The 52,752-nt window shown below is 32.4% G+C and overlaps 3 non-coding genes across 3 annotated transcripts; all 3 read left to right on the top strand.

Annotated features, from left to right (window-relative positions):
* Window positions 1-32,267: 32,267 nt before the first annotated feature.
* Window positions 32,268-32,339, top strand: Trnaq-cug. Its single transcript has one exon. It is a non-coding gene; the product is annotated as a tRNA-Gln (tRNA).
* Window positions 32,340-37,630: 5,291 nt separating this feature from the next.
* Trnaq-uug lies at window positions 37,631-37,702 on the top strand. The gene has a single exon. It is a non-coding gene; the product is annotated as a tRNA-Gln (tRNA).
* Window positions 37,703-44,659: 6,957 nt separating this feature from the next.
* Window positions 44,660-44,731, top strand: Trnaq-cug. Its single transcript has one exon. It is a non-coding gene; the product is annotated as a tRNA-Gln (tRNA).
* The last annotated feature ends 8,021 nt before the right edge of the window (window positions 44,732-52,752 follow it).

The raw sequence follows: 52,752 nt of genomic DNA, 5'->3' as shown, positions 1-52,752 counted from the left end.
TTGTTGTATTTGTTACCAATTTTTTTCAAAACCGATTTATCTCGCAAACCGTTCATTTTTTCGAAATAAATAAAGAGTACCATTTGTAAAGAAAAACCTTCAGAGTATTTAATAATAATATTTTCAGTTTGATAAAATTACTTCTGTCAAAATTTTGAGAAAAATTGTGATAGGGCCAGTCCGTTTCTGGACACCTGATAATAGCAAAAAGTTGATTTTAGCATCAAATCGTAGAGCTCCATGTGTAATACAACGTACGAAAATTTTATTAAAATATACAGGGTGGTTTCAAAGTTATAACCCTAAACGTTAATTTCTAGGTACCCCTTTGACCCCCCATAACTACGTTAGGGGGCACATTAGGAAAAACAATTATAGGAAGGACTAGTTTTATTTTGACCTCCCCTATACACTCCCGAGAGATTAGGAGGTACTTACCGGACACCCTGTATAGTTAAATAAAAAATGATGAAAAAATGACACCAAAATGAAACCAATGTTATTTTGGTAGGTTCACATTTACCAAATTTTCAAAAAGTTTTCAAAATGCCTTCCGTTATGGTCAAGGTACACTTCTTTTTCAAATGACCCCATAAATGAAAGTTGCGCGAAATCAAATCTAGCAATCCGACTGGCCACGCGACTGGAAAGTTCTGACGAAGCCACCTTCCAGGAAATTACTGACTTAAATCAATTTAGAATAATTCTGGCATTATAACAAGAAGCACTATCATGGAACTACCACATGTTTTGACGAATTTCCTTTACATCACCTACTAAATTATTTAGAATGTTAGTTAAAAACTATAAATACTTCCATTTCCTGTAAAAAATTTGAAAATCTTCGTAATAATCAGTTACAAATAGAGGCTTTAAAAATATGGAGGTATAGCTGCTGTAATTTTAAAATCCTCCAAAATAAATAAATAAACAAAATAAATTTCTTGATTCCTACATTGTACTGTAAAGTCAGTCTACGAATGTGGTTCGAGGATTGTTTGCAGTATTATATAAAAGTGCATTTCAATGTCTGTAGGCCGTTCTCAACCGTGAATATGAAGTCCACTATTAAAAAAACCGTGATCTTGAAGTTCCTGAACTACATGGACGAATGTGCGCCTATTCGGGAAATGATCCATATAAATACCATAAGAATTGAAAGAGTTCCCCTAGGCTTCTCCGTAGTAAATGATGCACAATAACAACTGTTTATTACACTTGAAACGAAGTCAAGTCTTATACATATATTTATTTTATGCGTTTTATTGGTGTTACTTTAATGAGTAAAAATGTTGGTCATGCAAAATTTCGAAAAAAATTATTAGACAAAGTTTTCATTTGATGAGTTGGGACAGCCTGTATGTGTTAGGTTAAATAGAAAAAAACTACTGATTCAATAGAGAAGTCTTCTTTTTTTTGATGATTTTTATAATTTACCACTTTTTCCGCGATTAATGCACAATTTTTATTTTTATTAGATACCAATTAAGGCTACTTGATTAGCTTGCTTGATTATAGTTACTGGTATATTCAACGAAAATATCTCAATTACTGTAAGAATGCTATTTAGTCCTTTGTTATTGAGAATTCCACATCACATTTCCATTTTAACAGTCTGACCTACATAAAATTTATATTTTGAGTCTAGAACAAGTAATATGCTGCAAAGAGATAAATAAACTAGTATCTTTGTGTTATTCAACACATTTCTCGAGGGCTTAAAGTATGAAAGCGACTCAAATCAGGAACTCTATTTTCTTCATAAAAATACAATCAAACTTGTTGAATATAAATTTCTATTGATATAAGTACTAAAATATATTTTACTTACAGAAAACAAAAATTTTAAGCAGGAAGGTATGTTTTCCCTATAGGATATAAGAAAATCACTTTCCGTGACTGATCTTTGCATGAACCTGTACTATATACTTTTGTATATGTACACTGTAAAACAATGTCACTCAAATTTCACTCAATTTTACTTAATAATGTATCAATTTCTGTCCACACCCGATTGAGTGAAATTTTCACTCTATTAGTATGAGCACAACTGAGTGAAACTATTGCATCAGTTCAAAAATAAATCACTCATAAATGATTTATTAGGATATACCTTGTGCAAAACCATACTTATCGTATCAACTTCAACGTCACCTGTTACGTGGGTGTTGTACAACAATAATGAAAACGTAATATTGACAGTTGGTAGAAGGAAGCACAAAAACAAACGCTTAGGTGGGGAATTCTGGAAGGAAGCCTAGATAGTTGAAGTGAGTACAGTGTGGAGATGGGTAGTAAGACGATCGGCGGGCAGTGTGGCAAAGTAGTGAAAAATTAAAAGTGTTTAACCGGTTAGCAGGTAACATTCTTTAAGTACTTTGTTGTTAATTGTTCTATGTAATCTTATGCTTGTGATGATTATNTAGAATACGCGTGCATAAAATGGAGCAGGAATATGCCGCGTTTTTCTCAATTTCGCGTTGAGAGAAGAAAAACGCGTGCATAAAAGAGGTCTTAGTAATAGGGAACACGCCACGCAGGCTGGCGGAGTACACAGCAATTGGATGTTGTAGCGAAACAGCTGATTTCCTAGTCGTCAACTCGTCCCGATTTGCAATTACTTTCAAAATCGAAGTGCAACAGATCTCAACTTTATTAAGACTTTATTGACGAATAAGTGAGTATTTTTTAGCCCTATTTGTAAATAAGTAAGTTATAAGTTGCACAATAAGGTATACGCACTACAAACTAAATAATTACCTCCTTGAACATATGTGATATTAAAAACTTATATTCAATTATAAAACAGTGAAAACGTTAAGGATAGTGACAGTTAAAGTTAGGTTAGTGACAGAACAGTACGGTAGGTCAAGATTCACTCTCGATGTAGGTCAGCGGTCAAGAGTGGTCCAAAAAGGGGTTTAAATAATGATTTGAAAATATTTTTTTTTCAACGTAAATATGTATTTTAAATTTTTTTAATCGCGCGTTCGTATTTTACTCATTTTTCCCTATATTCTATTAAAATTAATTACATTATGATTGAAACAACCTGTATACTCGATAACATGTCACTGGGTGATAATGTGATTAATATGTTTGGTTGTCTCAAACCAGGTCTATGTAAATTTACACCTTAATTGGTATATTTACATCAAACAATTAGGAGTAATAAATTTTAAAATGTACAATGTAAAATGTAAGAAAAGTATATATATACGCTCAAACCTGTAATTCTACACAATGTGTCATGTATGTTCACTTCATTTACATTTATCGTGTATAAAAATCATTACATAGGTATAATTATACTTAATTTATACACAATTTTGGTCACTGTAGCGCAAAAATGCAATAAGTAATAATAATTGGTGATTTAATCCATGTAAATGGCAAATAAAACTCTACTCAAATTGATACGTTAGGTTAAAATTAATGATCTGATACACATCTCTATCTTAGTAGACAAACAGAACCACGTTGCCAACCAACGGGGCCACGTTGAGTAGATGACCCAAGTTTTGCCTTTTTATTTAAATATTAATTAATCAATTTATTTATTTATTAAAAATACACATCCAACAGACGATGCCCAATAGCAGGATATGTTAAGTCTAGTAATAAAATATAAAAAAAGTTAAAAGACAGAAAAATTAACTATGAAAAAATAGACAAAAAAAATAGTACAAACTTACAAATAACACATATATAAAGAACAAAATAAAAAGGCAACAAACTATAAAAGACAGATATGACTTACATAAGTAAAGCATTTTTTATATCAATAGGCAAACAACAAAAAATATAGACATTATTTTCTATCTTACTGTACTTCGAAACAATTTGATACAATGGTGATACTACTAGGATGTTACTACGTGCTGCGGGTAGACTAAAAACATTATTACTTTTAGCTGTAATATTTAGAAAATGGTTAAATTTAGTGCCTACGTCACATAATAACTTTTTGTCTGTCTAGATCCAACCTATCATTTGTTAAAATAATGACAATCAATCCCCTTACACCCTGTATAAAACGTGAATAAAATTTGGAGAAACTCAATACGACGACTAATATAATTAACTAATTTGTGACATGAATATCAGCAAAATATATTTAATTTTGTGGCTATATAAATATTATCAGTTTCAAATACATTTTGCCATTGTCTACCTAAGAGATTTAATTAACCTCGGTAACTTCCAGTCTAGTTTTCGAAGTTAACTTCATTTCAGAATTAGTTTTCAGCCTTTGCAACACTTTCAGCTGTTATATACACTCTTGGGAATATCACCACAGTCAGCAGCACGACAGTTTTCCATTAAAATGTTTCACTACAATTCTATAACCGATAATTATATATGCAAATCACGCTGGGTCCATACGGCGGCATTGATAATTTTCCAACATGTCGCCGCAGTTTTGCTAACAGCATTAATCGGGAATCAATGTGGAACTAATGGCACGAATCTGTGGTGCCAATGGAAAAGTAATGAAGGTGATCCGGGAGAAAAACAGGAAAATGAATTGTACAGGTCTTCCACGTTGACACGTTGCTTTGTTAAAGTAGCAGTTTCTGCAACGAGCCATATTTTTCTTCAAAGTTTCTTAGAGATAATCGTTAATTAATGTATTTTCCGTGTACATTTTACAAATGGTGGTCCAGAAATAAGTGTCAAGATTATAACCACATGTTTAACACATCAAAAGTAATAACTTTTGTTTAATATTTTTTTTCGAAATTCTCTTAGTTTTTAAGACAGTGTACTTTATTAAATTTAAAAAATTTTTGTTACCCGCCACTGGAGCATGAGTTGAAACGCTTAATTGATAAACAAAAAGATGCGGAATTAATTCGCTTTTATTTTTATGTTAAATAGTTGTTGTTAGTTAAATGTTTTTGTTGTTCTTTCTATTTGTCACATGTTTAATTTGAAGACTGTTGTACGTAAATAATAAAGTTAGGTGTATTTACTCTGCTTTTGTTTTATAAAATTAAGCCATACTTCCCCTCTTTAAAGTTAGTAGTCAGCGCCTTCGGGTCAATTAAAAAAATAGATGTATACAACGTAGGGATCCCTTATGACGATCACATATTTCTGGCTACAACTACGTTTATATGTTTATTTTTTCTGATCGAACCCTGGGTTGTTATACTACAACCTACAGTGTTGAAATTAATTAGACGCTATACAGCGTGTTCTGCAATAGATGAACTCAAATTAGGAGATATATTGTAAAAATAATGTCTCAAATCTAAATTTTTTTTTGATAGTATATATTAACCCGTGAAGTTAAGAGATGAAAATCCGTATTTTGTAAAAACTTTTTGTAATTTATTAAATTTATATTATTTTTGGATAAAAGCCATGTTACTTATAAAATTAGGTCTACTAATGTGTACAATTTTCTTAATAAATGCTTCCATATTATTAACGTTTGGAGTGGTTTTGCACCACTTTATTTTTTTTGAAATTTTAATTTAAATAATAACATTGTCATAAACTACCAAACAGTCATGGTGGTTTCAACACAGATTTGTTTTAAAGACAATAATGTAGAAATTGATTGGTTCACTGACCGGATAAATAAATTGCCTTAATGTATATTGTACGTTACATACAATTGTGCGGTATAGATGGAAGCGATCCTCCTTCACCAATCTAGCGGATGCAGTATAGTGGATCTTCCGATGCAGCATAAACAGCGAAACAGCGAAAAGCGGGAGCGGGTTCTTTTGAACAACAGAAACAGCGAGGAAAAAACACTTGTCGTTGACTTTCTCTTAACGTAGGTAATTTTGTTCAATTTCAACAACTCATTTTTTTGTTCATGACAACCGCGGATATATATAAAAAAACATATTTTCATACGCTCTAAACAGTAATTATAGATAACAAATTAATTATCCGTTTATTTAACCAAATATTAATCGAGATTTAATCTTATTGTCTTTAATTAATGTAATTAAATCACTGCATTTATATAAAATTTCCACTAGAAGAACCAGATAAACCGATACTTGTCCGACTCCAAAGCACACCATACGCCATACTGACATCCACCACGCCACGGTCACGAGATAACCTAACGGGACGATGGGAACAGACAAAGACAATGCATCTGGATATGAAAAAGGGTGGGATCACTCGGTACTGAGGACATTTACTTTGATTTAGGTACAAATGCGCAAAATACGAGTTTGCGTGAGGAATTTATTTAAGGGGTACCTATAGTTGAGTGAAAGTGCTCAGTTTTAGTTTGAATATAATCACAAATGAGTAAAATGATCATTCACACCGATTTTTTGACAGTGCAATATCCTAGCTCTTTGCTTTTGAAGAACGCTTTTTATATGAATTTTAGTTTTATCAGGTATTGAAAATGCTGTGCAAATTTCTAAAATTATGAGAATTATATTTTCTAATTTTCTCTTTAAAATAACATCATATAGAGCAAAGTTAAACGTATCCCACATATTTATAGTCCATTTCAGTTTCATTTATGTTAAACCGTCTTTTTATATCCTCAGGGTAAAACTCAGAGAGGTATGTAAATGAGTTTTTAATGTCTAGAGAGGCAATTAGATATTATTTTTATAGCCTGTAAAGTTCACTTAAAAGGCGTACTTTAAAACTCGTTTTGCAGCAGAAGGATGGACATAAAATTGTGTCAATAAACAGGTTAATTTCAAATTTCACGTGTTCAGAAATTAGCTAGGAAAACTTATCTTACACCAAGGGAAATATCTTTTAGCCGTAAATAGAAATTAATCAACACAACATACATAAAATACCAGCTTTAATTAAGCTCTAGAAACTTTACGCAGGTGCTACAATAGAAAATATGAAAATAAAGGAGCCTGTCGGCTATTTAAGAACGTAGAAGGTGTTGCCTACTCTATAGGGCTGGTGGCAGGGACTGCATGCTAGCCGGCCATGTTGGCTAACAAAATAAACTAGGTAGTTACCCCTAAGAACTGGTGATAGCTAGACGTGTTGAAAGCTTATTGTTAGTAAATAAATATATTGTACCGAGAGTGACAAATAAAGTAATGCAGTCCACAATAGCGTGAGGTGTTAATTATACCAGTTAGGGTCTCACACAAAACAAAATGAGAAGAGAGAAAAATTCAAGCCCAGTAAATTGGCTGGGCTATACAGAGCCTATTAGTGGTTAAAACGTTTTTTGATAGCTTTTTAGTTTTTATTGCAATCCCGTCTTATTACAGCAACAATTTTAACACTAGCAAAAGTTTTTATTGCGGTTGTTAGGTCTAGGTGACAAATTTTATGGCAATACTAACAATTATATTTATTTTACTTCAAATAAGTGACTTTTCAGGCACTAATAAGTGATTTTTTTGCCATAGTTGTGTGCTATGTGTTCATTGTTAGCTAAATTTACTTTGTCTTTAAACTTTTCTTTCAAATTTAAAAAGTAAAAAACGAAACACGTATCTATAATTGGACAGTCGCGCCATCCTTCGCTTTTTACTCTTAGCTTTTTAAATATAAAACAATAATTATAATGCAAAGTAGATAAATAATTAACAACTACTGGCACTACACACAGGCATTTTTTCAGATGCTTGCATTAAACTGCTAATCATTTACATAGCATTTTTATCCTTCACATGATGTATGAATATTCGTATGAAAGACGGCATTCTTCCTGTGGCAATGTTGGACGCAAAATGGCTATGTCGATCGCGCGCTTGCTTGTCAACTATGAATTATTACGCGCTAAAAAATATCTAGCTATTTTCATTTCGATCCTTGAAGCCATAGGTAAATTATTTTTAACCATTAGTAGATAGGTCTCAATTACCTAGTGCAGTAAGTTATCTGTTTACCTTTAATGGAAGAAATGTTAGAAAAATCGTACTGATTCACCGTAAGAAAGTTAGCAAATTATTTTTTATTAACCTCTGTATTTGATATTAATAAGAATTAATAAGAAAACTTGCTGTTATAAAACAGATTATCGCAGTAAAGCTTTGTTACTGGTCGAATTTGCTCATATAGATTATTTAATTTTGTAAACTTTGCTAAATATTGGTAATGCCTTTTTTCTGTTTGGGTTGGAATTTGCATGAAATAAATAGCGCTACATATTAATCACAAAAAAAAGAGAATAAAAAAGTTTTATTTCTAATTTGCTACATTTTAATGTTGATATATAAACCTATGATTGATTGCTTAATGATTCTTTTATTTATAATTCATTACAGTCACCCTTTTTTAAAACAAAATTGATTTATCTACAGCCCACGAGAATTTTATCCTTCGCCAGTTGATGACACTGAATTTTTTGTCCACGCTTCTCCGGTAAACTGCCGATTGGTATTTCTGCCTAATAAAGCATCCCAGACTGCTGTTCGGGGCGAACATAAAATTGTGGATCCCATAATGTCGTCACAAACCTCAAATATATAGAGGGCCGATGCCTATGGCGTGTCAAGAAGATATGAAAAATCGTTGAATGTAAATATTTTAATTAAAATATGGAAAACGATAGATTATTCAACCGAAATAAATCGAGTGACTATTAATTGTGCACAGTGTCTAAAATTGGAGTTTTCCTAATGACATGACATATAACCGAAAAAAGTAAAAACATTTTTCTATTAACATTTAGAAAAAATAATCAAATTTAAAAAATGCCGTTTAATTCAGATAAGACCAGATCTATTAATGAGGTGATCGAAGTTATTCTCCACCGCTTCTATTCACACAAGTATCGTAGTTTCTCCGGAGTGAATGAAAACAAAATGTAGACTAATGATAAATTAAAACTGAACTAATTAGCAATTTTTCTACTCACAGAAGATGGGATAAAAAAGCGGACGACGTGTTATCTATGGTCACAACTATTTACCACTTTTCATGAAGGAGACAATTCCATAAGTTTGTTTTACTTTACTTTAAATACAGGGTAGCCCATCTAAAACGTACCGCAAGGCATTACAGGGTAGTAATGAACTTTTCGGCAAAATCCAAAAACAGGTAAAGTTTGCTTCTGAGGGGGACAACTTTTGGCGCAAAAAGCATAGCAAAATCTTCAACCCCCTAAGTGGGGGTGCCATCCCCCAAATTTTTTTAAATGGGAATGGGGGTCAAGTGGGGGGTCATTAGAAAGGGCTTTTAATTCTCTATACATCGATTCTTACTTTTTGAAAATCGATCCATTATTTTAGAAAATATGCAGCTTTGAAAATACGAACAATATTTTTGACGAGAAATGCGAAAATCGATTTAATTTTACTTCAAAACTTACGGTATTAGCTTGGTAAATTCCTTCAAAAGAATTCGCTGTTTTTTTTTTTCTGATTTGCGAATTCTTTAGCCTGATTTTGGTGAGCAAAAAATTGTCCGCTTTTTGTTTCGTATTTAGATAGGCCACAAGAAGTTGCTAGATAACTGTCTTGTGACTTGTAGTTGAAGAGTACCAATACTGCCGAGTCTTTTAAATTGATTAATTATGGTGTACTCAATTCCAGAAAGAGTAGAAATTATTGAGCTTTTTTTCAAAAACAATGAATGCGGAAATCGGGTCGCCGAACTGTTCAACCAACGGCATCCTGAGAAACATGCGTCTGGAAAAATTGTTCGCGAATTGGTGGCCAAATTTCGCGAAACTGGCTCCGTTCATAACAAAAAGAGGCAGGTTGAAAATCCGGTACTAAATGAACCTACGGAAATAGCGGTATTGGGGCAAGTGGCAATGGATAGTACGCTGAGTACAATGCAATTGGCTACTGCGACAGGAGTGAGTCGTACAAGTGTCCAACGAATATTAAAAAAATACAAATTCCATCCTTATAAGATTCGGCTAGTGCAAGAGCTAAATGAAGACGATTTTGATCGTCGTTTGCAATTTTGCGAAATAATGACTGAACGAGCGATAAACGATAATTTCCTCTTTAATGTGTGTTTTTCGGACGAGTGTACGTTCTTCTTGAATGGTTTAGTGAATCGCCATAATTGTCGTTACTGGGCTGATACCAATCCAAGGATTTTCCATGAGACACACTCCCAACACCCCCAGAAGTTGAATGTATGGGCAGGTATTTTTGGAAATTCCATTGTAGGTCCTTTTTTCCTTCCTGGAAATTTGACAGGCGATATGTACTTGGATTTACTACAAAATGTCATCGACCCAGCTCTAACAAATATCATAGAGGACGACCCTGCTTACAATGAACACGAACTGATTTTCCAGCAAGACGGAGCTCCTCCACATTACTCGCTCAATGTGCGCAATTACCTAAATGAGACGTTTCCAGGACGCTGGATAGGACGAAGAGGTGCAATTGAGTGGCCCCCTCGGTCACCCGACTTAAATCCTTTAGATTTCTTTCTCTGGGGGCACATTAAAAGCAAAGTTTACAGCACTCCACCTGATACCTTGGAAGATCTGCGAGGACGAATCATTAATGTATGTCGCGAAGTAACACCGCAAGTGCTCCAGAATGTTCGACAACGGTTTGAAGACAACCTGTATCATTGTATGCAAGTTGGCGGACAACATTTTCAGCATTTACTTGACTAATACCGTAAGTTTTGAAGTAAAATTAAATCGATTTTCGCATTTCTCGTCAAAAATATTGTTCGTATTTTCAAAGCTGCATATTTTCTAAAATAATGAATCGATTTTCAAAAAGTAAGAATCGATGTATAGAGAATTAAAAGCCCTTTCTAATGACCCCCCACTTGACCCCCATTCCCATTTGAAAAAATTTAGGGGATAGCACCCCCACTTAGGGGGTTGAAGATTTTGGTATGCTTTTTGAGCCAAAAGTTGTCCCCCTCAGAAACAAATTTGACCTGTTTTTGGATTTTGCCGAAAAGTTCTTTACTACCCTGTAATGCCTTGCGGTACGTTTTCGATGGGCTACCCTGTATATTAAGCTGATGCTTATTATTAACGCATATTTCTCCAATTTCGTAAACGTAAAAAATTAATATGCCCAACTACATTCCATATAATCAGTCCAGTTCTATTTTATAGTTCAATTTCAGTATATTCATTTCGTTGATTAAATTATGGTCATCCTTTTAATTTTTTGTAAATGAGAAAGATTTATAACAGTATTTAGAACAAAAAATGCAACTTTACTAGTAAATTTATCATTTTGTCAGATTATATCGGGAAATTCCAATATGGATATTCAGTTTTCATTCATATCGTGATTTATTTGAAACAACTAACTATTTTACTTGCATGTACCCGCCAATTTTTATTTTAGATGTCTCAGGATGATGTATGACTCGCATCCATTTCCATTTAATATTTTGCACTCAATTTCATATTAGTTAGATGGTAACAGTGCGACGGAATCGATATTCATTTTTATATCTTAATACATTTCTCTAACTACGTTATCAAAGGGATGTACCTATCCATATACTACACTGTCAAAAAATCGGTGTGAGTGAAAGCAATAAAGTATTCGAAGTGAATCTATTGAGTGAAATTATTGATTACATTTTCACTCAATATTGAGTATTTTGATCCTTTTACTCATTTGTGATTATATTTAAACTAAAACTGAGTACTTTCACTCAAATATAGTTACTCCTTAAACAAATTCTTCATTTAAACTCGTATTTGGTGCACTTGTACCTAAATCAGAGTAAATGTCCTCATTACTGAGTGAGGTTAAATGTTTATTAATTTCGAGTAATTTATATGGCACAGTGAAGATGGCACCACTTACATATTGCTTCTGTAATCTCGACCACAGTCTATAGTGGCCCGTTAGATGCAACAGAAAAGATCGCCAGGAGAACAGCCCTTAGCCGGAGGCGGCGGGTCTCAGCTGGCGAGCCTTAACCAGGACAGGAGGAGGCCCCACGAAGTGAATTGCCCCACGAAGTGAATCAATTTCAACACTATATACTAATTAATCATTTATGAGTGATTTATTTTTGCACTCTATATTTAGTTAATTAAAAACCAAGTCTGAGTAAAAAAATGACTCAATAATAGTTAAATTTAAATCATATTAGAGAAAAAGTCAACTCTAAATTGATTTTATATACTCAGAATATAATCAAAAGTCGCTCAATTGATAGTTAGCAGTAACTCGGATTTGAGTAAAACTCACTCATTTCTAATGCAATAGTTTCACTCAGTTGCACTCATACTAACGGAGTGAAAAGTTCACTCAATCGGATGTGGACAGAAATTGACATATTATTGAGTAAAATTGAGTGAAATTTGAGTGAATTTTTTTACAGTATAAGACGTAACAATCTCATTTATTGATTCCGTTACGTACTACTTTACTTGAAACATAAACTTGATGTTTGTATTCTGTAAAATTATCAAACTTTAGGTACTTCCAAATGAGTGTATTGACTGGAAAACATTTCGTAGTCAGCAGTTCTACATTGACGTTTATAAAAAGAAGTTGTGTGCATTCGCGTATTGTTCACAACCGTCTAACAGTCTGTTCGTAAAATGTTTACGTTAAGATCGCGAGAAGTTCGTGTAACATTGACGTTGTTTTACTTTGTTCACATCGAACTCGCCAAAATTCTCGATTGTCGGTAACTTCAAAAGATATGTTTGCCAAAACCCAATTTGGTGCAAACAGTTAAAATGTTTGCATCAGTTTTATCCAGTTTATAGAGAGAATATCGAAAAAAAAATCGTGATCTTAACGTTAACATTTAGCAAAGAGGCTACTGGGTGATCGCGAGCTGTTCGCGAGCATTGGTGGATCTTAAGGATTCTAGTAAAGAATTAGCATTAACAATAGTAATAAGCAACACAACCCCGATCTGATTTATTACTCCATATTTAAAGTAAGATAGTTTTTCGGGTTGTTATGCCAGGAATCCTTGACTTGCCCTTGTTGACCCGCTGTTAGAACCCCTAGGCTCGCCCTAATGTTCATTTCGGTTATTGTTGGATATAAAACCGCTATGGATGGAACTGCTCCTCATGCAATGGTGTTTCTCTGAGACAGGGAACCCGCTATAAGAACCACTCCTGAAACAGTGGTAGTTCTCTGAGACTCTGAGTTCTCATATTTTTATGATGTACTTATAGAAGAAGCCATATAAGTCCCTCTCTGCACCATTTGTATGTAAAAAAGACAGAGTATGTTGAAGCCTAAAAAATATATTGTTTAGGAGAAAAGTGACACTAAAAGAACATAAAATACCAGGATTTACAATGACGCAAAAAAGTATGGATCATTTGTGAAATCCTTTTGTCATTGGATTTTTATAATTATCTGTAGGTATAGCCAATAGGCTCCGCATTGTCAGAAATTTTAAGAAATGTCAAAAAGCGCCTATTTAAATAGAAGACTTTAATGTTATGTCAACAATTATTCTACGTAGTTCGAAATGAAGTAACTAAAACTTGCGTGATGTAGAAATTTATAACGGTACATTAAAATCAATAACGGACTGTACCATACAAAAGTATGAAGGTTCGCCTGACCAATTAAGCATTTAATAGTATTAACATAAATAAGTCCGCAACGTTATAATACGAGAAAAAGACTGCCAACAAGCAAATTTCTTACGAGTATGCATCTATGTCCTAAAGGTCTTGGTTTTCGAAATACAAATTTTAAACTTTTTGAAAAGTGTAATATTTAAGCAAATGTATCTGAAGACGTGTAATATAGACTAATGAAACTTAAAAGCAGTAGCGGCTCTTGACTTTCATAACAGGGAGGGTGGAAAAATTTAGGTACAAAGTATTGAAAAAAAACTGCGTAGTAAATATACGCTACTCCCATTTCGTCTTTCACTGCAGCGCGAAGGTAACCATGGCCACCGGTGTAAACACTTTACAAATGTAGGAGTAGCTCACTCCGTAGCTACGCGGAGCCCACGTATACAGAGTTTTTCAAACGAATTTTGTAGATTGAGTTAAATTGACTGCACATCATAAATTTAAGATTTCTTTTTTAATGTATTTCACGAGGCTAATACATTTAATTGTCCAGATAATATTGTGAACTAAATTTTAAATTAAACTTTTTGACTATGGAAATTACCACGGCGGCGAGGCCGCCCCAGAACCCCCCGCACCAGCCGCCACTGCTTAAAAGGTGGACATTCATTAACTTGTATGATCTCAAGTCAATCAGTAGCGGAGAAACTGGGATCTATTGCCACTGAAATCCTTAGGGCTTCAATATCACTGACTATTTTAGAAATTAGTATTAAGATTAGAATTTAATGTTTAATTGTATTTCAAATAAAGAGATTAATTTATCTTAAAAACAAGCCATATCCGATTTGTTATCTTTTTAAACTAAAATCAGCTCTCCACACAGTTAAATAAGCCGAACTCTACTGGCTACAAGTACGATTCAAATCGTATCATCATCATCATCATCATCATAACTCATCATCATAAAGTAATTGCATAGAAATTTTTAATATCTAAGTGGTGTTGCTCACAGTAAAAAATTTCTTCGTCAGTGATTTTTTTAAATTCTTTCACTGTTCTTAAAATTATATATCTAACAAGAAATGCATAGATTTAAATGAGACGAGTAGATTTACAGTTACTTCCGATTTATTCAACTATGTGATAATATTATTTTAGATCAATAAAATATCTTCAAAATAGCTTCTTTTTTGTTTAAAACAGAAGATATTATGTTTCTTGAAAAAACCATTAGATTCCCAAAATACTGACTGGCGTTATGGAGTTTTCTGTGACAGTGTCTGTCAATATCTCCCTCATGGGTTGACATAATTGTAGTAGAAATTTTGCTAATTTTTACCTTTGCTAAGTGTAACCGCTAACCCATGTTTTACCACTCTACATCAAACATCTATAATATCACATTTTTCTAACTTTAAAACTCTGTCTCTCGAAAAATTTCTGCTGAAGTGACTTCCACTACAAGTAAGGAATTGCAACAATTCAATATGTATTTTTACAACTACATAGTCGATTAAATAATGGACTTAAAGTCACATTGTCGTTGTAGTGGACTGTAATTTTTCTTACGGCTGTTTCTAAAATGTCTAAATAGGATACCAATATAACAATATTGATTAACAAATCTACTTTCAGTGTGATTAATTGACCTTTAGATCCTTCTTTAATCGACCATAGACGACAGTAATACAATTACAAGATACCAACTTAATTATCTTACACTTTTTTCATGATAGTCGTAGTACTAAATATTGCCAGTTTTTTTATTTAACGTTATAAACATGTAAGAGTTTATAATATTAGGTATAAAATATGTTACCATCAAATATTAAAGTTCGATTGCTATTACTTCATATGTAGAATACAACTAATAGTTGGGGGGCCCTAATAATATCCGTAATTTGATGTTTTTTTTTTAAATAATCAATTTCTTCAGAAAGATTTACATGACATCCTGAAGCATAATCGTATTTTTTTTAAACTGAACTTCTGAAATTCTGATATTTAACATTTTCTGGAGTAAGACTAATCTAAAGTACAAATCGGCCTTCTGGAATTAAATTTGTTATATTAAATTGAGGTTAATTTTCCCTCTTTTTATAATAATGGATTTAAAAAAATCATTATTGACTAGACCAAAACAACGTCTATTATAAAATAAAAGCGTATTGTAAACAACTGAATGAAACTTCAATGTTAAAAGATTTGAAAAGCCTTTTGTGCTGATAGCCACGAAGCACTCTTACCTCCACAAAGCACTATTTGCTAGTAAAAGCCAAATCCTGTTATATCTAGGGAGACTCACTTGCATCCCCCAAGTATGTTTTGCTAATTGTGTTTAAGTTGGTAAACGTAGCCACAAAAGCAAATACGCCGTGCTTAGACAACTTGGTTACAGTTATTCTACTTAATTAGTACAAAATATTTAAATACTGTGTTCCGTTGTATTTGTTTCGTTGAAATATCCTTATCTAAATAAAATAGATATGGAAAGAACTTTTGATTAAAGAAAAACATATTCACCAGAATAATAAAAAAATGTACTTATGCCATTGTTAGATGCTAGAAGGAAAATAGAAAATTTCTGAAATTTTTCTATTCATTCTGTAAATTTTGATCTGTGTTGGATACAAATTCTCAAAGATACAGCGAATAATAACCAGATTGTCCCTTACAACTTAATGTTTTGTAATTTTTTATTTGTCTGTATGTTGACTGCAGCGTTTGTGATAAATTTAATGTAATGGTTTATATTTTTAAAAATAATTATTATTAAATATTAGATACTTGTAAAGTGGGTATACCATATTAGTATTGACTTTACATTGTTATGGTGAAAACTAGAATGATAAATGGTGGTTTCACTTTGATATTTCCTTGATTGCTTTATATGACTCTTGTGGTACGCATTGCCTTTCTATATTTTAACAAGTTTTAAACCTAATAGCAGCTATATTTTATCAGTTGAAATTTGGAATCTGGAAACTATCTACTGCTCAAAACAAATGAATTTAAATATTAAAAATAAGTCAGTGTACAAGGCATTCCGAAAATGAATGTGTATCGTCTTTGGTTTTTGAAATATGTGTAAGTGTGAAATGGAAACACAGACAAATATCTCCTATCTATATCTCTAACATTCGAAAACGTTCTATACGCGATATGTATACTTACCAATTGTCTACATATCAATCGCTTACTAAAATAGTTGATAGTTATAATCGTACATTCGGATAGATTTCCGTTTTCCTTAACTTGTTTTTGTTTGTCTATTCCCGAGAGAACATCCCATACCGAATAGCATTCACTTGTTGAATAGTCCAAATGATGTGCCATTTGTGTAACCGTGTTTCTAATACATTAATATGCACCAACCACACGATATGGCATTTGCTTACTGTTGACAAATATAGATAAACCAGCTAATCTAAACATATATTCGCGTTCTCGACAATTCTGTCGTCCATATCATACTGTATTTGGTTGTGTTTGAAATATTTTGCAAGTGACCATATCATGTAGAACCGGCTTTAATGAAGCTATTTGTCTCCATACTAAATTGACATTTACTTTTATTTTTGTTTTTTATTCAGATTTCCGTGTAAATGTACTCAAAAAATGCCCTTTTATTTTTCTTGCATAGCTCTATTTCGGAACAATTCTACTTTTGTATTTTGGTAACTAATAAAGAGATGTTATATTCTGGTATTGTTGTGATCAGTGGCGGCCCGTGGGTTTGAATACAGGGAGGGCGCATTTTGAAAAGAGGAAGTACATGAGTTATGGGGGGCGGGAGCCCCCCGCTTAGCGCCGCAGGCGAAAGTTTTTAAGGAATTTGAAGGTCATTGTGTTTTGAAAGTACCCCAAAATGAATACTGTCAGTGTGCACAGTAGGTACTTAGATACAATGCAAGAAGTAAAATTCCAACGTGTGGGGGCTGAAGTGGATAATCGATCAACCAACCCAGTTAAAATATAATTATGTAGATTACTGTAATAGTTCATTTTGTATAGTTTTTGAAGTTCCTTTAAAAACATGGGCATCACTAAGATGTTTATCTAAAACGGGATCAATTTTTGCACTATAGTCTATTAGTTCTAAAAATACCCCTTTGTTTACCGAGTCACTTTTTTCATTATGTCCACGGAGAGGAGGTTACATGTACCACATAGTTTTAAGATATCTATAATTTTCGAAAGAAGCAATCGATTTTTCTTAACTGTTTCGTTATGACTATTTACTATTTATTTGTTCTGCATAAGCACTATTTAAACAAGAAGCAATATTTACTCTTCCTAAAAGTAAAAAACTCACCGAATTATTTTTGAGTTTAGGAGAATTTCATGTTTCTTAATTTTGTCTGGTAAATGCTTCAAGTCAGAAACTCCAGATTTCGTCCAGTTTTCTTCGCCTCCTCCAAACAATAAACATACAAAACAAAAAAATCTATTTGTTTCGTCACAACCACAGGATCTTATCATAAATGTTTTTATCAAATTTGTGTATAAAAGCCGGCCTACTTTTGCACTCTTTCTGCACCTGAACTAAATTCAATACTGGCGTTGGACGTCCATTATTTTTCAATTCGACTTTTTCCTCTAAACTTAAATTACTAATAAGAAGTTTTTTTATTTCACAAACCCTCATTTTAAACTTAAACTTATAAAATATAATGTCTTAAAAAGCGCCTAAGCAAAAACAAAATACGTATAACCACACTTCAGTGATACGGGTTACTGCCTCATGGAGCCCAAAATAAAGTGCGCGAGACTATCGTCGCCTATCCCCTCCACATGCCAATTTGTCCAATCATATGTAAAAATATGCTTGAACGATGGACTCAAGATTTCACAGTCCGCGATGGAGTGGGGATTGCGCGCGCGGTCAAACATAACTCTTTGGTACGGTCATAGATGGCAGATGGCATTAATCTGAGCTACGTTCACGGAGTACATGCACTTTATGCAACCAACCTAACATCCAAGAGATATTGAATGCATGCTATTTAGATTTCTTATTGATTTAAATAAATACATTATTTTAAGTTTATAGTTTGAAAATATCTGGGGGGAGGCGGAGTCCCAGAGTCCTCCTTCACGAGCCGCCACTGGTTGTGATGCACCAAAATTTTCATGGTAAAATATCTATTTTGGTATCATATAATTCCTACATTTTACAGTATTATGTATCAAAATTTCTATTAAAAATGTATATTTTGTTATTAGCTCTGACATGTTTTACTCCATTTTAAAAATATTAAGCTACTTCAAACAAATTCGCAAATTTTGTTTAAAAATCTAATCAAATGAAGTCAATGTTCTTCGATAGCAGTTAGGAGTCTCGTCTTTATTTTATCTACATTCCTGGTATAGAAAAATACTGTTTAATTTCATTTATAGTTTTTAGAAAAAAAAATTTTGAATTTCTTTGAATTTGCTTTAAAATAGAGTAACAAATATTATCCGTCATTCGTATATGAAAGTAGATAAATAAATTTTAAACTTAAAAAGAAAATAAATGATTTCTAAATCAAAAGTGGAAAAGTTTTCAATACTCATAGTATGGTATTTTATGTTGATGCTTTCATCTATCCCTTACTTTAAAATTTCAAAGAAAGCAAAATTTAATTTATTAAAAACAAATCCTGTCTGTTCCTTGTGACGTAATAATTCTTCCTTTTAACTTTTTTACACTAGTACCTAAAACTACTAAAAAAGATGTATAAGATATACCACAAATAGTAAAGTATTAATGAAAAATGTTCATACATAATTTCCATAACAATTATCCCTTGATGAAACAAAGGCAACAATTTTTTTAAGGTTTTGATTCTAAATACGGTTACTTGTTCCTTATATTTTCCTGCTAAAACTGTTAAATAAAATCACAGATAAAAATGTTACAAAGGTATTGCGCCATATCTAACATTTCCTTAAGAAGGAAGTTAAATAAATTCCAATTATACCTATTTTTACTCTTTATTTGAATTTCAAATTTAGAAGCCAAGATATAGATATTCTCGTAACATACCTCATGCAAAATTGCTTATGAATAATAATTAAAAAAAAATCACTCATAATCTTTTTAAATTAGTTAGTTAAATATTTGCGTGTACAGTAATTATATATCCCAATGGGTTTGTATATAAAAAAATCACCACTGGAAATAAATACCAAAAAGTTGTGAAATAATGTCATATCCGTACCTGAGATATAATGATATAAACTATTAAAACTTTGGGCGCTGCTATCGCAGATATGCCCACATTTAATTAAATTCTGGCCGTTCGTGTACGTATCGCAGTAAATAATGGACTAACTTTGTTCCAGAAACAACGACGAGAGTTGGGTTTGAAGCGCTTCTGGTCAGCTGTGAAGTCTTCCAACAGCAGTTCGAGCTCACAATGTGATCATGGACCGGGAGAGGAGTCACCTGTTGATGAATCCAAGCCTGGACCGCACTGCTCACTTCCGCTGTTGCAGGTATTCCACCTCACTTGTCTCGCATTCGTCGTCGCGGTGTGGAAAATGCGTAGAATTAAACTTTTGTGAACAGGGTCGGCTTAAAGGGTGAAACAATGAAGCAGTTGCTTCAGGCAATATTTTTGTAAAAATGTAAAAGTATTTAGTAGCTTTACAGGGTGTTCCATTTCGCGTGGGCTCTACATAACTTTGTTATTTTAAATGGAATTTATTTTAATTCTTTGGTTAATATTAGGTAGAATTTATTAAATGTACATGGTGTTTAAAACTTACCGTTTTCGAGATAATCAGTTGTTTTTGAAAATAATCACGATTTCAGCTCTCTAAATGAGGCTAGATAGCGTCTAAATCGTAAGAGTTAGAAACCTGCAGTTTTCACAGTTCGTTTTGGCATGTGTACGTGTACGTTATTCAGACTCGGAAATACTGAGATCTACATTTAATGATGTTATGAGTTGAAAAACCTTTTTTCAAATGGAATGACCCATATTAATTATCATGGGTGAATGCAAAATTAAATGCCCTTTTGACTGATATAAGTTTGTCCATACTTATCTCTAGCAGTTTTCCAGAAAAATCATGTTTTTTTTTCTAAAATCCGAAAAAGTAGCTATGTAACAGCGTCAAGAAGGCCTTGCAATTGTATTAGTACGACGTCCATACATAGGATTTTACAAAAACACAGCACAGTGCATCCTTATTGCATTCAATTACACCAAAAGTTATTAAAAGTAGACTTTCAGTGGAGAGTTTTGTCAGTGGGCATTTAAGATTTTAAATCAAGATGATGATTTTTTTAAACGGGTCATGTTCTCCGATGAGGCTACTTTTCATAAAAATAGTTTCGTTAATAGTCATAATTGCCATTATTTTTTTATGACTCACCAATTCCAGACTCATAGTCAACGATGGTCTTTGAACGTGTGGGGAGCAATTTTGGGAACCCATGTCACTGGACGATTCTTTTTTGACCAACATCTAACTGGAGCAGTTTATTTAAACTTTTTAACAAACACTAGAAGATTTGTTAGGCCACATTTCTTTAGCTATACCTCGAAGAATGTGGATGCAACATGATGGTGCTCCAACTCACAATACCGCTGCGGTTCGTCAGTTTTTACACGAAACTTTTGTCAACAGATGGATTGGGTCCGGTGGACCAGTGAGTTGTCCCTCAGGGTGTCCAGATATGACAAGTTACGACCTTCTTTTTATGGGGATTTATAAAAAGCACCACCAAATATCACGGCAGATATGTGGCAGCGCATTACAGTACCAATTCAAGAAATTACGCCAGAGATGCTGACCAATGTTGAACAGTCTTTTAAAAAACGAATTCGTTTGTGTATTAATCAAAATGGAGGACACTTGGAGCAATTGATGTAAATCAGCGGTCTAAATATTCCTCTCCTTATTGTGTTCCGAGTTTCAGTTTGTTTCGTTTTGCGTTTTGTTTTAGTTGTTGTTAGTGGTTTACATTAGTTTGTAAAACCACTTTTTAAACAAGTCAATAAATATTGACACTGTCAGTCCCAGGCCTGATAAAATGTGAGAGAAAAGTGGTTTTGCAAGGCCTTCTTGATGCTGTCACATAGGCTACTTTTTCGGACTGCTGTTACTGTTAAAGATAAGTATGAATAATCTTATACCAGTCGAAAGTGCGTTCAATTTTGCATTTACCCATGACAATTAATATGGGTCATTTCATTTGAAAAAAAAAAGTTTTTCAACTCGTAAGATTATTATGTAGGTCTCAGTATTTTCAAGTCTGAATAACGTAGGTACACGTTTTGCTCACAGATGACAAGATAGAGTAAGTCATGCCAAAACGAACTGTGAAAACTGCAGGTTTCTAACTCTTACGGTTTAGATACTATCTAGCTTCATTTAGAGAGCTGACAGTGATTTTTTTCAAAAACAACTGAATATCTCCAAAACGGAAAGTTTTAAACACCATATATAACAAGCGTTCAAATAAAAACGTGGTCGAAGTTGGCTCTGACACATTGGACGTAGGGAGTAGCTTATAGCGACCAACTTAACCTCATTTCTCAACGAGCTGTATAGCAGCTGTCAGTTTCAATAACGTTAATGACTATATAACTTTATTTTAAAGAATAATCGTGATAACAATAACAAACAATTAAAGGAGCTGCGGAAAGTGTCCCCCTCCTTGTTATAACAATAAATTAAAGCAGCTGCTGAAAGTGTCCCCCTCCTTGTTCCAAGCACTTTTCACACCTGTTCCTCAAAAAATTAAAGACATTTTCTAAGTTGCGTCCATTTCTAAAGTAGGACTCTATGATAAACACTTTTTGTTCTTGAGAAAACACCATTTTAAACGCTTTTTAAAACGAAAATATTCAAATTGATAGCGGCGATATAGCGCTTTGACAGATGACGTTTAAGTTCATTTGCCCTACGCCCTACGCTCAAATTTTCAGAACCAACTTGACCACGTTTTTATTTGAAGGCTCGTTATTTAATAAACTCTACCTAATATTAACCAAGGAATTCAAGAAAGCAATAATATACAGGGTGTAAAACTAAAAATATTTTCCTCACATGGCTCTCATGATTCCAGACAACTTTTATTAAAACCATTTGTTTAATAAATTTTACACTTGCAGAGTTACAGAAGAATCACTCTTAGGTGGAACACTCTGTATAAAATAGTATTTAGTAGCTTTACAGGGTGTTCCATTTCGCGTGGNTCAATCTTGCGTCCATTTCTAAAGTAGGACTCTATGATAAACACTTTTTGTTCTTGAGAAAACACCATTTTAAACGCTTTTTAAAACGAATATATTCAAATTGATAGCGGCGATATAGCGCTTTGACAGATGACGTTTAAGTTCATTTGCTATACTCTACGCCCTACGCTCAAATTTTCAGAACCAACTTGACCACGTTTTTATTTGAACGATCGTTATTTAATAAACTCTACCTAATATTAACCAAGGAATTCAAGAACGCAATAATATACAGGGTGTAAAACTAAAAATATTTTCCTCACATGGATATCTAATAAAAGTATGTATACTCCTTATATAAATTTAATGAAATTTTCGAATAGTGAATATCGCATTTTAATTTTAAAACATTATTTTACATAGTATGTTTCAATGAATATCTGATCCTTTGTAGCTTTGTGCAAAGGTTTTCGAAGACTTCCCTATTTAAGATTTTCTATGTGCCGAAGTTATTATTTAATCTCAAAATGTGACTTGAGACTTCTTTTTCAATCTTACTGACTAAAAATTTCTAGTAATTTTATATTTCGTTTGCTCGTTGTTCGAGAGTCATATTATTTAATTTATTAAACTGCAATAGTCTCAATTCGTTTCATTTACAGTGTTACATTTGTTTACTAACTTTTCTTACAATACTGAAACTATCGCATTTGGGATATACTGATAAACGTGACTCCCGTCCATTAGAGTAGAAAATATGCAAGGATTGGTTTCGTACGATTTGTGTGAAAGCACTATCTGTAAGCGTGCCAAATATTCTCGGTTTATCTGAAAGTAGGTTAGGATTTCCGTTGCCAACAGACGAAATTTCTGCTCTAACAATAAGTTAGATAGTGATATTCTAAAAAGATGGAAGTGGAATACTTTGTTTCACAGTGCGTTGGATTTTAAATGAATTTTGCGTTTATCACATAAGAAAATGTAGTTATATGTGTTAAATATTACTTGAATGAAAAAACTATTTATCCATGAGGTTATTGCAAGCGATATTTTATTTGGCCTGTCTTGCACCTTGTAACATTTTTACCGACCAAGTACTGTGTTTATACTAAATATTTCTTAACTCCCATTTCTGTTTAGTATATTATTTTAGAAACACCCTACGTATGCCATTATATATGTCATGATATATCGAGATATTTGTATTTGTATACGTATTCAATTTCTCATCTGGAATTACTGACAAGAGGAAAATATTTCAAAACATAGTTCTTATAAAGTGCTTTTTAAAATACAGCTCCCACAGCTGTAATTTATCATACTGGAAATCATTTAGAACTCCAACATTTTAAAATCGCAATAAAAAATTTGTCCTTGACCCGTTTTTTTTTTATTGGCACTCGAACGAGAAGGGAAAGAAGTACAATGAAGTACAAACGACTAAAATATAAAGCAGAGCAATAACCAACCCTAATAATATACCCTGAGAAGCTATCCTAACTTTTCCTAAACCAAGATTCCCTTCCCTTATTGACTTCCGTGAAAATTTCTTCTATTCCATAACGCTTTTGTTGAGATTTGTTGGTAGCCCTGAAGTTATTTAAATATTTACAATTTTTAGCGTGCAAGGGTAGCATAAAAAATAAAAACGCATGCATAGAAACTGCGAAATTAGTTATGCATGTGTATTATGCGTGATAAGTTTTTTTAATGCATCAGACAAAGAATTACCTTTTTCAAACTGCGTAGGTAAAAAGTATGCTTTACTACGAGTACAATAAGTATAAAACGCACGCAAATTAATGCTATGTCATTTTGATATACCTACAATGTGCATTTCTAGGTAAACAGGACCTTAAAAATAATAACGACAAAAAGTTTTTTTGACAAAACCGATTTATTTTATTCAAAATAGTTTCCAATAGCGGCATTTGTGATGATTTACTGTCCCGTTCAAGAAAAAACTGCTTTCATCGGAAAAACAGATGTTAAAAAGGAACTGTGGATCGTTCCCTGCTCGCTCACTCATTGTTTCGCAAAATTGCAAACGGCGGTCATAATCATCCTCATGAAGTTCCTAGACTAAATGTATTTTGTATGGATGGAATTTATTCTTCTTCAAAATAGTTTGTATGCTAGTTCGATTGATCCCAGACACAGATGCCAGCTGCCTCGTACTTAATGTAGGATCAAGATGAACTTCCCAAAACTGCAACTTCACTAGCTTCATTAACTATAGGTTTTTCAATTTCTCGTTTTTTATCTGTCTCTTAAAATTTTTTTACTAACTCTAGAACATACTTCCTCCTGACATGTCGATCTTGATGTTGTTCATTAAATAGCTGAGGCGTTCTATTCGCACTGTTATTGTTCATAAAGTAAAGCGAATTGATATCTACGAAATGAAATACTGTTCAACTCATTTTATGTAATTTGTAAGTCGGATAAAATTCCAGAGGTTTTCAAAAAGTTTTAACAGTTTTGATTATTTTAGGCATGGTTTTAAGTTTCGACGATTTTTATTACTAAAAATTATTTATGATATGAAAATATTTTCTGCAAGTATGTAAATGTCCCGTTTTGCATTATGTCGATATTTCCTTATATGATAAATAAGTACATTATTTTGACCATTGCATCATTTCTGTTTCCGAAAGACCCAAACAAAGGCTGCCTCTGAGGCTTGTGTATGGAAAGCTTTCACGGGTAGAAGTTGAATAATAGTCCGGAGGAAACCTCTTCCATTTCGTGAAATCCAACCAAGATTAATTTGAAAGCATTACTCGTCTTTTGCATGTATTACCCTGGCCTTTGAATATCTTAAAGGATCACATGCAAATATTCTGTATTCCTTAACTGTATGTTAACTGCTAACTGAAACTAGCAACCCTACTGAATATGGATCCTTCATTGTTAGCATCTAATGTCTTAATTGAATAAAGGTAGAGTGGGATATATAAATTAATTCTAAATATACAGGTTGTTTTCCATATCATAATTTTAGAAAGTTGCTTTTGGGCTCATTTTAAGAGCCTTAATAGTACAAATCTCTAAAATTGACAATATTTTGAGTTACAGTTTATTGAAATTTAAAGAAATGCCTCGTTTACTCAAAAATCTCTTCAGATATTTGACTTACCTGAAAAAAATTAGATTCACAATTGATCTAATACAGATTTCCTAAAGTAGTATAGAAATGATTAAACAGTAATGTCTATTTTGGGATTAGAGTCCTTGGAATTTTGACGCCACTTATTATTTTGGAAATTCGATGAGTACAAAGACGTATATCTGTTCACTAATTATTTCCTCAATTAAACGAATTTGAAACAGGGATACAAAATACGTACAGACTTACAGAATACAGATTCGAGAAATGTTCATAAAAGCTGTAATACAAAGGGAAATGGTGGGGAATTAATTTTGTCTTCAACGTACGGTTCGGCGTTAGCAATAATAAATGACAGCTACTTCTTTCAGCCTTCCAGTATTACACCTCAACGTATTTATGGATGAAAACCTTAAAAAAATAATGGACTTAAATTTAAATGATATATTCCTTCTGAGAAATTCTCATATGCAAAGTCTTGAGAAAATTACTCTGTTCCCAGATATTCATAAAAATGAGATAAACACGAAGTTAATCTCGTTGAAAGAAATCAGGCCGAATATGCCTTTAAAGGGAGAAGGGAATAATGTATTGTTTACTTAGGAAATAACTGTTCGTGGAAATTTATACATCAATATAAATAATTATTAATGAAATTAGGTGGGGTGTAGTGTACAACAATATTTCACTATGGAATTAATGTCAAAAAGCGAAGTGATGTCCCACATGTTCAGATAACGGCTGACCCGTTTTTTCTATGTTGTCATTTTGCCAATATCTGAAATTGATATTTATAAATACTATTACGTTACACTATAATAATAGGTACAGTCAACAAAGGTTTTAAAGATCAATTTAGTAGTTTGTTTCCAGATCGTCTTTCCAGTAAGTTAGTGTTTCACTTTTGAATATTATATGGGAAACTGTTTCATCTGCCTCATTGTATAGTCTACATAATTATAGTATGTGGCTCCAATTCCTTTGGTGTTGTAGTTCTATTCAATCAATTAGAATTCCATCCAATGATATTTTTGGTAGGTATTCCAAAGACAGGTTCAGAACCTGTAGAAGTTGCTATAGATACTTACTTTTCTTGACAGGTGTCTGCTTCTTTGTTGTTAAATATTTCTTCATACCCATTTGGATGTTCTTTCTTTATTGTGAGTAGCCAGAATAAGAACTTGGGGCAATTCCAGACCAAGTCAATCGATGTGATTTGGAGGCAGTTCCAGGCCAAGCGATTCAAGGTGATTTTATGTTTTGTCAACCTTTATTTGGCTAACCTTTGTTATAGAAGTAGATAAGGTCCTTCTTGTCTTTATATTTCCTCCGAATGTTTTGTCACAGAAGAGCTCAATAACATGATCACAATACAGTTGTTGCTGTTTACAAGAAACACAAATATTTTTGTTTTAGGCCTTACACTTAATCCTAATCTAGTATGAGTCTCATTGCCTGTTTTTGATCTATCACACTATGTACCAGGAATATTTCTACCTCACCTTCCCAACTTAGAAATATTTCCATGATTTCCCTTTATTTTAGTTTTTTTTTTATAATATATTATAATACTATAAATAATTATATTTTTGTAATTTATTTAATAAATAATGTTAGGCGCCAATTTACAGTATTATAAAGATAGATTTAGCATGTGAAATATATTTAAATTATTTAAATTTTGAATTTTCCTATAGTATTCTTAAAAAATATCACAATAAATTATGTTCTATACTTACCAAGCTAGCTCTTTTTATATGTCACTTAATTTGATTTTGAATCTTTAAATGTAAATTTATTCATTATATATATTTTTATAAATTATTCTCAAATTATAATTTAATTATATTTAAAAAAATTTAATAATTTTAATGACAACTAGACTACTAGTGTACTTTCTGCAAATTATATAATAAAATTTTTATAGAGCATGTTGATATCTCAGTAGTCGGTTCTAAAGCTTTTTGAAATTAATTATGAAGAAAATGTTAATATGTAATTAATTTTGTTTCTTTGCTTTTGTTAAAAAAATAAAATAGTATTGTTTTAATTGAGTTTGAAATTCGTATATTATAATAACAGGTTATAAATTTATAAAATCCTTCCTAATTCCCTATCTAACCTGAGCTAAATTATTGCTAATTACTTATTCTATAAACTTATAGTTTCTTGTTACCTATACTACACTTTTGTTGTCCTTTTGTCTATGTTTTCCTCACTAGTAATGTCCTTCCTGTAATCTCTCTCCCGTCTCTTCTCCTTCCTTTCTTTCACTCGAACTCTCTTCTATTTTGTCTTGTTCTCCTTCTGTGTCCTACTCCACTCAGTTGACTGCCACTGTCCGAATCACCTCCCTGGCTCGTACTGCTCCTTTCCTTTTCTAAATGGCTTCGACAATTCAAAATGATGTTTTACTAACCTGACAGTATTATGATTATATTGAGTTATCTGTCAGTTTAGACTTCACCCTAATTTCCTTTCTACCAAATAACTTCTTCCTTCCTATTTCCTGACTCTCACTGTTCTCTTTTTTCTTTATTGTTTTTTAAATGTCCCACAATAACTTTGTGCTTGATTACTTTTCTTTAATACTCTTCTTCTCCTCAACACTTATTTTTTTCTTGGTAGTTCATATGATTTTCTTTTAATCTTCTGTATTTTATTGCACTTCTTATTTTAAACTTCTTCTAATTGCTATGATTTGTATATATTCTAATTCCTCTTTTTACTTCTTGATTCTCTTCACTATTTATCTATGTCTCCTTGATCACCACTTTTTTTTCTATCATTTTCTTTCTCACCGCAATCTTATATCTAATTACAATGTTTATTAATATATCGTTTTCAATCTCAACCAATCAGATTATTTTATAATTTATACATTTTTAATTTACAATTTTTAATACTATTTTATTCTTTTTTTAACTACATTACATTATTTTGTGGACACTTTTTACTCCTTTATACTGAGATTTCATTATAATTTTCATATTATTATACACTGTCATTTTTCATCCCGCTGTCACCCAAATTATCCTTACCATTTTGTCACCATATATCCAATATGTCATTACTTGTTGTATTTTAACTTAACTTCTATTAGATTTTATAATTAAAAACTCTTAATTCAATTTCTACCTGTTACAATATTCTATATTAGTTTAACATCTAGATTTGTATCTAGAATCTTCTGGTTTATACGCAATCGTCACCAAAGACTGTTTATTCTGCCTTTCTATTATTATGGCAACATTTTGTATTGATCTTTATCCAAAGTTACTCTTTCAGGTGCACATTACTTGATTATTTCAATAGTTCGTTTATGTAGCTGCTATTTTACAATATGATAGATAAATCATGTTTTTATTGTAGATAATTAATGATTAACTTATTTACCGAATTGTTAGCAAACCTAAATATATTGTCAATAGGTATTTCAGTTACATGCAAACTTTATTTTGTTCAGTGTTTAGAAAACTGACAGATATAAATTTGAATTAGTTCAATATCTGTCGCATTGGTTATTTTTTGAGAATAGGAATCTGGAATTGTTCTGAAACAAAATACCATTTAGAAAAAATTATCTAGGCTTCTATTGGTCGGATTGAGACGCTTTCTTCTTAATTCATGTTTTTAAGCACTATTTGATGCAATTGTCTTGAAATCTGTATACTATAAAATCGCCGAAATAAGGTCCCAGTTACCGTTTTTTTTTCGGTTTTTTGTTAATAACTTTTTTATTTTACAACTTAAAAATCTGAAATTTACATAGACGCAAGATAATGTAATTACCTTCCGATCCTTTTTAACCGAATTTATATATCTTAACTTGAGAAGAAGATATACGCGCTCGCGTTTTCGACTTCATAATTCTGTAGTAGGCCGCCATTTTGAAATTGGGGGTCCGGATTGTGGGTATTTTTTGAGCACCCCAACAGTTATATTTTCCGGTAGTTTAATCTAATTTCCGTCAAATTTGATCTTTTTATTTAATTCTGAAAATTTTGCACATTATTTTTTCTCCGCTAATTTTGCAATGTAAAAAAATTGCGAGCTTTCGCAAAAGCCTTTCCTTATAGTAAATTTCCTCAGAAACAAAATCGATAAGTATACCTCATTTCGATTAGAGGCTTATTTTCGGAGATATAAGCGACAAACTGAAAAAGAGCAATTATTTTATTTTCTATTGTTATAAACAACATGACGCTCGACCTCTACAAATACACAAATTTAGGCTTTTATTCTGTGTATTCTTTACTTAATTTTAAGCCCATAAAATTCGAGTTAGGCCCGATTTTTGAAAAAACACCTAATTAGCCCCGACTTATAATTTGTGATATGATATTCAAAATACACTTGCTAATGTGTAAGTATTTTACTTTATTTCAACTCCCTTTTAGTATATTGTATAAGACCTTCAGAGAAAAACAACTTATACAGACTCCGTGTTTTTTTGCTTATTATAAGCTGCACTTCTCTTTAAGCAGGGTAAAACCCCTATTGCAATAAATCTCTCTTTAGACGTACGAAATCTTTTATATGGAGTTTTGGGAATTTAATTTTATGCAGTTCGAGTAGCATTAATGTATAATGCCACAACTTAAGATTTAATCTGCTTTCGCTAAGATTTAATCAGCTTTCGATACACATTGTCATTTTGTTTTGAACAGTTTTGAATCATTTATTTGTTCACTTGACCTTAAGTAATTACTCAAAAAATACTACAAGACAATATTCATTATAATACATAACTCCTAAGTGCAGTATATTTATTCTAAAAAAACTACCCAAATTTATTCCTTAAAAAATATGTTATTAAAGCTCGGATCTGGATCATATTTTGTCAACAGAACCTAAATAATACCTACATAAAAATGGTTTTATATTTATTATGGCGTAGATTTAAAGGTACATTTCATGTGGCTTTAAAATTTTAAGTGTAGTTTTTCATCAGGTACTAGTTTTAAGTTTTACATTTCTACATACAAAGTGAGTTCCATAAGTAATTTGACCAACTTTCTTAGGCGCGACGATACACCGCAACGCGTTCTAACCTTCTGGGCAAGGTGGGGGGTTTTACTTCAAAACGCTCTCGGTCTCGGTCCCTTCTGAGCTGTTGGAGGGTTAGGATGTGCTTTTCCTCGAACTCCATTTTGAGGTTACGTAACACGGCGCGATGAATCGTTCTGTGGAGCAAGGTTATACTATCAAATTTTGAGTTAAACTTGGGAAGTCCACCATCGAAATGTTTCCAACAGGCCTTCGGGAGTGATCACAAGTTCTCCGATGGCACAAGTCGTTCAAGGAAGACCCATACGTGGTCGTCGACGAACCCCTCAGTGGACGTCCATCAACTTCCCGAATCGATGAAAATGTGATGCGTGTGCGTAATTGTTTGAATTCTTTTATAATCAGTTATCACCAGCAACGAGTCATGGATTTTTGAGTACGACCCGAAGACAAAAAGAGTTCAGCGATACCCCGTTCCAAAAAGGCACGCATGAGACGTCCAGAATCAAAACCATGCTTATTGTTTTCGTTGACTTCAGAGGCATTGTCCACCATAAATTCATACCTACCGGGACCACTGTGAACGTAGATTTCTATTTGGAAGTGCTGAAAATACTGATAAGGAAGGTCGCGCGCTATCGACCACATCAAGACGTGAAACTTCATCACGACAACGCGCCAAGCCACAACGTCTTCATTGTCAGTGATTTCCTAGCCAGGACCCTCACCCCATTGCTTTCCCAGTCTTCTTATAGTCCTAACCTGGCTCCCGCAGATTTTTTTTTTGTTTCCTGGCTTAAATGGAGGCCTGAAAGGGAAACATTGGGGCGCGATAGGAAACATCAAAGCTCATGTCACACTGGCTCTAAAGGATATCCCGGAGAAGGTCTTCCAGACGTGGAAACACCGCCTCCAGAAGTGTATAGATGCAGGAGAATTCTATTTCGATAAATTTTGACTAATTGTATTAATATGTTTAATAAATGATTTTTTATGAATTTAGTCGCATTACTTATGGAACTCAACTTGTATATTAGTTTTCATTTCGAACATTTATTTATTTTAATATTTACTTACTGATTTCTTTTACTATTGTTGTGTCTTGTACTATTAAGGTGCGTTTCAGATGTGATATCCGAAATAATGTTCAAATACCGACAGTTCAGTTTGTTCTACTTTTCATATACAGGGTGATTCAGTTATAATGTCATTAATTTTAAGGGAAGATGAGGGAAAATTAGTACAATATGAATACGCTGTCAAAACAAAATAAAATTCATATTTGCGTTGAAAAAACAATATTCTCAAATCATTATTTTCGAATTAACAGGAGTTAAGGGGCACTTTGCTTATTTTTTAAAAGCTTGAGCATTTTTTTTCGATTTTTTGTATTTATTAGGCCGTCCGAATACATAATTTAAATTAATGACATTATAACTGAATCACCCTGTACAGATCATATTTATTGATTATTTAACTATTACCATTGAATTTAAAATAAGTAGTATACGTCTATCTAGCGTTTTGGTAGCGCGAATTGAAGCAAGGTTCCATGGTGTAATGGTTAGCACTCTGGACTCTGAATCCAGCGATCCGAGTTCAAATCTCGGTGGAACCTTTTTCTTCGAAGAAACTTTTTTTATTAATTAAATTATAACTATGTATAGATTATAACATATATTGTTTAAGGAATATGATTAGGCAGATTACACGGTATTTTTAGTTGTATAATATAGGTACACTTTATTTTTAAATACCTAATATTTTCGTATTTCTCTACATAATGCTAACGTATACTCAATTTATATACATAAGCATTTTAATAAAAAGTTTTCCTAACTTATATTGAAGTTTTTAACTTGCAAAATAATTAAAAAATTCAGTAATGAAAATATGATATACAGTGTGTCCACGGATTGAGTGCACGTGGGGTGTAAATGACAAACATTTTTCGAGCTGAAATTTGAGCTCCTGGGCATCATCTCCACTTGGCCTTAAACTAGTAAGTTGAAAAAATTAACTCAGTTAATTAATGCACAGGCTGTAAATTATTGTAAAGAGTAAAGTACCGTAGTTTCTAAAAATATTAAAAATTTTACTTAAGAAAACTATTGAAAACAAAAATTTATGACAGATTTTCAATTTTCAATTTGATCGGCCAACTTTGTTTTTTTTTTATTTTTCATAACCACAAAGTACAAATTCCTTATTATTTATTAGAGAAAAAAACGTAACTAATATAATATTAAATAAACAAATAATATAATGGTTATTCAAAAAATGTGCTGCCGCCAACCGCTCAGCGCGCTTGGTAAATTCTGTGTACCTAGGCGTATTGGATTTCTTGAATGGGGATGGCATTCATTGTATTTTTTATTCTTCGTTTCAATTCAAATAAATCGTTATTCAATGGGGACCCATAGACTTTCTGCTTGAGATAATAAAAGTCCATTGGAGTTAAATCAGGACTTCTTGGAGCCCAAGGAATTGGGCCCAATCCACCGCCCAGGAAATTGACCATCTAGCCATTCTCGAATGATTTGCGTTGAATACGTTGGGTGTCCCTTTTGCTGAAAGTAAAAAAAAACAAAGTTGGCCGATAAAATTGACAGTCTGTCATAATTTTTAGTTCTCATTGTCAGTAACTTTCTTTAGTAAATATTTTTGATATTTTTAAAAACAAAGGTTGTTTACTCTTGAAAATTTTTGAAAATTCATCGTAAAAACACCCTGTGCATTAATTAATTGGACTAATTTTTTCAACTTCTTAGTTTAAGGCCAAGCAGAGATGAAACCCAGAAGACCCAAATTTCAACTCGAAAAATGTTTACACCCCATGTGCACTCAATCCGTACACACTGTATATTTGATACTGAAGACTATGAATTTAGCTGTCTAAAAAAATACTTTATTCTTTTCTTCCATCTTTTTCTTAATTATATCTTATTATGCACCACACTTAACTTTATTTTACGCAACTTTTTGAGATTCCGTTTGTTTGGAATCTCGTTGTATTCTCTATTTCGCCACAGAAGCAAAATATTATCTTATAAAGCGAAGCAAGCAATAGGGCGTGCAACTGCTAAAAAAATAAATTACGATAACATTACTAAAGGAGCTCCCTTCGGATATTACGTTTGCTTGTACTTTTTGTTTTCGCTGTCCTTTTTAATTAATTCTGTTTTTTCCTGATATCCCCAAGTGCTCATTTATTTTCATTTGCACTGGAGGAAAAAATAATTAAATGAGATGATAAAATTTTGTAAGGCCGATCCGTGTGCCTGCAAAGATTTCTCTGCTCTAACCGATCTCGTCAAGAGCTATAGAATATATTTTTTATGATAATTGATAATTAGGTAAGCACTTAATTATTGTTCTTTTCACAAAGAATCTACAACGTCAATAGTTTATGTGTAAAGAGGATGGTTTATTATTATTATTCTGTATATCATCATGTCATATCGACAAAGTTAATGTTGTAGGTTGTAGGAACGTTACAAACATGGCACCTATTTTTTGAGCGCTCAATTCATGGAAAATAGTTATTTATGGTACTAGTGTGTTACGGTATATATAAGTCACGCTGGGAAATGTTTAGCTAATTTTCCCAAGTGACTTATATGACGTAACACACGAGTGCCATACAAAATTTTATCGAACACTCATAGAATTTCGTTTTAATAACAAATAAAAGTAACTTAACATTTCAAGTTGTCAATGTCAGAAAAAGCAATTTAAGGAAATTAATGTATTTTTCAATATGTATTATAAAGGATGCTAGTGTCAACCTAAATTGTGTCTGTAAAAAAACAATATTTTTTGAGTTGAAATCACGTTGAAATCCTAAAACCAAGACTGAAAAAATGGAAAATGTAGAAATTCCATCTGAAATGCAGGCATCATTCCGGATATATCAAAACAAACAACAAAGAACTGAAGGAAGTTCACGATTGAAAAATCAAAGAAGGGGTGAAAGGCATAAATAAAGATGACTTGCTGGCTTATTTTTTCAATTTAAGTGAGAAATTAACTCCATCCACATTGTGGACTAATGTTGAAGTTAACTTTGAGAGTTTACAAGAACATTGAAATTTCTAAATTCGGAAGACTAGTGGCATTTCTAAAGTCTAAGCATAAACATTTTCAACCAAAAAAATCCAAGGTCTTAGAAAGAGAACAAATCGAACAATTTTTGCGTGACTAGACGAAGATCATCTTATGAATAAGGTAGGTTCTACTGAATAGTTTAATTGAGTTATATTTATTAAATTTGTTGGTTTTAGGTGGCGTTGATATTAGGAGTTTTTGGCGCTTGCCGTTGCGAGGAATTGACCTATCTAAGCATAGACAATACAGAGGACAAAGGGCATCATGATTTCAAATACTAAAATGAACAAACCAAGAAGCTTCGCTGTGGTCAATGAAGGATTTTGTGTTAATCCAATTGAATTAATTAGAAAATATTCTAAGCTAAGGCCTCAAAGGCCTAAGGCTTTCAAAAGGGAAAATGCACACGTCAATTTGTTGGTATTAATAAGCTATCAAAAATCCCTAATGCTGTTGCGCTATTTTTTGATTTGACAGACTCTCATTTATATACAGGGCATGGCTTGCACCCCGTATCTGCAACTCTCTTGGCCAATGCTGGAGGGGATATTACAACACGGTTGATGGAAGTCATCTACCGTGGCATAAGGTTATATAAGGAAAGTCAATTTCCAGCAAAATTGATATTGCTAAAAAGATACAACGGGTTCAAACTCCTGAAGCAAGCACCAGCAAAGGGGCAACCTGTTCTATAATTTATCACAATTATAAAATGATCCCAATAATCCTTTGACATCAAATTACGGCTTTACCATAAATGTTAATGTTAATATTCGTAAGTAGGTANAACATAATATTTTTTTTTCGTAGGATCGATTAATGTACTTATTTTTTTTAACTTTGAATTGAATTCATAGATGTATAAGCGACTCTTTAATTAAATTATGTAAAATTCAGATTTTTGCTTTCAAAATTTTAAAAATATTTACAAAGGATATTTACAATTAATAATACTAGGCGAATCTTGGTCTTTTTGGCAACTTTTTAACTTGATCTTCATCGTCCGATCCTTCATTAGACTGCGTTTCTTCCTGCTCTTCAAACGTTTCTTCGATATCACTTAATTCTTCGGTTAATTGATCTTCCGGGTTCAAGCAAAGACTGGGCTGTTCGATTTCATGTGAAATGTCTTAGGAATCACTGAAAATTTTCGAAATTTTTTCAACGTTCAAACAATTGTCCGAACTATGACATTTTGTACATAAATCTGTACATCGCAGTCCATGTTTTCGACACCTGCATCTATTACCGTCACAACTGGTTTCGCAGCTGCAAGAGATTGTTTTTAATAAATCTTCAGGAACGACTGAAACTTCTGTAAAGCGAGGCATGAGTATTTTGGAATTATTCGCAATTACTTCTTTCCAGCCCCACTTGGTTGCAGTTATTTTGTTTCCAAGCCACGTCTGAAGCTGAAAGTATGCTCTATAGGAGTGTTGTGTAGCTGCTCCGATGGTGGTAATTTTTCTAATTTAAAAGTAGACTTTGCAGTTAATACTTTATATTGCTGAAATCTCAAATCATCCAGAGATAATCTATCATTTGTGCATATGTAAATAGACGAAATTAATTTACAACCATTTCGAGCAATGACTTTTTGATTCTGCATTAGTCTCATAAAAAGGTTTTACCAACTCTGTCAACTCGGGGGTTTTAATCAGTGAATTCAATGTTGATTTTATCATTTTATCATTTGACAAAAACTTCTGTAAAAATGTTATTTTTGTGTGCCGTTCAATATTTAAAAAATGAATACTCGAAGAATTTTTTCGCCATAAGCGTTCAGCTGTTTTTGTTGAAGATGCAGTTGAGTTTTCATTATCAGCCTCATGGTCCGGATAACCATCAAATACTATACAGCTATTGTCTACATAATGATTGCGTACAAAAGACAAATATTTTCCGGTGATCACTGCAATGCTATCACTTTTCTGCCAAACAACTTTGTGTAACAGAAAACAGAAATAAAGTTTCGGGTCAAACAATGAGGCACAGTTTCTTTTGTATTTTTTCCGTACAATCGAATGGTGTAATCAGTTTTTGAATTTTCTTTAAATTTAAACAAACTATCAACAATAATTACTGAAAAATTCATTGCTGCAAGAGTCATTTTTCTTTTTTTGCATTTTTGAGCATGTTTTTGAACTGTGATTCCAAATTTTTTTATTTCACCAAAAAGTATATGTCAAAACGAAAAAANGGCATTTTCACGGGCGATTTGTTATATCTATTACGTGGAATTAAGTGTTATTACGAATTTTACAAATAAATTTGACAGTACTTTTTTATTGTGTTACTATAAAAAAATGCTAATCAGAAATAGAGTTGCTTTTTAAATCAATGTAGCGCGATTTTATCCTAGGTCACGTGACTTAGGGCAAATTGCTGCCGCTTTCGCTGTTCATGTTGGAACAGCTAAAATGCACAAAAAGTGGTCTTTGACCTCATCCATATACTTACTATTAAATCTATGTATTATATACAAGTGCTGGATAAACAATATTTTCTGTTTTCAAAAAGACCTGTAAAGATCTTCTGAAGATAGATATGACACTTCTAATACCAGGTCAAAGTAGTGAATAACACGATCTATTTTTATATTAATTAATTATTAATAATGAATATAATTACTCTTAAGATAAATCAATGCGGAACTGGGAATAATATTTTGATAGATTACAAGTGCATGGATATATACGTACCTTTGACTCTGAATCTATCAATAACAGCAAGTTATAAGACATAAATAAGAAATGATCAAGTAATTATGAAATTTTGTGATGATTGTGAAAAAAAATATATGGTTCCATGGTGTAATGGTTAGCACTCTGGACTTTGAATCCAGCGATCCGAGTTCAAATCTCGGTGGAACCTACTCTTTTGAAAATAATGGACACTTTTTTAAATTGAAATTTTTTTAATTGCTGATGTAAATAAATACCGTAGAAAATGTTACGTGGTAAACGTTAAGGCAGTTTATATTATTTTAATGAATTAAAATACGTGTAAAAATGGCTTGAAGTTGGCTGGCGTTTTATAGACAAGCACTTTTACTAATTGGAAGACAATGATAGAACAAGTAGATCCATCCAGGAAGTGACGAAGCGTAATGCAACTAGAACTAGAGCAACTTTTAATTTTTCGCATTAAAAGTTCACCGAGAACATGTAAACGTAAGAAAATCTACCTTTCCTGTATTGTCCAGCAAATTTGTAAAGATATTCAATAAATGTGGTTAATGCATATGTTAATAGTTTCCTAAAAGCATTCTTCGGGGTGNAAACAAATTATCGGAATTTAATCGGACTTGTCTTATTTTACAGATTTACTTAATACCTACCTTTTTTGTATAAACTTTTTTTTCTCTATGGATAACAGTTTTTTTACGCCAGTCGAAAAACTACTTTTTCATAATTTTGACCATTGTTTTAACAGTTTCCCAACTAGTCTCGAGTTGATTTTTTGATATTTTGTTTATAACACGTTTCTGAACAATATTCCGCAGAAAAACTTTTAATAGAATTTTTTTCCCGAAAAAAAGCTATAATGATTGGCCTATATCAAAAATCCCTAATGTTGTTTTGCTATTTTTTGATTTGACAGACTCTCATTTATATACAGGGCATGGCTTGCGTCGCGCATCTGCAACTCTCTTGGCCAATGCTGGAGGGGATATTACAACACGGTTGATGGAAGTCATCTACCGTGGCAGAAGGTTATACAGGGTGACATAGAAAAAAGTACATTGCATAGTGCCACACAATAGAGGACATTAAAATAAGAAAAAAAGTTCCTATGAACATGGGTCTGCAAGGCCTTCAGTTAAAAGATACGGGGTGTTGAATTTTATTTTTGTTTGATTTTTTTTTTAATATCTTTAGCCAGAGACGCAAGAAATGGATAAAATGTGGTATACAGGGTTTTTTTTATCATGCTAAATTCAAATATGATATTAGTTTNCGCGTTAGTCAATTTTGAATATGGGCTTTTATTTTTGACACATTTTTGATATTTTTTAAAATTACAACTTATAGAAAATTAATGTACAATGTGAATATACGTCCACAGTTTTTTTCCGTTTATAGAATAATAACAAATACTTTTCAGTACTCAAATATTATTAGTAAGATTTGGAAGTTTTTTGGGTTTTGATCAATTTTCATTAGCTGAGCGATCTAGGTACGAAAAAGGTAAATTTTTAATGACTAAATATGTTACCCCAATACTACAATACTCAACTAATTGCTAGTAGGCACTGATTTTGTATTTTTCTGTGCCCAACCATCAAACTTTTGTAAAGAAAATGTATAAATACAAATTTAATCGTAATAGTTAAAATGGAGTCATAGTTATTTTAAAGTTTTAAAGCACGTGTCATTTACATTCTTATACTATACTTCCTTAGCCATAGCTAGGAATTTTTCGCCTACCCTTGTTGTTCTTGGGCTAGACTCTGTGGTAGCGGACTCCTTATTAGAACGCCTAGACCCTAGGTCTTGTTTTTAGTTATTGTTATTGACTCTAGAGCATGTACTAATGTTTTTTATAGGTACCTAACGCAATCAGTTAATGAAAATTGTACAAGAGACAAAGCTCGCATATAGCTACCAACTGAAAAATATTTGTGATTATTGCATGAACGGATAATAGTTATGGGTGAGGGTAAGGCGTAACGCGTATTAGTTATTCAAAATAATCAAAAATTTTGTTTGGAACTTGTGTTCATCTAGCGGCCAAAAATGATTTCGAATAATTTGAGTTCGGGTCCTTCGTTGGAAACGTACATAGGGCAACCTGTATAGTTGCAATATCTTTTCTAAAAGCTGTTTTACATTGACAATTTATTGATCAATTAATTGATGAAGTCGCTTCATCAAGAAATTGGACAAGTGTAATGCACCAAATCAGCTGTCAAATAACTTCATCAATTTATTCATCAAGTTCTTGACGAATTAGAGCATGTTCTAATTTTCGTCAATTTCTTCGTGAAGTTCGGAAGTACCAACCCAACAGATTTCCAGCCTCAGATCAGTAATGAGGTTATGTTATTGGAGTATGTAAATTGAGTGGCGTCGAATATTTATATAATATGTGTCAGAACGGTACCGCTGTTGTATCACTACAATTATGAGTGGAAAGGTGACATTTTTGAAATTTATTTGCTTCTTTGATTCATTGGTAGAACTGATTCATACGTCAAAAAACTTGACAAAGTCTGTAGCAGTGTAAAACCACACTGTTTACCAATAAATTCGAGAATTAATTGATGAAGAACTTCGTCAATTTGTTGATGAATAAATTGTCAATGTAAAATGGATATTCAAATGTTCCTCTCAAGTTAAATTATGCTACATAAAAGTAGTTATTTTGTGTCTTGATCATGAATCCGTTTTTCGGTGCACTGATGCGGCAAATGAGCAAAATATAACCCGTCTGTGATGCTTCCTGAAAACAGTTTACTTCACAACTCTATATGAACAGTTTTCTCCTACGAGCAGTCTACGTGAGATTAAAACCAGTCACATGAAATACTAGGCTGGCTCAAATATAAATGAGTCACTCTGGCGCTGAATGAAGTTGCGTTAGGATGGGACGGCTCTGAGAATACTCGTATACAGGGTGTTTCTGAAATAAGTGCGTTCCATGAAAAGGGCGATAGCGGGCACAAAATGAGCAACTTTTATGAAGCAACTCATGGTCTAGATACTTGTGTTTTCGAGAAAATTAAGAAAATTGATCATAAATGTGCATCTTGTGCACATGCACGGCCAGAATGCTTAGGACTCGCTACATGCGTGAAGCGTTTCTCTAATTCGCTGACGTTCCACGTGATTTCCACAATCAAGCAAAGCTGATGTAGGCCAGTATGTCTTGTGTTTTTTAGTTGTGTGTTACAGTATTACTCAGCCAGCGTATAAAATGTTTTCTGATCAAAAACTAGCAAATATGGTGTTAATGTTCGGAGAATGTCAGTACAATTTAAATGAGACTTATCGTTTATATGCCGTCCGTTTCCGTAACAGACGCAGTACTCGCGACATTACTCGAAAAGTGGGTGTATCTACGGGAACACTTCTATCATGTACAAGAGGTTAAGGCATTAAATAACAATGCTTTTTAGCCGCGTGTGGAATTTTGCCAATGGTTGCGATATCAAATAGCACAAGAATCGGATTTTACAAGCAAGGTGATTTTTATGGATGAATGTTTTACTAGAGAGGGCATACTAATTTTCACAACATTCACTATTGGTGTGATGCAAATCCTCACGTTGTACAGAGATCTCGGTTCCATCAACCGTTTTCAGTAAATGTGTGGTTACCTACACGTTTGGTGTTGCTTATTTAAAGTTTTTAATAAACGCCTTATCGGATTTGTTGGAAGACGTCCTTTTACAAATCCATGCCCAAATGTTCTTCGTGCATGATGGCGCCCTTCACATTGTTTCTGGTGGATTTTGTGAATGTTTACATGCCAACTTCCCGGAAAGGTGGATGGGACGAAATGGTCCTATACGTTGGCCAGCACGAATTCAGGATATGAACCCTGTCGATTTTTTTCCTTGGGGGTGTATGAAACAAACTGTGTACCGAACGCCTATTGTCGATGCAGCAGATCTTCAACAGCGAATTTTTGCTGCAGCTAATGAAATTCAACAAATGCCAGAAGTGTTTCCATGTATGTATGCGGACTAATTTTGACCGTCGTTTGGAAGAATTTTTATTAAAACATGGAAACAACTTTAAACAATTTTTGTAAAACATATCGTTTATTGGTAAGTAATTCGTTTATTCGTTTAATTTTTGTGTTATGTAGGCACTTTTAAATGAGATTTGAATAAATTTTACCAATTTCAACGTAAAATTTAAACCGTTAAAACTGCCATCAGCGTTTTTAGGCCAGTCATTATAGCTTTTTTTTAATTCTATTAGAAATTTTTTTGCGGAATATTGTTCAGAAAAGTATTATAAACAAATTATCAAAAAATCAACTAGAGACTAGTTGGGAAACTTTGTTAAAACAATGGTCAAAGTTATGGAAAAGTGGTTTTTTGACTCGCGTATAAAAACTGTTACTCATAGAGAAAAAAGGTTTATACAAAAAAGGTAGGTATTAAATAAATCTGTAAAATAAGACAAGTCCGATTAAATTCCGATAATTTGTTTATTCCCAAGAGCTCAAAAATGGTCGAAAATGGTCGTTTTTTCAATTGCTAATAATTAATGCAATTTTCATCGCAGACACTTGTAATTCAGGATTTTTGAGGCTTTTTACACCCTTAATAAGTAAAACCCGAAAGCTTCATTCGTTTGGCGTTGACGGAATTTGTTATCTAAGAAGATGCTATTTTCAATTCATTTTTCCCAAGCTCATAGGCGTTGTATGGTTTTGATCATTAGTTGTTTTTGTACCTAAATAGTTGTATTGACATATGCATTTACTGAGAATTTAATTTTTCAAAAATTTGTTCAAAAATGACTGAAAAAATGTTAATATTTATTAAATTATTAAGATAGGTAATTATTATAAAATGAAATAGTAACGTCTATAGTTTAGTTAGTACTATTTTTCTTCGAATTTAAAAAAAATCGTTCTAAGTTGATTAGAAGCTGAGACATTTTTTTTTATTTAACCGCAGTGTCCTTAATTATTAAGAGCCGATTTGGAGAGAGTATACATTAAGAGCTATATTTTCATGACCTACATTAATATTAAGGTGAATTCAACTACGTATTTAATTGCAAAAAAGAAGATAGCGGCGATGCGTTCTATTACTCGGTCTAGCGAACGAGTTGGAAGAGCGAGGCTAAATAAAAAATTAAATCTCGGGTTGAAATAATGTTAATACCATGTCTTCAATGCTCATGGATTTTCGCGCTACCACAAATTAAAAAAAGGATCATATCGATAGGTTCGTTATTAATAGAGATATGGCTAATTTTTCCAGCTCCATCGATTTGAAGCCGCTCGATCATTTTCCTGTGCGCAACCAGGCGCGTAGCGCGCATGCTCCGCCTCGTTCTCCCCACGCGTTTGCTAGACCGAGTAATAGAACGCATCGCTGCTATCTTCTTTTTTGGAATTAAATAGTTGAATTCGCTTTAATGTTAATGTACGACATGAACATATAGCTCTTAAAGTATACTCTCGCCAAATTTCAGCTATTAATATTAATAATAATTAAGGTCACTGCGATTAAATAAAAAAAAGTATTTCAGCACCTAATCAACCTAGAACAATGATTTTAAAAAAAAAATTCGAAGAAAAATAGTATGTACTAGCTAAACTATAGAGGTTACTATTTCATTTTATAATAATTACCTATCTTAACAATTTAATAAATATTAACATTTTTTTCAGTCATTTTTAAACAAATTAAATTTGAAAAATTAAATTCTCAGTAAATGCATATGTCAATACAACTATTTAGGTACAAAAACAACTAACGATCGAAACTATGCAACGCATTGAGCTTGGGAAAAATGAATTGAAAATACCATCTTCTTAGATAACAAATTTCGCCAACGCCAAACTAATGAATCTTTCGGGTTGAAATTTTTACCACTTATTAAGGATGCAAAAAGCCTAAAAAATCCTGAATTACAAGTGTCTGCGATGAAAATTGCATTAATTATTAGCAATAGAAAAAAACGGACATTTTCGACCATATTTGAGATCTTGCGCATAAACAAATTATCGGAGTTTAATCGGACGTGTCTCATTTTATAGGCTTATTTAATACCTACCTTTTTGTATAAACTTTTTTTCGCTATGAATAATAATTTTTTGTATCGAGTCAAAAAAACACTTTTCCATAACTTTGACCACTGTTTAAACAAAGTTTCCCAACTAGCCTCGAGTTGATTTTTTGATACTTTGTGTATAACACGTTTGCGAACAATATTCCGCAGAGAAATTTCTAATAGTATTTTTTTCCCGAAACAGGCTGTTTCATGTCTATAATAACTGGACTATTTCGCAGTACGGTACGCGGCTTTAAATTTGTTTAAACCTTCATGCGAATTATTTTTTAATTTAAAATGTATTGTTTTAGAACATCAGTTGCTTAATAAAAGTTGCTCATTTTCCACCCTGTATATGTTGCAGGATGTCATCCATTCGCTCTGCAATGCATTATAATAAAATTCTCAATGAATACACCTCAAAAAACACATTTTCACAGTTCATTGTGTTTTTTGTTACAAAACTTTTTTTGAGGAACGGAAAAGTTGAAAATAAGACTGTGATGGCCACTTAAGAACGAGTCTGACTGCAGACAACATTCTTACAGTTCGTGGTCTTCTGGAGACCAACCAACTTACAATTTCCAATTCATTGTTTACTTCATAACATTTTTGGCAGTGGCCAAAAAGTTGCTCAAGATGAGCTTAGGGAAGAAAAATGTAAGCTCGTTGAGACCCAAGCCTTGACAACAAAATATTGCTCCTCGCGAAATCTGCATACGGCTTCCGGAATGTTATCCAACTAAGGAACATATTTTTATAAACCATTTAGTCCCTTCAAGGCCACCCCATCCTAACGCAACTCCTCCAAGCTCCAGAACGAAAATCTCTTTACATTTGATCCACCCTCGTAATCAATTGCTTTGTGAATATTTTACTAAACTTAAACTATTTTTATATTAGTTTCATATATTCATTACTTGCAAAAAACGATCATGACCATTTTTTACACTTGTCTGTAGATAATTTATCAGCGTAGATTTTAATGTACAGTTGGGAAATAAGGTCAAAGGTAAATTAAACATGAATAGAGTGATTAACTGATCAATTATGCAGCTTCTCCAAAAGAATGCATATGAAAAAATAAGGTTCCATGGTGTAATGGTTAGCACTCTGGACTCTGAATCCAGCGATCCGAGTTCAAATCTCGGTGGAACCTTCTTTTTTTTCTTGAAGGTAATTAGTATTGCTACCGCATCTAAATGTCATTGATGTGCACGATGAGTAGAATATTGCTAATATTTTCCAAAGTATAATGTACATATTATGTTTAAAATATACTTTAACAAACATTTTAAAGGTTGTGTTTGACACGTGATGGCATTCTTCAATTTTTCTTATGACCAACTCAGTTTTTATACAGGGTGTTTCTTAATAAGGTGCTAATATTTAAGGTTTTTCTTGGGTCCATTTTAAAAAAAAAACTTCATATGAACATATGTCCTAAAAGTCTTAACTTTTGAACTACAGGGTGCTAAAGTTTTATGAAAAAAACATTTTTTTTTATAACTTTGGTATTACCTACCCTAGATATTTTTTCAAATTTGGTACACGCCTTCTATTCATCGAGATGCATTTTATGATCTACAAACAATTTTATTATTTTAGTCAGTGGCGTCTGTACAGGTTTTGTATCAAATATTTTTGAAGAAAAATATGTTACGCCACTACTTTTTCTTTTAGTAAAAATCATTTTTGAAATCCTCATTCCTTTCTGAGCAAATGTGGGGTCTTCAATTTTTTTCGTTTGACGTACGGTTTTCGCATAAAAAAATAAAATTCATTCATTTGCAACAATAATTTATTTAAGATAATAACTTTTAAACATTGAAATTATGAAATTACAGTAATCTACATACATTTTGGAATGGTAAAAGAAAATTACCCTGGCGTTTTTCTTCAAAAATATTCAATACAAAACCTGTACAGACGCCACTGGCAAAAATAATAAAATTGTTTGTACATCAAAAAATGCATCTCGATGAATAGAAGGCGTGTACCAAATTTGACTAAATATTTAGGGTAATACCAAAGTTATCATAAAACTTTAGCACCCTGTAGTTCAAAAGTTAAGACTTTTAGGACATATGTTCATATGAAGTTTTTTTCTTAAAATGAACCCAAGAAAATATTAGCACGTTATTAAGAAACACCCTGTATTGATACAATGGCATTATACTGCTTTACTGTTAATGCAACACAATTTTTAATAGTTATACCAGAAAATTATAAGTTAAGAAATAATTTATTTATTTGCTTTCTCGAATCGGATAAATTGAATCAGTTACTAGGTACTAATAATCCTAAATACATATTTTTGTAATTTCTTTATTTTTGCTGTATTCCAACTTTAACTAGAACTTTTAATTTTTAGATTTGGAGCGATACAAAGGATGTATGTATCCTTTAAAATTATACCTTTTCAATTAAGGCACAGTAACACTACCACTACCCCATACCATACAGTATTACAAAATTGCAAAAATATAGGGTGTCCCAAATTGATAGAACAAAATTCATATTTTTTTCCAGTTCAGATTTTAAAAAATCGCTGAAACAGGTCAATTAGTAAATAGAGATTGTCACTTCTGCAATATTTTCTATTCTTTTGAGCCATGTTTGACACCTATAACATTACCGACATTTTTTTTAATAGGACGCTCTATATTTTATAGTATAAATAGCCTAAAGAAGAATTCAGCGATATAAGATTATACCGACTTTTTTGTCATAGTTGTCAAGAAAATGTAAAAAATTTTCTTTTATGTCATACTGACGACTATTTCAAACAATCGTAGTCTCTTCTGTACTTTAAAAAACGTACATACTCTATTAATACTTTTTCATTTATTTTAAAGCTTTTTTTTCTCAAAAAAAAAACACATCGATATACACATAAAATTCACCAGAGTGCCTTAGGTATAACGTGAATCGTTTTAGTTCCAATTCATTCGTTGTTAAATTATTTTGAAAATTGGTTGCCCGTTTAAACGAAAAACAAAGAACTGAAGTTTTAATTTTGATTGGATGCGGAGATAAAATCCGTAGTCACCAGGAGGTATGTGACTTATTTTACCATAAGTATCCAGACCAGAGAATCAATCGAGCTACAACAAGTAGAGTATCCAAAAAGTTTGAGGAAACCGAAAGTATAAAAGATTTACCTGGATCAGGAAGGTGAAGAACGGTAAGCGAAAATGACCGTCAAAATGTGATGCTCGCCGTTACTGAAAATCCTCACTCATCCATTAGATCTATCTCAGCCAACTTCAACTTGCCGAAGACCTCAGTTCACAGAACTCTGAAGTTTCAAAAGTGCCATCTTTACAAAGTTAACGACTTACAAGAACTATGGGCAGATGACAGACAGAAGATTACAGTTTTGCGAGGAAATTAGAAATGTATTTGAAAGACAATCCAACTTAAAAAATCATATAATTTTCACAACTCGCAACTTTTTGCTTAAATGGAACCATGTACAGGCAAAATACTAGATTTTGGAGCCCAGAATATCCGCATTCAATGCAAGAGAAATGACCAGAAAAAGTGAATGTTTCGGCTGGGAATAGTAGTAGTAGGAAATCGCATACTGGGACCTTATTTCTTTGAGGGCAATTTGACAGCCGACGTTTATTTGGATTCTTTGTTTTCAGCTGATTCCAACCCTGGAATTAATTTTTCCTAACCCTAATGAGCGCGATACGCCTGCTGATGATGTCTGGTTCCAACAAGATGGTGCCCCTCCACATTTTCGCTTCGATTGAAGAAATTACCTTAATGAAGTTTTCCCAAATCGGTGCAGCCGCTTGATGGCCACCACGCCCCCCTGACTTAACCCCACTGGATTTTTTTGTAGGGTTATCTAAAAAGCAAAGTGTATGTGAGCAGACCAGATACTATCGAAGGATTGAAAAATTGTAACAGAGAAGAAGTTCGAAACATAACACCAAATGTTTTTCAAAATGTAATTGATACCTAATTTTGAACACCAAATTTGGACATTGTGCAATGGTAAATGGCGGGCACTTTGATCATTTGCTGTAAAATAAAAAGTAATACTAAATTATAGTTTTCATTTAATTCCTCCATGTTTTGACAACTATGACAAAAAAGTAGGTATAACCTTATATCACTGAATTAGTCTTTAGAAGGACTGTTCTATTTATACTATAAAATATACAGTGTCCTATTAAAAATTGGTAATGTTATACTTCTGTCAAACATGGCTCAAAAAAACTGAAAATATTGCAGAAAAGTGACAATTTCTATTTACTAATTGACCCGTTTTAGTTATTTTATTTAAATTTCAACTGGAAAAAAATATAAATTTTGTTCCATCATTTTGGAACACACTGTATATTATTATATCACGTCTGGAGTGTATAATAATTACGGACCAAAGCGATTACTTATTAGTTGTGGTTGGGAATTGATTTGTCAATTTTTCGCATACAATACAATATGTACTAGGTGTGCACAATCAAAAATTAAAACAGCTTGTCATATACAAAAGAAGTCGTTTCAACCATTTTCTGGCAATTAGAATAACCTTTAAAGTAAATGCAAGTAGATATTCTGTGAGAAACATTTAGATACAGGATCTGCATAAAACATATGTCAAACAAATCATGTTGGTTTTAATTTTAATACCAGGCATGCGTATTTTAGAAAAATTCATTTTGAATTAAAAATTAAACACAAGTAAAATACACATAAAAATAAAGTAAAATACCTACATATTGCCACAAACAGTAATCTTTTAGAAACGTATCTGCGTTTGTGTTTGCAAATATTAATGCGGGCCTTGTATTATGTAATACTATTAATGCACTGCGTTTGTGTACTGCTAAAGATATTACGTTGCTACAACAGGGAAAACAGAACCATTTGATATCCTCTGCAATTTACGTAACCAATTTTAAAATTACGGAAGCGCAAATGGCTACAATTATAATTAAGCTTAGAATACATTGTGTAACTATTACCGTTGTGAAAATTCCACCTTTGTTTGTTTTTCTGCAGGGAAAAGTATATTCATTAATATCTAATGATTTAATACGAAATGATTTAGATTGTTCCTTGGTATTTTTTAGTAGATTGTACCAAGAAATTAATTTTTATGTAAACTAAAACTCAAACATTTCCCAAGAAATGTAAGTAATATTACAATATTAAACAAATTGCATCGATTCTGCTTTATTCAATGTTTGACAACAAAATAAAAAACGAACTCTTAATACAACGGAATGGGTTTCTATGATTTGGTATCAAGATATGTTCATATGAATTTGCATTTAATGTAACCGCCACCATATAGTAAGCCGATGGAATAACCCTTAATTCCTGTCCTGTATCGCATTAATTCTCGTCAATCTAGTAAATTTTATTGTTTTAAGTTTACTACACTTTGCAACGTTAACGATGCGCCGAATTAACACTTTCTGTGGGATTTTTGTATATTGGAAACGATTGAAAGGATATAAAAAATTATTTTTAGAACTAATAAATTATCGGTGCGTAGTGCAAAGCATTAACATGCGTAAACATTTATCGAGCGTGCTCCAGAAATGACGGGGTTCTTAATAGACTATTTGGAACAGGAACCTGAAATGGAGGGTCATTGCTTCCAGTTACCGTTGTTAGAAACTTAAATTGTAACTGTTGCACCAATTATGAACCTTATTTTAAATATTATTATTTACAATATGTAAACTTGTCAAAAATATCTGCGAATCATATTATACAATTCTAAATGAAAATTAAGGTTTCCTAAATTATTTAAATGGACTACATAATTTGTGATTCTACGTTACATTTCTAATAAACTGGAATTCGCTATCAAAAATAAATTTTCTTAAATATCCTGAAAAAAATTACGATTTGGCAACACTGTACCGTTTCGCACTGTGGCGTCATGGAAAACTTATCGTAAATGGAGTAGCGTTACATCCTATATATAATTAGGCAGTCAAATACTGTGATCAATAGATGGTGCTGTTGAAAGCGGATTGCAGCCAACAGATGAAGGCATTAACCTTCATGAACTTATAACACTCATGTGGAACTATCTGCATTAAATAGATGGCAGTGCTTATTTTTAAATAAAAATGTATTAAACTTGAATTAATTAGTGATTATTGTAAAGGTATAACCAGCAGATTGTGTTGATTCTAGAAATTTCAGATTTTATTTGGAAATTGAGTCCTTAATTTCTTGTATTCCAAATCAAATCAAATCAAATCATTTATTGGTGTCGATACATTAAAATGTTTACACAAGTCAAAGAAAAAAAAACACGGAAGATACAACATAAGCAATACTACACTAAAGCTAAAAAACATATTCATTGTCAGATAAATATAACGTAAACAGCATAAAAAAGTAAATATTACGAACATTCATTATGTATATCTAAAAACTGATAAGCAAAGAACTCATCAAAATTGTAAAACGCTTTTCTCTTAAGATATTTTCTAATTCTGGCCTTAAAACAGTCTGAATTTAGTGATCGAATCTCATTAAAATAATTTGTGCCATCTCTGAATTTCGTTAATCTATGAAATTTTGACCTAAAATTGTCTCTCTTGTATGGTGAAAATGAAAATTTCCTTGTCGAACAAATCCATTCTGATTATTTTTTATATGAATTAGGCACTCAAGTATGTAAACTGACTGCATTGTAAGAATATTTAGCAGTTTGTATAGCTCCCGACAATCATCTATGTATTTTATTCCAGCCATAATTCTAATACATTTACGTTGTAAACCAAAAATGTTATAACTGTGAGACGAATGACCCCAGTTCAAAATTGCATAAGTCATGGTGGCATGAAAAGTACCATAATTATATGCAGACATGAGTACAAGCTTAGATACTATACGATCTAAATTACGCAGTAGGAAAATATTCCTTAGATAAACGTGCGGATAAATCATTGACATGTTTTTCCAAACTCAATTTAATGTCAAGGTCAACTTTAAGACATTTAATACTATTTGAGTTATTACAAGTATTGATATGGCGAGGCGTAAATAGCAAAGATTGAGTTTTGTCAACATTTAAGTTCAATCTATTAGCAATAAACCAGTCCTTTATCAGCGGAAGCGTATTCATTTGATCATCTGTGAGTTTAGTTAAGTTATTATAGATAAGAAATAGTATAGGGCCCAATACTGAGCCTTGGGGAACTCCATGAACTATTTCTGTTAGGTGTGAACCCTTCTTAAAAACAAGAATAATCTTGGATAACTTGAAAGTTGTAGGAAATACGTAGGAGTTAATACGCTAATTAGCATTAGCGTTTAGTGAATCGCTTACAGGTGAACTGCGGTCATTTTTATTTTTTATGAGGTTCCACATTGCGGTTTATTTATTAGTAGATGTATTTATATAGTTGTCATTGGGGTTTTTTTTTCTTTAGATAATTCAAGGCGATACTGATTGCGATAGGAATTGAAGGTTTCTCTGGACATGGAGGTTGGATGCTGACAATGCACGTCTCTTAAGAAATTTAATTTTTCTCCCATACTGACAATCAGGCGGTATCAGTAGATTTGAAATTACGTTGCGTTTTAGTTTTCATTGGTAAACAGATATCAATTGCATCGAATGCATTAGGACAAAACTTTTTATTTCTTCTGCCATCTGGTTTTTTCCCAACAAAGACTTGTTCTCTTGCTTTCATTTCTTCAAGACTTTGCTGAATGTGTTGCTGTTCTCTTGTCTTCGATTTTTCTGAAGCTTTTGTGTTCAACCCATTTATCTTTTGGTTTCTTCTTTTCAGATATCATACTTATATTTCTTTTCCAAAATAACCATCGGGCTGCTCAAATATAATTTCATTTGCCTTCTACTCCAACTGTTATTATTCTTGTTGTGTTTGCCTTTATCTTTTGGTTTCTTCTTTTCAGATATCGTACTTCTATTTCTTTTCCAAAATAACCATCGGGCTGCCCAAACATAATTTCATTTGCCTTCTACTCCAGCTTCTTGTCTGGATTCTTGCTTCCTACCATTCCTTAGATGTCACCTTCGGATTTCAAGTGGAATGTTCTGGCAGTTTTATGAAATTACCTCATTACTATTCCGTGCTTCTTGTGATGACATTGGAATTAATGTGCTTTTACTCACTTTCAACTAGAGGCTTTTCCCCTCTAGGCATGTGAAGTTAATTTGTGACACGAAATTTTCGAGAATGGCAGTGAAAAAGTCCAATTTAAATCTTATTTCGTTTTTGACAGTAGTAGTTGTAATGTAACAAAATATATAAATTAGTCTCTTATAAAAGTACACAGAAAAGTCTTTTACATATCCTGTGGTGTGATGTATGTATTTTTGTAGCTTTTAGATAAGAAAATGCTTCACTTAAATTTTCTAAATAAGACTTTTTGCTTTAGGTGTGGCCCAGTTCGGATTCTCCAAGAGGTGAAGCAGACGGACAGAGCTTCGTTTTTCCGACATGTGCCGAGGACGCTACGTCACAGAGCTCCACATGCCTGGATAATAACCACCACCATGATTCTGGGATTGACTCGAATCAGGTTTGTTTTACACACAAAAATTCCAAAGTTAAGTGGAATATTTGGTACAATTTGATTTTTTGCACTGATATGAGTACCAGGTCCTTTTCTCTTAACTTTATAACAAATTTTCTTGCGTTAATGTGTGGTTAATTAATTTATTCATACAATTTCGTACTGTATTCCTTTTAAGATATATAAATACATCTATCAGCTACCTAAAAATCAAGGTACCTACATATCAGTTAAAATGTTTGGAGCTTTTAAATTATATTTTTTTACAAGTTGGATGAAAATAGTAGAGTCTTATACCTATTATAATAAATATTTTCTTATTCAAATGATTTAAAGTAATATTTTATTTGTCTATATTTTGTTGATATTTATAAGATCTATTTGTATCTAAGACAAAACGATAATACAAATTTTCCTTGGAAAGCATAATTTAGTACCCTTTTTAGTAGTAGAGATGGTAGTAGACTCTTATTTTAAAAATATGCACGGTTCTATCATAGTAAATAATTATGTCCAATTAAAAATTAAAAACAAAAAATTTAAATAAATATTTCTTAAACAGTTAATTTTAACGAGTTGAACCAAGAAGGTATTTTCGTTGGCAAATTCTTCAGGGAACTTATTTTTGATACAGGCAAATTACGA

This window comes from Anoplophora glabripennis, unplaced genomic scaffold, assembly GCF_000390285.2.
Source record: "Anoplophora glabripennis isolate ALB-LARVAE unplaced genomic scaffold, Agla_2.0 scaffold618, whole genome shotgun sequence".
NCBI classification, from domain to species: Eukaryota; Metazoa; Arthropoda; class Insecta; order Coleoptera; family Cerambycidae; genus Anoplophora; species Anoplophora glabripennis.
Note: the sequence above shows the minus strand (reverse complement) of the source record. Positions and strands in the feature narration are given on the sequence as shown.